The following is a 58,280-nucleotide window of genomic DNA, read 5'->3' as shown; positions in this document are numbered from 1 at the left end:
TGTTAGAACATAATCTAACATTTAACACCTGAAATCTCCTGACATATGCAGATCAGGAAGTTATCCCTAAAGGTTTTAAACATATATTTCATTGAATCTATATATTCTAATCTCGCATGCACTTCATGCATATATGTATTGGGAGAAGCATCATTAAAACAGTATTACTTTAAAGAAAAAAAAAACAACAAGAAAATTCCCTGGATATTCCAAGCACAGGAAAAGATTACTTTCTCAAGACTAACAGCTTTTTTTATCAGAAAATGGACCAAATTTTGACCCAAGCTAAAGCAGTAAATCCAGAGTAGCTCTCCTATAGCCAGTATAGTTATTACAGGCATTAGTATATGAGATCTGCTGTCAACTATGTCAAAGGTATTCATCTTGGGTTAAGAAATAAAATAACTTGCAATTCATAGGCCACATTTCCTTATTTCTTCTTCTGGAAAAAAAAAAAAAAGAACGTATTTTGGAACATGAGTTCACTAAATTATTCATATTTTAATAAATCCTAAATTGGAAAAGAGCAGAGAAAACCCTATTTGTCATTTTGGCATCCATTCACCATTGCTTTTTATAAGAACTTCACAGTTTGGCTTCAAAAATCTAAAGCAAGAAATAAAATGCAAAATGGACTACAGAGGTGACAGTCCCTTGGACAGCTGTTACTTACACCTACAGAATCAACTCCTCATGGAAAGGAAAAACCAGTTAGGTCCTAATGAAAACCTAGGTTCTGTCAGAAGAACAGCCATTCACTCCAACAATAGAAAGGAGAGACTGGCAGCTAGAACTACCTGCCTCCTCCAGCTTTCAATTATTTTGGAGAACTGCAGGGTGCTATTGCATCCCCCTAAATGAAAGCAAGCATAGAGGGTGGTATCTGGAGAACATCTACTATCACTGAAACTGAACATATAGTTAGGATGGATGGTACAATAGAGGTGTTCAGAAACATATCTCAACCTATCAAGAGTATTTTTCATTTCACTTTGTTCTTCTGCTGCTTCCCACCCACTTTATTCCTGAGTATCTCTTAAGTGAACACCATATTGTGTCAGCTGCAGAGAAGTTTTGTGATGTGGACAGCTGAACCCAAGCTGACCAGAAGACTCTCACCTATGCTAAGGAGCTAAGCAGTAGATTCTATGTAAGTAAATGGCTTCAGCGATCATCCAGTTCACAGCCTCAAGGCAATGACTTCTTTGAACTGTCATGAAAAAAGAAGAAAATGTACCATAATGGATTGGAATCACCCACAATTTATGAACTGGATACAATCACACCTCTACGAATGAAATGACTGCATTGTTCTGCTAGTGAGTAACTACCAATGAAATCAAAAACTTATCTTCTTTTTCCCAAAAGGCATCAAACTAACTTGGAGGTTTCAAGGAAAGTAAGGCAACGATATCCGATCCTTTATCCATGCTGGCTCTGGACAGTTTTGGAGTCAAGTATCAGTAAGTGATGCATTCGAGCAGCAACTATACTTTCTTCTTTTTGCATTTCACTCCTGCTCATCCATCCAATTTACTGTAACGAGGTTTCCTGAGGCAATCATTCACTAAGCCTTGCTGATCATCAGCAGATTGTGCAAAATCAATTTTATTTCTCAAAATGCAGTCTTCTTCCCAGCGGTTTAAGCCAAACAAGAAATCTCTGCATTGAATCACAGAGTTTCTGGCACAGGTTGAAGTCAGGTTTCCACACTATGAATTTGCCCTCCCAAAAGTCATTCTCAATAAAAACGAGGATATTCAGAAATGTTTATTTATACATCACTCATAGGTTCCTGGAAAACATCACTAGATACACCTATTCTCGAAATTTTATAACTGATGTCTGCACAAATCAGATTGTACACAAATACAATATTTTTACATTCTTTTTACATCTTATACTCCAGTTACCACTGGACAATGCCTCATCTTTTTTCCCTGTAGAGCTAGCACAGTAAACACATCCGTCACAACTCACTTTATTCAAAGTGGTCTTTCATACTTCAGATCCAACCAACCTCTCGTAAGAGCAATGCCACTTTTCTCTTACAACCCACAATACAGAACTGAGCAACAAGCATTTCTACACCACCTCTCATCCATAAAGGTTCTACATGTTAGTCTGCACTATAGACCTCAATTCTGGGGACTCGCTTGGCCTGGCCAGTTCAGCAACATCTAAGCTGCCACTAGGAATGGGGTGGGCAGGGAAAGGCAAAGCAGAAACGATCTCTGCGGGTTGACCACTCGTAGGTGGGCAATACTCCACATACATAGGCAAGTCTTAAGTGTGCAGGACATTGTCAAGCGACCAAGTACAGAACAAGAGCTGGGTACTGCCTCCTAAAGACAATGAGGAAGCACACTGTGATTCAGGACATTAGAGTCTCCTCTCCAGCCTCCTCCATGAGCTACATAACAGATGCTGTCTCTTACAAAAAACCGTAACATCCCAGTCTGCCCTCTAGACAGCAGTACCGTAGAAGTCACCTCATGTAATATATGCACCCATATATTTGTGTAAAGCTTGCTCAAGGAAGCTGGGTTACACACAAAATGTGTAGGTCCTCAATTCTTATCAACTAAAGTAAATTAAATCTGAAGAGCAGAGATCAGTGCTTTTGGGGGAAAAGTATCTGATTTCCACTCCTTGGTGTCTTACTACTGTTTACCACATCAGTGAGTGTCGTGGTTTAGGCCAGCTGCTCCCTCACCCTGCCCCAGCCCCAGAGGATGGGGAAGAGAATTAAAGGAGAAAAGGGAGAGACACCTGTGGGTTGAGATAAGAACAATTTAATACTACTACTACTAATATAAGAATATATATATGTATAATGATAATAGCATACATAGACAAGTGATGCACAGTGTAAATTCTCACCACCCGGTGACCAAGGCCAGGACTGGCCTGGACCAGATTAACGATCCTGAAACAGATAAATCCCGACACCACAATCCTGGACAAGCGAGAGAACTGAAAAGAGCTCTTCTCACTGCTAAAAAGAACTAACTCTGTCTTAGCTGAAAGCAGGACAGTGAGTCAAGGAGACTCTAGAGCTAGAGTATGGACTTGCCACAATATTACTACAGCAATAAAGAACGAGGTAGCACCTTTGCAAAAGGAACAAGCCTGTATCAGACGACTGCAGTGAGAATCAATTTAAGCCTAAGTGCTGGCTGCTCCCAAAAAGGCCACCACCACCCTCTTTCCTTCCTGCCCCTCAGCCTTTCATTCCAGCCCATCTCTTGGTCGGACAAAATAAACTAGCAATACAAAACCTGCAACTAAACTGAGAAAATTTGTTATGTCCTGTTTTAAATACACCTTTTCCGATCTGCCTCGTAGCCATACAGTTGTGAGTGCCTGCACAGGGGACAGTGGAAACATCCAGCAGGAGTAAGGGAAGGATGCAGGATTGCCCCTTTTGGCAGCCTGGCATAGCCTGACTGTGAAAGCACAGCCTCACCACTCAAAAACAGCCCAGAAAGCTGTGCTTCTCCCACACTAGCAAAAGCAGATGTTAGCAGGGCACTCACACCCGCACCACCGCTGGAGCTGGAGCCCGGAGTGCGGATCATCAGCCCCCACGGCATAGAGAGGCATGCAAAGCTGGAACTCAAGCCTGTCCTTAACAATTGTCTGTCGTTATCTACGGACTGTGGTCACTACCTTAACAAACATCCCAGGATGGCACTTTGAGAGTGGTCAAATGAGCGATTCGGAGAATTCCTGTCCCAAGAAAGACATACAATGTTTTCAGTGGGGCAGCACAGGAAGGTTACCCACTTGGCAGAATGCAGTCAACTGTTTCCTTCTTGTCTAGACATCTGCAAAGCTGCAGTTGCAGAAGAAAGGCCTCCCTACTCTATTGTCCTGCCCTACTTTTCTTCCCTCTCCTCCCCACCACCCACCACCTGTGGGACGGCAGAGCTCCCGGAGCAAGCCCGACGGCAGCAAGCTCTGGCCATGAGCAGGTGCAGGTCGACTGAACTATGGGAACAAACTAAAAGAAAAATTGTCACATACGAAGAACAAAAACCTTCAGACGAGGTTCCTTACAGCATCTCTCGACTCAGTGTGATCTCCAACAGCTAATCCTGTTTAAATCACCTGATCGTTTGCCACTGCCTTCAGCAGGAGGCCTTAAAGGCAAGCACTTACTGCGTCAGCAATCTGCATGGATGGGAGCTGCATCTGCTGGCATAAGTGCATTACTGAGCCTGAGCTGACCTTTCCAATGGTCAAAAACATGTTCCTCTCATGCCCAGCTCCTATGAGCTTTTAAGGGATATATCTAAGGGCTTTAGTTACAAGCAAGCACGTTGATCCTGTTTGATTTCGGTGCTATTATGTCAGTCCTATACATGATCAGAAGGTTTTTTAATGAATTTCCAGGGGCTTCAAGAGCGCTGCTCCCTTTCCAGACCACCTAGAGGCCCATGACAAGGGTAACATTTCCCGTGGACCAAGCACTCCTCCGAAATGCGGTAGCCACTGTCCCCCGGAGTGCAATCCAGATCAGAGATGACTGCGTTTTATTGGCAGAAAATATGCTGCAAAGCCTGGAAATGCAATTTCAATGCAATTTGGAATGATTTGGGATGAAGAAGATGTAAACCACATACTATTTGAAGTAATTAATTGTAGAAGGAGAAAATCGAGTGAAACAAAGCATTTCCGTAACAGTGAGCAATCTGCTGAAAACACACTACCTATCTCAATGCTATTGAAATTGAAATAGAAATTGTGAAGGAAAAGTCTATTTATTCATCTTAGCATGGGTTCTCTGCCAAATAAATTCAGGACGCAAATCCCAGACATTCTTGCTATCACCTGGGCAGTTCTGAACATGATTTTCCTGCCTTGGAGATACATTTTTCTGAAGCTACTTGGTGCAGCTCCTCCAAAGCAGTTTGTCACTGACAAGTTACAGAAGACCAGCTTGGACAGACAATATTCTCATCCAAAACGGACATGCTGTTGCCAACAAACTTTAATTTCTCTGTCTTCTCAGCCACAGTAATTGGAAAAAGAATTTCTAGAGATAAGGCAAGTCAACTAGCAGAAGGAGGACAAAATGAATGTAGTAGATTAAATGAGACACAATTCGGGGTTGGATTTTTCACTTAAACATTTGTATCTCTTTTGCCAGTAGATCTTTGATCACAGACCCAAACAAGGGTCAGACTATGTCAAGCACTTGGATAAGAAGCTGTCAAATATCATCTAAGCACTACTGAAAATAGAAATAAATGTGATCTGAATGCCCTGAAACTTGGGGGAAGCTGACTTCTTCAGCATTCAACTCTACAGTACAGTCTACTTTTAGCTTTGTTTCAGAGGTAATAGGCCCATAGGGATGCTACGGGGCACCGTGCCTTAAAGCTGTAGTATTTCAGATGACAAACATCACCACATCCTATCTCCATTACAGTTATTCAACATTCCAAGACAATTTTTGCAAACATTCACTATGTCTGCTTTGCTGTACTAATCAAATTGCATTTCAAGCGCTCTGTACTTCTGTTCTCACAGCAGTTTCATATGGGAGATGAGATACCTCTAAAATACTGCGCAGCAGATGTTGTAACTCAGGACTGGGTGAAGCAGGGCCAGGAAAACAAAAGCAGGGAGCTATGAAGAGTGAATTGTTTTCCAGGTTTTTCTGTTTATTTGCTGGCTATGTTATGCAAGTGGCTTATCCTCTGTGCCCCAGCACTTAGCTGTTGAAAAGGTATGTTCCCAGAGGACTTCCCAGAGTCCAATTATTTTTTTGTTGGAGAAAAGCGCTGTGAAACTGATGAAAAATGCCACAGAAGGGTGCAAAGTCTTATTAGTCTTTTAAGGTCTGATCAGAAAGCCACTGAAACAGAAGAAAAAGACATTCCTAATGACTTCAGTGGACTCTGAATGGGACTTGCAGTCAGCCCTCACTCACCGAGCTGCACGCATTTGTCATTTCTTTTGCTCTGTTTCACCACCTACTTGCAGCAGAGCACCCCTGGGAAAAGCAGTAGTGCACCAAGTAGCAGGAGTTGTTTTCTTTTACTAGCTATCGAAAATGTTTTTCCTTTGAACTCAAAAATTACCTTAGATTACATTTTTATATTCCAATAGCACTAAAAATAATAGTTAAAAAAAAAAAGATCATGAGCTTGACAGGTTTTGCAGTGTAAAAAAATACATCATAAAGGAGTGTATGCTGCAGACATTTACAGTCTAACTAACAGACATCTACTGTCACTCTGGTCTGGTTCTACTGCAAAGAGTTAAAGCTTCAGGAGGCTGGTGGGTTTCTTGTTGTGCCATCTGAAGACAAGCCAGGAAAGAAAAAAAAAAAAAACGGTCACAGCCAGTTAGCCACAGCAGATCGAGTTCTCCGGAGCACATCTGCAAATTAAGCAGATTCCCCGCCATCAGGCTGTCTCTCCATGCCACAACCCCTTGTGCTGTCAGAGAAGATTCCTCAAAGTGCTCACATTTGAGTCCCAATTACATAAAAAGATTTCGGAGGACGCAAAAACCCCTTATCAGCCAGGTATGTCTAACTTATTGTTTTGCCCAAAGCAAATTTGGGTGATACACTTAGCAAATGTTTTGAGAAATACTATATAAAGATTTCCTTCCTTAAGCCTGTTGATGGAGGACTTCAAAGCTCTGTGTGTGTCTGGATATTATTTTGATTGTGAATAATCTGGGAACAGCACTTGCTTTTCAGGGGTATGCTCTTTAAATTTGCAAAAGGAAAGCCTGCAGATCAGTCAGAGAAAAAAAAAAACAATATACAATATTGCAAAATAAATTTAACTCTACCATAGATACCTGTGTTTACGCCAAGTTAAAAATAACTGCAAACTAATGACAGAATTTAATGGTCAGCAATGAGCAGTTTCCAACTTAGACTCCATGCTATGCTATAATCCATTCTTTCAGCATCCAATCAGTACTGTTCAAATATCTTATATTTTGTGTAAATAAAAGGTGCTTTGGGTTTGCTACAGTTCATAAGATCAAATCATTCATTATTTGGTAGCGTTCAAATTACTGTGAAATTACTATGAATATGGCATTATTTTCTAACGTTGGCAAGTATTGATAAGAAACGTCACACTAAATAGTACTGATTATTCATCGTTCTCCTGTTTAAAATGATTTTGCTGCCTCATAGGGTCATAGGCACACCACATAGGTGAAGAGACAATTACTACATAGGGTCAAAGAGAACAATAAGTAGTAAACTCAGTTTGGGAGTGACTCAGTGCCTAAACACAGTAATCTAGTGACATTTTATAAACCCTAGATTTACTAGGACCTCGGGCACAGGACCTATGGGAGACTTACCACCTTCCATAGCAGAAGCTAGAAGGCAAGAAAAATATCCAAAAGCATATGAGGTGTCACTTGACGACACTTAGGCACCTGAAAACCCCTTGTTTCTAAAACACATTCATCCTACACTTCTCAGTGAATGCTTAATATAGTTTCTGAAATAATACCCATATAGGAAATTGTAACTATGTCCTAAGCACATCTCAAATTACATTAGCTAGTGCTTTTAAAAAGCACCTTTCTTCATTTGATACTTCTGTAAATAAATGCCCCAATGCATCTATCGAAATCTGAATTCCTTGTAACCTCTTATGCCATACAAACAACTAACTGAAAAGAAACCCAGCTCAAAATGATAAATTTGATTTTAAAATAAAATAGAGGAGAATATTAGTTTTCTTCTTTCTGTTAGCTTAGCTTCTAGCTCAGATCTCTACAGTTCACTTCTCAAATACAGCAGTTATAAAAATAATGCTGAGATTCTCACTTATTTGTATAATCCTCGGAGCATGATCTTTCATAAAAACACTGAATATGATGAAGCATGATCCCAGTTACTATAACTGGTAATTGTTTATGTAACTCAACCCTCCTCTATTTATCCATCTTTACTTCTGGTAGTGTCTTTTCCCCTTTATCTTGTGATGCACCACAACAAAGGCATTCATCTCTTTCCCTCCACACAGGCATTAATGCTAATCCGATTCTACAGTGACATGGTTTTGAGCATAAAGCCACAAGAAAACTTTAAACTTTTTGATTATATGGTTAGATTTCTACCTTTTGGGCTCCCTGAAGCTGCTCAGGGTCAGATGAGTGTTGGCCCAAAGGAACCAGTGGTGTTGGCAGGCTAGAGCTGGAGGTCAGCATAGCCAAAGCTCAACCACGCTGTATTAACACACCATAATTAGCATGAAACAACCTGGAAAGCCAAAGCAATTCCAGCAAGTGCCTAAGGAGCTACTTCCTTCAGAGAACCTAGGATAAATATTCACTCCGTTACTTACTGAACTGCTTGCTTATGTAAAGTTCAAGAAATATTAAGGGATGACAAGGAGGAAGCATGCTTAAGTCTGTTTATTTAACCAGTAAGTTCTGTGTGTCTCACTTTTCATCATTTTCATTGGTCTCTTCTCCACTCTGTATCCGCAACAGTCTCTCCACATAGTTTACTCTTGTGAACTGAGTACTGCTCGATATTTGAGACGTAGTTTGTGACACTGTGGACACTAATTTGTAGATTCTTGAAATATATTTAAGAATATAAGATGAATGCCAACATTCCAATTAAATCGACTGCCGTTTTTAACAATCTTGTTAGACTTCAAATATAAACCAGCAGTCAAACGTGGAACAGCAGTGTTACAAAATACAGATAATAATAACTTACAGATGTGCTCGTGGCATTTTCAGTATGGTAGACATACTACTTTTCTAAAGATCCTGTAAAAATAAAGCAGCTAAGTAACCACACAATACGAAAGAGACAGAGGAAATCTAACCCAGCAAACCCAACTTGGTGCAAGCTCCTCTAACAACACCATTTTGGATTGGCTGTAAAAAACAAGCAGCCGAGATTCCTGTTTAGTGTTATCACCTGAAGGTAAATAACTTGGCAAATCATTCTTCATGCAAATAATAACAAAACCTGCTGTGCATACTGACATGCTCAGAACAGGGTTCACTGGTTTAACTGACTTGTAACTGGACTTCACCTTCAGGGCCATACTTCTGAAAAGGAATTTAAATGTAGAAAAAACTACCACCTTCAGAGCAGAGGCATTAGGATTGCCTACATAGGGAACAAAGCTTGACTGTGATCTTTGGATGATTCCACAACATGGGAAGAAGTAAAACAGCTATTCCATGGATTATTTTTAAAACAGACTCAGTAGTGGCTATTGCCTGCTCTGTCCATGTGCGCTGGCTGAAGCCCATCTGACCAGGCTCGCCTGCCTTTGAAAGCTTTTAATGGCAGATCCATGTTTTAGCATAGCAGTCTGTGTACCAGAAACTGGAGTAGGCTGGCAGCACAGGAATGTGGGACAACAGTTCTTAACTCTGCATGACAACACGCGCTGATGGCAATTTGACGTAGTTAGTGTCATCATTCCCATGATTTTACAGTGACTCTCGTTCTGGAGGCTCCAGGTTTTGATGTCATATAACTAAAATATACCAATCGTTCCCTAAAAAAGAAACCCTATGTGTCTTGGTTTTGTTGTTACAGCAAAATAAAATGCAGGAGCAGGGAAAATATAAATCCTAAAGATTCCAAAATTAGGAATTATCTTTTAAAATGTAGAGGGTTTATTTTTTTTTCAAATACAGTATTTGAAAGCCAGCTCACACCTTTAAATTCTGAGGACTTGGCAAAGGCTGAGACAGAGAAGGATAAATTGTATTCTAAAATCAGTGACCATCCTTAACGCAAAATTGCAATTCAGGGCTCATATGATGTACTACATATTACACTTCTTCGTGTATAAATTAAAACCATGACACTAGAAGCCATCAGTAATTTTCACATATAAATGGAATATACGAGTAAGTGCTGGCAAGAGAACTGGGACATTTAATAAGAGGCACAACTCCGCTGTCCCAAAGGACGCTGCCAACGAGCGGAGTTGTTTCCCTCTCCGGCGTCCGTGCTCTCCAAAGCTCTTTGAGTGCTACTGCCCAGGCTGACCACATAAAACTTTTTGAGATTTTTGAACAAACGGGTAAAAAAAAGTAAAAGATACCTGCTGAGATGTGCTCAGGCCAGGACGCGCACACAGAAAACACCAAAGATAAATTATTTGATCACGCTATGAGCACACCTGGCAGCCGGCCTCCCACGGCACAGCTCCCCGAGCGGGCTGCTGCGTGCGCGACCCGCTCCGGCACCGACAGCTCCTGCCGCTCCAGCGAAAGCCGCGCCGTCAGAAACGCGGCCGGCACGGGCCGCCCCTCAATCCCGGTGTTTTCCCCCCAAATCTGCAAAACGCTCAGCGGCACCGAGCGCTGCGCCACGCACGCGCCCACCCGGCGTTGGCGGGCACAGGCCGCGCTCGGCGGGCCCCGCAAGCGGGGGGCCGGTCCCCGGGGGGGCGGCGAGCCCCGCAAGCGGGGGGCCGGTCCCGGGGGGGCGGCGAGCCCCGGGCGGCCCCAGCGCACCAGCCCGGCACCCCCGCGGCGAGAAACGGGCACGAACCGGCGCGCCCTGTGCCATCCCCGGCGCGGGTCCCTCCGCCCCCGGGCGCCTCGGAGCCGAATCCCACGGCCGGGAGCCCCGCCCGCTGGCGGCCCCGGCCCCACTCACCCGCCGCCTGCCCGCCGACCCCTCCGGTCCCCGCGGACGAGCCGAGCGGCGGCCGCGCCGGGCCGGGCCGAGGCGCCGAGCGGGAACTACCGGCCCCAGCAGGCCGCGCGGCGGCCGTTGCCATGGCAGCGGGCGGTTTACACGCCGAGAGGCAGCGTGTGTACAAAATCCCTCGGAACTGGTGCACAGCTCTTGCTTGATTCGTGTCTCGAGTTGCAGAAATGAGTCTCTTTTTGGGTCTTAAAATGTGAATTGTAACTTTCATATGATTTATTCAAGTCCGACGGCTCTCCTAGGGTCTAAAGATGTTTCATCTGGTTCTTTTGTGGTTCTTTTTTCTCAGATATTGGCCACGGGATGGCCCAGTCGGCAGATGAAATGTCGCTGCAGATGGTATCAGCTGTTGGTAATTCGTCCTTGGTTCAGCCAGGCTTCTCCCTCCTCAATTTTGATGGGCATGTTTTCTTTTTTGGGCAGAAAGGATGGCCAAAGAGATCCTGTCCCACTGGCGTTTTTCTCCTCGATATAAAGCAGAATGAGCTCAAAATGAAACCTGCCACCTTCTCTAAAGATTCCTGCTACCTCCCCCCTCTCCGCTACCCTGCTCTTTGCACGCTCAGAGGCAATGCGGAGTCTGATGAGTACCAGTATATCATCCATGGTGGGAAAACACCTAACAATGACCTTTCTGATAAGATTTACATTATGAGTCTGGTAAGCAAAAGTAGCAAGAAAACCACGTTCCAGTGTGTTGAGAAAGACCTGGGTGGAGATGTCCCTGAAGCTAGATATGGGCATACAATTAACATAGTTCATAGCCGGGGAAAAAGTGTGAGCGTTATATTCGGAGGGAGATCATATACTCCTCTTGCACAAAGAACCACTGAAAAATGGAACAGCGTAGTTGACTGTTTGCCGTCTGTGTTTCTCGTCGATTTTGAGTTTGGATGCTGTACATCATACATGCTTCCAGAGCTTCAAGATGGACTTTCTTTCCATGTTTCAATTGCCAGAAATGATACAATCTACATTTTAGGGGGCCATTCACTTCAAAACAACACCAGGTCCCCCAGCTTGTACAAGCTAAAAGTTGATCTCCCACTGGGCAGCCCAGCTGTCACCTGCACTGTCTTGCCAGGGGGGATATCTGTGTCAAGTGCTATAGTGACTCAAACTGGTGATACCGAATTTGTCCTTGTCGGGGGCTACCAGTCTGACAACCAGAAACGGTTGGTGTGTAACACCATAGTTCTGGAAGATAATAAGATAGAGATTGTCGAAAGAGTGAGCCCAGAGTGGCCATCAGATATTAAACACTGCAGGATGTGGTTTGGCTGTAATATGGGCAAAGGGTCTGTATTGCTAGGCATTCCAGGGGCCAACAAACAGTCAATCTCAGATGCCAACTACTTCTACATTTTGAGATGCAAAGGAGTGGAAGAGGACAAGGAGGAAGAACTGACAGCACAAATTTGCAGTCAGACATCAACCGAAGACCCTGGAGACTCCACTCCATTTGAAGATTCTGAAGAGTTTTGTTTTAGTGCTGAAGCCAATAGCTTTGATGTTGATGATACTGACACTTACAATGAAGATGATGAAGAAGATGAATCAGAAACGGGCTACTGGATCACCTGCTCCACCAGTTGCAATATTGACATTAACACCTGGGTCCCTTTCTATTCAACAGAACTCAACAAGCCCGCAATGATCCTGTGTTCCAGCGGGGCTGGCCACTGGGTCCATGCACAATGTATGGATCTCTCAGAGAGCATGCTACTACGTCTCTCGGAAGCAAATGTCAAATACTTCTGCAATGAGCATGTTGACCTTAATAAAGGGCTACAAACTCCCAAAAAGGTGGTGCACCTGAAAAAGCAACCCATGAAACCATTGCGCAAAAAGGCAACCATGAAGTTAACATCTCCCTCAAAAAAGTCCTTTCTTCGGAGATTGTTTGAATAGATTTACACTGCTAATTTGTATTCACCTGGGAAGAAGTGAAATCACAGTCAAAGACAGCTAATGGGTTATTGGAGCTCTAAAAGATCATTTTATCTAATTGATTTCAATTATTTCAATATTTCAGTTACTTTTCAAAGCTCATGAATTTATTTTGTCTCTTATGTGTATTTTTGCGATATCCGGATAGGAACCCCATCATAGAGGGCACTGTGCAAACACACAGCCAGATACTGGTAACTTTGTGCTGTATTTTATGGTATAACTTACTTCCCAGTAATCCCCAGTGAGTTAATGGAGCTGCTGGTAGTACAAGACATTGCCCCACTCAGTGGTGTTAGTATCTGTCCATAAAGAACATTATATTACCCATTTATTTTTTATCTTAGTGAGTAGTTCTAGAAATATTTGGCCTAATTTGTAACTGCATTACTTCAATTTTATGTTGGTGTAATGAAATAAAATTAGGCTAATTACTCTAGTTTTAAACTAAAGTGGTGGCTTAAGTCCCTTGTGTTGGAAATAGTGAAATATTCAGACACTGAAGGTCAGTTTTCTTCAGGGACTTCCATTATGGAAAGCTTACATGTGAAGCATTTAATGCTGGATAATTAATTTTTGATTTTGAGAGGTACTGAATGATTATATGTCAGTTTTGCCTACAGTTGTGGAATATCATCTCATAGTAAAAATCGAACTGCTTTTTTAAACCACTGTGCTCGACAACTGCTTTGTGTTTGTATTTTTAAAAATATAGTAGACTAATAATGCTTATAATAAAAATGACTGCATTATTTTCACCTACCCATGGGTAAATCAAGCACTGTAAATCCCAAAGTCTACGAAAGGACAGCATGTATGCTTGGGAGGTCATCTGAAGTCTGATAAGGGGTCTAGCTTCACAGCTGCCCCATGCTGTGAACTCCCATTGACTTCAGAGAAGTTCCTTCTGATGAACAGGACTTTTATCATCTACTCTAGGTCCTCCACTACGCACTTCTTTCTCTGCTCTCCCAGGGTGACTGTGTAGAGTGTGAAAGCTTAAAAGTGCCTGCTGTAGCTCAGAGTGACTCATTGAACCAGTGGAGCATTGTGAGGGTGGAAACAAATGCAGCTGGCTGCTGAAAGCATAAGGAGAAGATTGGTTTCAGGTTGAAAAGGACATTGTCAAGGTTGAATAGCCCAAGAGTTTACTAACTTTTTTTGTGGATTCTTTTATTGGCTATTTGTAAAGCCTCATCATTCTTGATTTTATTTTTTATTTTTATTACTGCTCCAAACATCTCAAAAAATCAATACCATCAGCTCAACATTTGTGAGCCAACAATAATAGCTCAGCACTCACAGTCCAGCTCTCATGCTGGATCCTGAATAAAAAAGAAAAACGGGAACAGCTGACAGGTATTTGATGTGCAGACCCTGAGCAGCCACTCCTTTACCAAGCAGCACGTGTAGCACAGTATTCCTGTTAACGCAGACATGTATGCATGGTACTCCCCTTAAAACCTTCACGACTCAAGTCAACAGCAAAGGAAAGTAAAGGGCAACCATACAAAGTTTCCGTTTCCAACCTTCACATGTGCTGAGGGAGGTTGTAGTTTGGGTTGAGCTTGTGAATGGGAAGTATATCACCCTGACTCCCTTCTCACCAGTTTGATATTCATAGAATCATAGAATTGTCTGGTTGGAAGAGACCTTCAAGATCATGAGTCCAGCCATTGACCCTGCACTGTCAGGGTCCCTAAACCATGTTGTTCAACACCAAATCAACACGGCCTTTAAACACCTCCAGAGATGGGGACTCCACCACCTCCCTGGGCGGCCTGTTCCAATACTTCACAACCCTCTCTGTAAAGAAATTTTTCCTGGTATCTATCCTAAATTTCCCCTGGCGTAACTTGAGGCCATTCCCTCTCGTCCTGTCATTCATAAAGTGGGAGAAGAGACCGACCCCCATCTCCCTACAACTTCCTTTCAGGTAATTGTAGAGAGTGATAAGGTCCCCCCTGAGCCTCCTCTTCTCCAGACTAAACAGTCCCAGCTCCCTCAGCCGCTCCTCATAGGACAAGTTGTCTGAACCCTTCACTAGTTTCATTGCCCTTCTCTGAACCTGCTCCAGCACCTCAACATCCTTCTTGAAGTGAGGGGCTGAAAACTGGACACAGTACTCAAGGTGTGGCCTCACCAGTGCTGAGTATAGTGGGTATATATATTGATATATATATTATATTGGTATAAATTCATAGATTTCAATGCCAGCTTCTCATTTCCTTTGTCATGCTATTTTATCTAAGCTCAGAGTATGTAGTGCTATATGTTTTTCCAAGGAAAAAATGAATATCATGCCCGTGTAGAGTCCCTTCAAACCAGTGAAATTCAGTAGTCAACATCCCCTTTTGTAAGTTACTCATAGGTCTTGCTTAGCTGAATCGTCATTAAAATATACATTCATCACATGCTCTTCATAGAATACATTTATATCAACCAAAAAAAATCCACACCAAAATTAAAGCCACATTATCACAACTTCAGCAAAGGGGGACAATGTATCATAGAATCATAGAATCATAGAACGGTTAGGGCTGGAAGGGGCCTTCAAAGGTCATCTAGTCCAACCCCCCTGCAAGGAACAGGGATATCTCCAACTAGATCAGGTTGCTCAGGGCCTCATCCAACCTGGCCTTGAACGTCTCCAGGGATGGAGCATCCACCACCTCTCTGGGCAACCTGTTCCAGTGTTCTACAACTCAATGTACTCACACAACAGAACTCCACCCCTCGTCCTTTCAGACTTTTACAACAAAAGACTCCCCACAGTTATTGAACTCTCTGGCAATGTCCAGTCCCAGTTTTTTCTCGTTACCTCTCCCAATTACTGTCATTATGTAAAATTCCCTAGACCCCACACTGTGTGACCAATTCGTCTGCTAGTGCAGACAAACAAAAGGATGGAAAATTTTCCAAAATGAAAGCTCAACACTGGCCTAGCAGAAGTGACGTTCAACCTGAGATAAAGCCCAGTGGCTCAGGCACTCATGGTGTGGTTGCAGTAAGTTGAGAGCATCTCTTGAGGTTCCAGAAGTGACTCTTGCAGCTGCAGTGACTCCCTGAGCCCCTAGGAGCCCAGAGCAGGCACGCTCAGCATGTGGCAAGCACAGGCACCCATTGCAGCCCCTTCCAATTCTTACCCAAGTTGTTGTTCTTCACTTTAAGGCTGTGGCTACAAAAAAAGCAGTTCACAGTCAGACTTTATGATATTCCTCATCAGGCCTGTAATGTAGTGAGCTGTGCTTTTTTTAAATGTATGGTTTATTTTAGCAAGCTTGGTCAAACCATGTCCCAGCCTTCCACTGAAGGGCACTACGAGCAGCATTAAATCACAGCTCAGAGACATTAGTCCTGCAGAAAGAGGAAGTCAAAGTAAAAGATAGTATTCCAAAGGACTCAAACATCAGCCTGTAAAGAAGACACTTGACATAGCATTCAAGACTGCAGAAAGTACTTAATTCCTTGATAATTCTGATGACACTTCTGAGTTAGGTACTTGTTAGAGCATTGATTGTCTTCAAAACCAGCTAATCAATACAAGATGTTTCTTCCTCAGGCAGGTTAGAATTAGAAGAAAAAATGAAGTAGATTTGAGTGCAGAAGTAAATCTTTATTGTATCTGCATCCAACTGACCTATGTGTTTTGTAATCACAAGCAGCAGCAGCATGGTTCCCAGCCACATTTTAGTAACATTTTCTTATTATCAGCTTTTATGAGAATAATATATGGATTTTACTGCTCTTGAAAAGTGCTGGGACCCTGAAGTACCTGATTAATCTACAGGAAAGGCACAGCACCAACTTTAGTGGTAGCACTAAAGCATGTGTCATAGTTCAGAGTGACTCATTGCAACAACAGGCCATTGAAAGGAAGGGAAATAATGCAACTGGGAGCCCAAAGCAAAAGGAAAAGACTGAATTCAGATGGAAAAGGAATCTGTAAATTTTTTTACTGCTAGACTCAATGTATTAAAAACAGAAGGACTGGCTTACTACTTTTTTTTCATGATTAGGGGCTATAGCTCCCTCCGTATTTGATTTCTTACCCTTTCCCATTTCAAACAAAACTTCTGGGAAGGACTTGAGCAACAGCCTCTGAAAATCAAACTGCAATTTGATGTTGCTACCTAACTGTTGAAAATTGTGACACTGAAGCCCATTTTTTCTTTTTAAAAAAGCAAGACAGTAAGCTTATAAACCTTCTGATTTCTCAAGGCATACACATACACAGGAAGAACAGGACACTGGCCACTACCACAGGTGTGCAGGACCTCCTTCAGGTGGTGGTTATTATGTGTTCACTTGTCCACTAGCTCAGAATGCCCGTCTTCAGAGGAAGATCTGGGCATTGAAAAGATACCTCTTGACCTCTCTCCAGATGCTGCTAGAAGAGTGCTAATTAAAGTTCTTCTAATGTGTCTTTTTGTATTATGGACAATATTAAGCTTGATGCAGAGGGTAGAAAACTCCCACACTTAGGAGTTGCAGCTGGTCAGCTGTTTGACAATTATGCCATATTCAGTCATCTAAAACAGTTCTCTGAAGAAGACTGGTGACAGGCCTCATTATTCTTCATCTGGTCTCAATTCTAATAGGAATACATGGAAAGTAAAATTCAGTCAGTTATTACAGATTTAGGAATAAAGGAGTTAAATATCCCAATTTACCAAGAAACTCTGAGGCTTGTATTTTTGTTTTATATGGATTCTGTTTTTTCCATCCAACAGTTTTTTACTCAAAGTCAGCTGAAAGAACTAAGTTGGTGATATAAAGTCCAGCAGTTAGGGGTCTAATTACCTGATTGCACAAGGAAATCAGGTATCGTAATTTGCTCATTGTTAATTCCCTCCAAACCAGTTGGTTTACGTAAGTCTTTTGACCCTGCGATATCATTGCAGGGAAGATAGGAAGACTCTCTGAAGTGGGATAAAGGGAAGCTACAAATCATGAACTGGAAGGTAGATTGGAACTAATCTTTGCAGATCAGTCTATGACGAGGAGACAAAATTTGATCCGAAGGATGCACGAAAGCCAGTAAAGAGGCTTAATATATTAGCGTGGACATAACAGCGCAAGGGTGATTTTAAACAAACACTGGGCTGGTATTTGTAAATGAAGTAAAAGCCATTTACAGACTAAATAAAACTGTTTTTAAATTAGTTTAGTTTTCTAAACTAATTTAGTTTTCTAAGCTGTCAAACAGTTGCCTGTGAGGAAAGGTGCTGAAAAGACTGCTGAGGCTCACGGAGTAATCTTCATTTGTGTTAATTCAGTGACTTCCAGAAAAGGGCTGGAATCACAGCTGTCTCTGGGTATTAGAACAGCCGAAATATGAAAAGCATCCACAATTTGAATGAACAGTAAGACTGTTACCGTGAAATTATGTGCATAGTTGAGAAACTGGTAAGAAATACAAAGCCGGAGACTTAAATATTTACAAGACCTTTATTTTAAACAGGTTTCATGAATTAAGAAGCTGTAATACAGTAGGAAAAAGTAAAATTATAAAACCACATGGTGAGACAAAGCACAGAACTCAGTGTAGTCAGAAATTCCGATGCTATAAATATCTAGAATTTGTTTCTGAACTACCTGACTAAAAGTCAAAGTTGATTTGCCTAAAGTCAATAGAATTATCCCTGTGAGGAAGAAAATAGATTATACCAGAATGGTGACTTCTAACATAGTTCCCACCATTTCATAACATGGTGATTCACAATATGATGCCTTTGAATAAAACCAAACAAAAGAAGATACATAATGTGATTGTATAAAAACTACGATCAATACCATTTCAGAACAAGAAAATGGTTTACCATGAATTACTGATGGATTCATACCGTGTATTACCTTGAAAAAGAAAATGTGAAGTTTGAAAGAGCCTTTTTTTTTCTAAAGCCTCTTCAAAATCAAAAAGCTTAACAATAGACTGCATAACCAAGTGATGCACCTGTCTGTAGTGAGAATTTTTTTGCCTTCTGACGCATGACTGTGTGCATGTACCATTGTTATCCCTGTTGCAAAAGGTGCACTTGCAGGTACCTACACTTTCATTACTTCTAATGAGTGCAAAACTCTCAAAGAGAGTTTCTTGATTTACAGAAAGTGTCAACAATGGGGGGAAAGAAGATCAAAGTAGACTGAAGACGAAGAAAAAGAAAAAGAAGAAAAAGACTAAAAAGAAGAAAAAGAAGAAAAAGAAGAAAGAAGAAAAAGAAAAAAGAAAAAGAAGAAAAAGAAAAAAGAAAAAGAAGAAGAAAAGAAGAAGAAAAAGAAGAAAAAGAAGAAGAAAGAAGAAGAAAAAGAAGAAAAAGGGAAGGGAAGGGAAGGGAAGGGAAGGGAAGGGAAGGGAAGGGAAGGGAAGGGAAGGGAAGGGAAGGGAAGGGAAGGGAAGGGAAGGGAAGGGAAGGGAAGGGAAATATAGTAGTAGTTCTCTGTGTCAGCTATCCTGCCCAGAGCTGGTAGAATGTGAAATGTGTCTTGATGGCTTAATAATATTTCATAAAAGAATCCTTTCATGTGCCACTGCATCCTCTGTCCCCATCCAGGTTCTGTTCAGTCTGATGAGTTACCCCAGGATATAAGCCTCATCTTGAGAAATCATTCATATATGGATAAAACTTATTCAACCCTTTTGAAGGCAGTGAGACGAATCACTTGCTGTTACATCAGCAGCTTGTTAAAGTGAATTTGGAATTTGAAAATGTCAGCAGAGTCTCTGAAATTACATGTGCAAAATGAACAAAGTCTAGTCTGTCACTCCGGTGGCACACGTGTATTGCAAGGAACGGGTCTGGATTACTTGGGGGTGAAATTCACTCCTGTGCAAAAGACAGCAAAAACTGTATATACCACTTAAATGGAGTTGAAATCATCACAAGGTGAGTCAAGGTTGTTAAATTGCACGCGAGGTTATCCAAGCAGAGTCAAGGATAAAACACAAGGTAATACAGTTGTCCCAAATATACATACAGAGAATAAAGACAAGTGTGCAACTATTTGCATAATTAAATATATGCTGACCACATATCTGCATTTACTGCTAAAGGATGCTCTCTATAGCTGATATTTATACTCTCTGGAAAACTTGTTGTCTGCATTTATTGATAAAGAATAATACTTGCATAAACCTGGTATTTATGAGAAATACTTGTTTCATTCAAAGAATTGAAAAAAAATAAATGAATCTAAAAATGAACAGTTAGTAAGTGTAGATGTACATGGTACACCATGCAAAAGATGCTGTAGCCCTTATGACCACTTAGAAAAGTAAATGTTTTAAGTAAAAGGCATTATTTTGAACTGCAAATTTTGACATCATATGAATTATGTTTAAAGAAACCGTATTAAAATAATATTTTAATTGATGAAATCAAAAGAAAGACATAATCAGAATAACGCTAATATTTGTACTAATTACTAACACTTAACTCTATTTTTTCATTGTCTATAAATGGTAAATACGAGACCCTCAAAGATATAGCAAAAAAAACATGAACAGGATACTACTCAACAAAACTCAAATCATTAATTCTTTGCTGTTCACTTACACTCACAAACCAACTTCTGCCACATCAAAATAAAAACAAAAAAAGAACTTTGATTGTTTCTGCATTTGATCTGGTTTCAGAAATATTACTCCAAACGCAGTAGTGCCCTAGCTACAGGTGCAAATCTGAAAGACTAGATGATTTCAGGGCATCTCAGGTACTTTTGTGCATATTTCATGAATATGTCATTGAATTAAATTCATGTGATTTCAGTAGACGAATAAGCTAGATAGCACTTCAGGAAGGCAAATACCACCAACAAAATGGTTCATCTAATATAGTGCAGAGGAATCCCAACTAAATATTGCTGCGATAATATAAAATGCAGTATGCAATCATTTCAAGGCAGTTCATTGCTTTTTAACTAATCTTGTATGCCAGCTATCTTTGAGGTTAATAAATATCATTCCTCTTTCACAGATTTGGAAAATGAGACTGTGAGTGCCGTGTATCCTGTGTGAAAAAGCTCAGTATTGGATACAGTTGGAGCACACCAGTAGCAGACAGTGAAATACCCTAACAGAGAAGATCAGAAGACTGGTGTGTATCTGATCAAGATAACATCCATCTTCTGAGAAGCGAGTCTGTTGTGTCTAAAGTCACTTGGTGAAACTGTGGACCTGCTGATATTAATGACGATTTACTGGTGACTTCAGTGAAGCCAGGAACTCAACCAATAAAACTCTACTAGTCCATATTATTCTATGTACTGAAGTTACCACAGAAATCTAAAATGCCCATGAAGCAACAAGCTACACAGCAGAGCTCAAATGTACTTTGTACACTGAGATAACCACAAGGCACTGTAAATCCTGATTTAGGAACACAAGTACAAGATTGCATTTTAGAGTAAACAGACTACGATAAAAATATCTTTAAAAAACTCCCGCTACCTTTCCTATATTTTCATATAGTAAATTAGCATGGTGATACCACCATCTGCTCCTAAGCAGTACTACAATATAAATGTTAAATAATAATATTTTTTAAAGTTTGTGAGATCAAAGTTTGCACCTTAGTCAGTATTTTATATAAAAATAACTGAACTTTATTCTAAAACAATTACCCAAGTGTCTCACTGACAAATCTTTACTTATAAAAGCCAAAGGACCATCAATAAAATAATCAAACCCTCTTAAAATGTAGCAAAATAGTTTTAAAAATGCAAACAGAACAAACAGCCATGCTCCCTTTTTCAGCAACTGTCATAACTCTCCAGAATCATATTCATTCCAAAACACTACTTTATATAAAACCTCATTTACTTTGGCTTCCTCACTTAAAAACAACACTCTAAGACCAGAATAAACTGAAGACCCTGCTTTGCAATTTGTCTCTGCTTTCATCTCACATAAAAACTGGTAAATGCACCACTGCATTCCCTCTTGAACACTCCCAATAGACATGTCATTCATTAAACTCCACTCAGCACCTTTAACAGGGAACGTAAAAATGATCCCATCAGACTTCCTGTACCTCTGCAGGCCTGGAAAAGAAGCTGCCTCTCCATGCAGGCAGACACCATCAGAAACCCAACACCAAATGCGCTTTACATTTGGAGTTCCACTGAATCATTGTTTTCCAAGACCTCCAGTGGCAAGGAATCACCTAAACTATCCTCTGGATTAATGGTGAAGCCCTGGCTTTTTAATGTTTTATGAGCATTCATGAACTTCTGGAGGTACTTGGAGGTATATAGCCAGTGATGCTTCAAGACATCCTCCATCTCATAGCATTTGGACTGCCTGGCATTCATTTTTCGAAACCTCCTAAACAGTTTGTTTCCAGATTCATTTCCTTCACTTGCCCAGGCCCCAATGGACCCATCTCGTTCAATGATTTCAGGAACATGAGCGAGGGTTTTGTGGAAATAGTTGGTAATCTTGCCTTCATATCTGTACTTGAACTTTGTAGATAGGAGCTCAGCAAAACGCTGTGAATTGTAGCTATACTGGCACAGCAATTCTGGACACTCCTTGGCAGGGCATGAAGATCGCCACACTGGCTTCATCTTCAGGTAAAGGTCCATTAGCTCTTTTAGGGCTTCATGCCTTTCCTTACATTTTATTAATTCACATACTGCCTCTACTGTCTCTTTGGACATGAGCTTTCTAGCAAAATTTCCGCTCATCCTCATCATAGGCTTCAAGTTCATCTTCTTCCTGAGGTGTTTGTCAAGAGTCAACTGCCACCTCTTCCTCTCCTCTTTAGACACATCAGGATTCTTGTAAACTTCACCAATCTCCATTTGGAAAATCCTGTAGAATTCTGTTGCATTGCCAATGTCACAGTGCAACGCATCTATGGAGGGAACGGTCTCAATAAAAGGTTTGGCTGAAACACCCTTCACTCTGTCACGGAGCTCATCAATAGATTCGTGATATGGATTGGACCTCCATATTTCGTATCGCTCCAGATTTTCGGCATGGCTCCTGGTTATGGAGTGGAAGACCAAATTCTGGGACGCCTCCAGGCGGGTTGCGTCACACAGGGTACAAATGTAAGTGGAACCTGAGGCCTCCAGCCCTTCCACTTCCCTCACGAGTTTCTCATCATATCCTGTACCCCTGAAGACGAATTTGAACGTCCTCAGGATGCCTCCCATTTCAAGCAGCAGTTCGCTGTTTTTCATAGCCTCTCTTTCTGCTATGAGGGGGCTCAGGATTGCCGTCAGAGTTTCATGATCTGACTCATCAGCCAGCATAAGGCACAAGGGCTTGCAACACAACTCTGAGTTGGGCTTTACTTCTTCAAAGATCCTCTTGCTTTCATTCCCATGTGCTACAGCAATGTTCATGACTGTGAAAGAAAAGCGAACAGCCTTCTCTGGGACAGCAGGCCCACTCCCATGCTTCTCGCTGACATCTCCCATTCCATCACAGCACTCTTTTACTACCACAGTGAAGGGACCATTCAAATAGTCATCCAGGTGTTTTGCTTTCATACCTTCCAAGATCTCCTCCTCCATGTCTTTTAAGGCACAAACCAAGGCTGCATCATAGCGAAACCTCTTTGCAATTGTGTCTACTGGGTATTCATCAATTGAGAGTGGCAATCCTGACAGTCCATCTATAATTCCCACTTCTGTGTTAGTGGATACATTTTTCAAGGGAGGTTTCCACTCGAATGGGTGATAACCTGGTAGGAGGGCTTTCTCAGCAGTGCGAAGGGCGTGCAAAGGCTGGAAGATCTGCCTCCCAGTGACAGCTTTTACTGTTCTATACATTTTATGATATTGGCTACAGCTGAGGAATGTGTTGACTCGGATTGCCAGGCAGACAGCAGGGTGAAGTCCAGAACCCCTCCCTTGCATTATAGCCTCCAATTCATCTGCTTGCCTGTGTTCATTTTTTGCTCTTAAAGCTAGCAGGAACAAAGTCATGCATACAGCCTTTATATCACCACCCTCTTCTTTCTCAGCAAAAGCTTTGACTTGACGTTTCAATTCTCTCAGACGATGTTTCTGAGCTCTCCTGGTCAAAGACAGGAGATGCTGCCTCGGTCGGCCACCTTTATTTATGTGGCTGTAGAGCTCTCTACCTTTCATCTCCTTGTGGTTGGAGAGGTGTTGGCCATATTTCCCATACAAGACCTCTTCATCACATTCCTTTACAGGGCATCTTATACTCAGGCAATCAAGGATGTTCAGGAAGGATTTCACTGGGGTTACCAGGTCGGTAGGGAAGCAAGGATACCAGCAGGAGGGGCAATAGCTGCCCATAACTTTGATACATTTAAGGATGCAAGTTCTGCAAAACACGTGTCTACATGTTGTTTCCACTGGATCTGCCAAAATGTGCTCACAGATCTGGCAAGAGACGGATTTAATGAAATCTGCTGGGTAATCAACTGCAAGCAGCTTGGTGCTGAGATGTGTATTCTTGCAATTGACAACCTCTTTCAGTAAATTTTTGTTGTTTGTCTGTGCTTGGTTCTTTACACCTCTGTTTATTCGAGGACGTTCTGCAATGGTCTTCACACGTTTGCCATGTTGTACACTGGGTGGCTGGCTTTTTCTCTTGACTCCCTGACTGGTAGTGTGGCACACATTACAGTTTGGGGAGTGGGGTTGCCACTCCATTGTGCTGTTCCTGGGAAAATATACTTCATATGGAATATTACTGAATTTTCTATGGATAATACTCCAGCAGTTGTGACAAAATCGAGTGGGATGGATAGTATCAACATCCCCTCGCACATCAATCTTAAAAACCTTGGCGATAAGATCTGGCCAAGAAGTTGCTTTTTTCTCTTTCTTTCTCAGAAGCCAGAGAGTTTCGTCATCCACTGGCCCATGCACTGGATGAGTTCTCTTGTAACAATCAGTTTTAAATGAAGCTCCACAGATGCGGCAAAGTTGCTTCAGATTGTTCTGATGAGCTTTATTGTCTTGTGCTTTCATGTCAACGGCATCTTTCTCAAGTGCCTGCCTATTGCCCATGAAGTCCATCTTTTCTCCTCTTGGCACTGTTGTATCTTTACACAGCATGCTTTCTTTCTTTGAAGGAGTGACCTCTTCTGCCTGATCTTTGTTCATGTGCTGGCTGTCATCAGAAGGTGTTTTTTCAAAGGATCTCACTTTAAACAGCTTGAATTTCCATTCAGAAAATTTCGTATATGGATGCTGAATTTCTTCAGGCAGGTCCATTTGTGATGCCACTGACATCCGCAGTGTGGCAGAAACCAGATCACCTGAGAAACAGAAAGAAGCTGTAAGTTAGCTTATCTTCCAAAATTAAAAAATAACGCCATGGTTTTTAATAGAACAGTTCTAATCACTTTCACTGAGAAATGCTTCGAAAGTGAGTTACTCATCCAAGACACTTCCTGAATTGAGAGGCCCAGACATAGCTGTTCACTCAGTATCTCAGATGATTACCCAAATGTGTTTGACATTGATCCTCAGCCATCCACATGTACATTAGATCATCAGTGCACCTTACATAAAGCCATTAGTCATCTGGTACGAATATCCAAATCTGCCCCTTCCTTCTTACACCTGACTGAGCTTACCATAAGTAAAGCTACTACAGACAGCAGAATTACATTCTGAGAGTTTGGTGACTTTTTCAGAACTCAATTGGTGTCTGAAAGTTAAGAGTTTTGTCTGCCTCATACTATGATATCTAAATTAGCAAGACCACTGCTCTCACACCACTTGTTAGACCTTGATCTGATCTGAAGTGTCTAACACATGCCATTCTGCATGGGCAGAGCAGCACATACTAATCAGTCCCCGTGTAGACTCTATTCAGGCCTCAGTTTTGTAAGGTACTTCAGCATGTTGCCCAGAGAAGTTGTAGCTGCCCCATCCCTGGAAGTGTTCAAGGCCAGGTTGGATGAGGCTTTGAGCAACCTGGTGTAGTGGAGGGTGTCCCTGCCCATAGCAGGGGGTTGGAACTAGATGATCTTTTAGGTCCCTTCCAACCCAAACCATTCTGTGATTCTATGATTCTATGTGCTTAATGAATGTGAGTAGCTCCATTAAAGCAGGAGGAGTGTATCATCTGTTGATACAAAGCACTAAAATTCCCTGGACTCTTTAAAAGAGAGATGGCAATTTATACTGGCTGCAGATTTGCTCTAGAGAGAATATTTATACATCGTAAGTGAGTTGTCTGTTTAAGTACCCTGCTGATAACTCTCTCTGTAAGAATTACTCATACTGGAAAGCTGAAAATGGTCTGTTCAAATTTGACCCCAATTTTAGCTTTCATAGAGATGCTGCCAAAAGTAATATCGATGTGGTTGCCATGGAAACATGGTATTTTTAAAAATAAATACAAGACTTTCACCTCAAACACTGAAACTTTTTGCTACTGCATCAGACTTAGAAAACAAAATCGTGTGGCAACAACAGCAAAAGTGACTAATCCATTTTTTGACACCTGGCTATGAGAAGTGCACAAAGTAAACAAACAGTATAGAGAAGATTCAGTTCTGTTTTCTGATTTATCTTAGTTTTACGGATCTGGTTGGTGTGAGTGATAAAAATGAGGAAAACTATACATTAAGACTATATCATAGAACTAGAAATGATGTGGGTATGGCTGTGGTTTCTTTGATTCTGCCGCCACTTAGCAGTTCACGTAACTTGCTAGAAATCTCAGCTCAGTGTCTATTCAGAAGGTGCCCTTCATAAGAAATACATCCAAGTCATGGTCTAAAGTGATGACGACCAGGATGTTTCTGAGATTATTTCGCTTATAACCTTCCAATAAAGCATCATTTCAGTACAGTCTTTCAGAGTCCATTGGGAAAGGACTGCATGCTTTAAGTTTCAGATCCGGAATGACGTATCAGTCTGCTCTGCTCAGCACTTTCCTTAAGAATCACAGAAACATAGAATGTTAGGGATTGGAAGGGACCTCAAAGGATCATCTAGTCCAATCCCCCTACCAGAGCAGGACCACCTAGATCAGATCACACAAGAATGCGTCCAGGCGGGTTTGGAACTTCTCCAGAGAAGGAGACTCCACAACCTCTCTGGGCAGCCTGTTCCAGTGTTCTGTTACCCTTACTGGGAAGAAGTTCTTCCTCATGTTTAAGCAGAACCTCCTATGTTCCAGCTTATATCCATTTCCCCTTGTCCTGTCATTGGATGCCACTGAGAAGTGCCTGGCTCCATCCTCATGACAGACACCCTCTACATATTTATAAACATTAATGAGGTCCCCCCTCAGTCTTCTCCAAGCTAAAGAGACCCAGCTCCCTCAGCCTTTCCCCATAAAGGAGATGCTCTACTGCATTTAACTTCAAAATCATTCATCAGGCCTTGGCTACAAAAATTTAGGTATGTTTTTTTCCCAGCTTCTCTTCATTTCATCCCAGTGAGAACAAGCTGCCCATACCACTGTCCCCATTTGTCATTCGTTTCTTCCAGGGCATGTTCAATGAAAGAGAAAAAAAGCAAAGAATGCTTGAACTTTTCTTTAGCAGGGGTGAACCCTGTCTGATTCATTGGAGTTGGCGAGAGTTGGTCATAGGCTTGGAGACGAGTAGTGCACGATGGTAGCGCTTAGTCTAAGGGTTAGAAGAGCAGGGCAAACATTAAATATTTTGCTCTAAATGTACTCAGTGCTGGATGTTTCTTTACAATGACTTAGACAAGACGGAGCCTGCGTTGCTCCATCCAGCTGCCTGTACTGCTAAATATCTCTGTCTGCACTGCAGTCCCTTGCTCTCCATCACTGATCCAGCCTGGCAACATGCTTGCTTATATTCTGCTGTTCATAGATCCATGATGTGCAGCTGTGCCCAGATGTATTCAGAGCATTACTACTGTCTCACTTTCTTGGCTGCATCCTGTGACAGACTTCGTAAAATCTATCCACTGAGCAATAACCCGTTTGCCCCTAAATAGTCCTGTGTTCCTATTACCTGCAGAGCAACTGCAGAGCTAGTTGTCCTGTACTGTCCGCAGATCCTTTTCTTCTACATAACACCCTATGCAGTTTTGTGTCATTTTACCATCTCCAGCAGCACCTTCAGAATCTCTTAAACCATGAGCAATGCGTCCTCAGGGCAGTATCTAAGTCATTGTAAAGAAACATCCAGCACTGAGTACATTTAGAGCAAAATATTTAATGTTTGCCCTGCTCTTCTAACCCTTAGACTAAGCGCTACCGTCGTGCACTACTCGTCTCCAAGCCTATGACCCAACTCTTGCTATTAATCGCCAACTCCAATGAATCAGACAGGGTTCACCCCTGCTAAAGAAAAGTTCAAGCATTCTTTGCTTTTTTTCTCTTTCATTGAACATGCTCTGGAAGAAATGAATGACAAAGCAGCTCTCTCAGGTCAACGGACCTTTGCCTTCTGCAGTAGATAACTGTTGCCAACAGGCTACTCATCAAACACTTTGAATTGCCTGGCTCTCAGGCAGTGGAGATTTCAGGAGCTCTCTTGGGAGAGCTAGAAATATTCCCACTGCTAGGAACATTTCCTGCTACTCATCATGCTAAATTTGCCTGTGTTCTGTTATTGCAGGTGGGGGTCACGCTGAACAAACTTTCTTCTCCCTGCCTACCCCAACTCAGATTCCTAATGAACCCCCAGCCATCGTTATTTAATCAACTCTGACAGCTTGTTCAGTATCACCTCTTTTTATCTTGAAAAGGGAAAAGAAATCCCTTTCCTTCTCAGATCACAATATTTCATACATTTCTGAAGGTGAGCAAGATTGCAAAACTTTTACTCACATCAAGGAAGACCTTGCTTTATAGAAAGTCTCACCAAAATGAACAGCAACCTCCAAGGTGAGGAAACACACATACAATAAAATCATTGACCTGCACATTAAACCAGGACAAGGAACCAACACTCGGATGTCCTACAAGCATCTGGGATGCTGTCATTAGTACTGCCAGCCTACCTTTAGTTCACTGTCAGTTTGTAGAGCTGCTGCTATGTCTGCCCACTTTGCTCCAAATGTCAAGCTTGCTTGCTCTCTCTCCTGCGTGCTCTCACTCTTTCTGTGTTCCCTCTGCTTTTTAAAGACACTGCAGTGCTGTTTATCTCACTTATCCCCATCCCTCCGAGCTCCTAGTACCACTCTGGTGCTAACCACAGCTTACTTCAACTAAACACAACACAGAACTCTCAAATCCAGGTGGCACCTGGCAATTTATGAGGCTTAACCACAAAATTCATATAAACAAGGTCTTCTTATGTGAGGCTCCTGGGCTCTCTCTGAGGAGCACCTGCACTGTTTTTTAACACAAAGTTTTGCATTTGGCTTTCTCCTTTACAGTTTCAGAGCTGGTTTATTCACTGTTAACTCTCAGAGAGGAGAACCTGGTGTCTGGTCACACCACTGTCTCACATTAAAGCTGTTTCACTGAAGGCAAATGGCCCACTTCCTCAGGTCAACAGCAGCCAAGCTTCTGGGGTTTGGGTGAACTGACAATGGGGATCACAAAATGTCCTGTCTTCTGATACCAGTCTTTAATTTTCAAGGATATCACCTCTTTGGTGATGCACATCTGGGGCCATGAAGGCCCTGGGCAGGGAGGTCAAATCAATAATATAAAAGCTAGCTATATACATACTGAGTAACCAGTAGATACCACAACGGGTATAGGCCACAGGTGGCCACAAACAGTAGGCAGTAGAGTCTCTTTTCTGGAGAAGCCCAGTCAAACACCCATACTTAGTTTCCACAAGCAACTGTCTCAAAAACTGACTCCAAGAGCAAAGAAAGCAAACTCCATCAAACAACAGCACCCTAAAAGTTTTCAGTCTGCACACACAGCATTGTGCAAAAATTCTAGATTCATCAAGTCCTTCCAAATGTGGACATAAGTTCACACTTCAGAAGCAGGAATTTGCAATAGCAGCATAACTACCTAAACACCATTTCCTTTTCTCAGGAGACTTTGTGATCCTACAGGACTCAAATCCGCTTCCAACTCACACACTGTTCCCTGACAAGGCAGCTATGAAGGAGTCCACAGTGAAAGCACGGTGGATCTCCCAGTTATTGCGGCGCCTACCTGACAGCATCTTACACAACACTGATGGCACCCAGAGGGAAAATCAGTAAAACTTGTAATATTTTGCATTTGCTGTAGCTAAAAGAGGTGAGAGGATTCCCTCTCTATTGTCCACTCTGATCTTACAATACTTCCAATTCTTAGACTCATAGAATCGTTTAGGTTGGAAAAGACCTTTAAGATCATCAAGTCCAACTGTAAACCTAACACTGTCAAGTCCACCATTAAACCATGTCCCTAAGCCCCATGCCTACATGTCTTTTAAATACCTCCAGGATGGTGACTCAATCACTTCCCTGAGCATTTTGTTCCAATGCTTTACAACCCATTAAGTGAAGAAATATTTCTTAACAGCCAGTCTAAACCTCCCCTGGCACAACTCAAGGCCATTTCCTCTCATCCTATCACTTGCTACTTGGGAGAAGAGACTGACATCTACCCCGCTACAACCTCCTTTCAGGCGGTTGTAGAGAGCTATCAGGTCTCCCCTCAGTCTCCTTTTCTCCAGGCTGAACAACCCCAGTTCCCTCAGCTGCTCCTCATAAGATTTGTGCTCCAGACCCTTCACCAGCTTCGTTGCCCTTCTCTGGACACGCTCCAGCACCTCAGTGTCTTTCTTGTAGTGAGGGGCCCAAAACTGAACACAGTATTCAAGGTGCTCCCTCACCAATGCTGAGTACAGGGAGGGGACAATCACTTCCCTAGTCCTGCTGGCCATGTTATTTCTGATACAAGTCAGGATGTTACTGGCCTTCTTGGCCACCTGGGCACACTGCTGGCTCACATTCAGCCGGCTGTCAACCAACAATCCCAGGTCCTTTTCCACCAGGCAGCTTTCCAGCCACTCTTCCCCAAGCCATTCTTGTAAGATGATGTCTTGGAGAAGTAATTAGCCTTGAGTCTATGTGCCACACGAGAGGCCAACAGCTCCTCAGTAACCAAGTGTAACGATTCATGCAAAAGCAAGTAATGCATGAAAAAAGTAAACAAAGTATGTATGGAGTATGTAATGCATGGAGAAAGTAAACGAAGTTTGAGGCCAAACCCTGATATCCTTGCTCAGATTCTGACTCACACAAAACCCTAATGTGAAATAAATCCCAAACAGAAACAACTGAATAGGAGTGTCCGGATATGGTGGAACAGAAATCATAGTGGTTATTCCAGGCCAAGGCAGTGTGGGACAAGGATGTCATGGCTGAGGCATTTATAGACCTCTGAGAACATTAGGTGGCTAGGTCCTGAGCCCAGCTCTTCTACTGTTTTGCCTGGACTTCCTAACAACCTGCCTATTTTTACTCTTCACTCCCTAGCAGTTGGAGAGACCTTTTCAAAAACATGTCAGGTCGGGCTGCAATACCAGATATCAATTAAAATCACTCTCTGCAGTCACTTGCTAGTTTTGCCCCTTATATTGAAATGGCAGACGCAGCTCCCTGACAACGTCCATTGCTAGTCTTGAGGGATTTGGGGCTCTTTGAGAAGTAGTTTAGCAAACCTCTCCCTCTAGGGTGCTTATTCAAAACTTCACCCGGGTAGCTGGCTACCTGCCCCGTTGCCCCAGGAGCCCGAGTTCCCGCACGAAGGGTGCTGTACAGGCAGCAGCTTGGTTATCAAAGCAGCCACGTGAGCATATGTAAGCCTAATCAAGTGCTTTACTTCCAAAGTACCCAGGAAATCACCTTGGAAAAGTATTGTCTTATAGGGATACTGCAGGCAACTAAAGGTTTTAATTGATCTTGAATTGCTACAGCTTTGGTTGGGGTTTATGTCCGTATGAGCATAAACGCTCAACAGATTCAGCGCTGGAAAATGTTTTCCGTATGCAACTGGCACCACCGAGTGGAGAAAAGCATTTTTGCATTGGTTTCTGTTACAGCATGGGCATTAATATATGCCTGTGATCCTAAGCTTCCCATAAATGACACAGATTTGGAAAAACCTGCCCTGAATAAAGACATTTCATTTACGCTTGGAATAAAAACTCCAGATAAATTCCTTGAATTCTCAATTAAAATAGGCTGGACATCAATGGTCTGGGTACCTTACAGATTACTAAAACTGGTATTTTTCAGCCACAGAAAACTCTCCATCTAAGGATATCTGTTCTACAAAGATATGTAATGATGAATTTCCTCATTTTACAGCTAAGGAAAGTTCCATACAGTTTGTTCACTTGGCAGGAGAAAAAGGATAGCTCTGAAATTCAGCCAGCTGCCCAGGAAAGGGTCTACAAAATTTTTAATTATTTCACTTATTCTTAATATAACTATTTCTTTATTCTTAATATAACTATTTCTTTATTGTGGTACTTTGGAGCCCTGTCTGATGACCCAGCTATCTCTCTCCCCTAACTCTTAGCTTCCTGGCAGCTCCTAACAATAAAACGTAATTACATTTTGGACAAAAGCAGCGCTCACAGAGGTGTGTTAGGGTCTGGCATGTGCCTTCGCTCCAGAAGCAGCACCCGGCCTGTGCCTGGGAGCTCAGCACTGGGAGGGAGACAGACAGGTTAGTGATGGCAGAAGCCCCTGGTTCCAGCTCCCAGGGAGCATGGTGCACAGCTGAAGACACTGAAAATCATGAAAAAGCTGTGGCCCCACAACCCCCCCAGCTTATATCCATCCAAACTCTGGGAACAGAAGTGTTTGTTGGATTTAAATATGTGTTAGTCGGAGATTCTCGTCAAGAAAACTCACTGATGACAACAACCAAATTCCCCTTGTTTGTTTTTAAGGAAATTAAGCTGTCTCTGCTTTTGCTCTGTCCCGGTTTTTCACTTCCTTAAAATTGCCTGTTGTCGCAAGCCACCGGGAAAGGCTAACCTCAGTGCTCGCCCTGAGGGAGGTAGGGCACCTCGCTTCAGTTCCTGCAGGAGTCCCCTTGGGTCTGTTGAGGCTGAGGCAGAAAATTATTTCTATTAAGAATTTGTTTTACATCGAGAAATGGCTTTTTTTTTTTTTTTTTTTTTTTCGAATCCCAAGCCATTCACAAGAACTCCCCTCCACCAGCTTTCAACGCCTCATTTTTAACAGCACTCGCCGCGGAGCTGAGCGAATCCCGATTGTTATTCCCAAAAAGCAGCAGCAGCGCGGAGCGAAAACTGGTACGGCAGTAAAATCAACTGCTGGCGGTGACGGTTTTATTTATTTTTTAAGGAAGAGGTGACAGCTTCGCGCTGATTGCCGCAGCTCTGGCGAGGCTGCCCACCACGCAGAGACGGAGGGCGGCTCCTACGCGGGACAGCCCCGTCCCGGCCGCGCAGCTCCGCGGACGCGCAGCCGCAGCGCTGGGGCCGCCCGCGCCGCCGTTCCCCGCCGCGGCGGTAGGGGGCGCTGCGGCAGCCGCGGCGCCTCGGTGCGCCGCGCTTGGCCCGCGCCATCGCCGCCCGCCGCCGCCCGAGGAGAAGGCGGAAGCGGCGCTCGGCGGGGAGCGGCCGGCGGTGAGTCCGGGCGGGGGGCGGCCGGGCGGGGCGCTGCCGGCTCGCCGGGGGTGTCTGACAAGCGAGGGGTCGGCCGGGGCTCCGCCGGCGCGCTCCGGGCAGGCGTGCGGCGACTGTCGGTTTTCCCACCCGCGGGCCGGAGCTGCTGGCTCGGGAGCGCAGCGCGGCCCCCGCTGCCGGGCGGAGCCGCCCTTATGCCGAGCCGTCTCGGCTCACGGCCGTCGCGCCGCGGCTCGCCGGTGCGCAGGGCCCGCGGTGCGGCGGGCGGTAGCCCCGGCGGAGGCGCGCCGGGCCTGTGCGGCTCCGAAATTGAAACCGGGCGGCGGTCCGCGGGCGAGCCCGGCGGCGGTGGTGCCCGCCGTGCCCCCCGGCAGCGGCTCGGGTTCCGCCGCTTCCCCCGAGCGGCGGGAGCGGGGCCGGAGGGGCTTTCTGTCGCCTCTCACCCGCCCGGGGTGCGCCGTCGGACGGCAGCGGGGAGCTCCCGGGCTGTGAACTGGATTTAGTTCCTGAGTGCATCACCTTAAAAGTGGGCTGTTTTTCCAGCTGTGAAATGGAGATACTTAGTAAATTTTTCGGGAACACACGTTAAAGGCCTGCAAGGATAATTTGCAAGAGGGGTCAGTGTTTCTAAAACCTGTTCAGAGTTTCTAAAACCTGTTTTAGCTCTGTTTTCTGTGACAGGCTGGCAGTGCTTAGTATTTATGGTAAATGTATTAACGCGAGTAGTAAGTTATGACTTCAATAGTACTTTCCATCACTTTTCTCTGGTTTAGGTAGGTCACAGTGAGTTTTTTCGTACTTAAACAGACATCTCAGCTGTAGGTGGGAGGAAAATATTCTAATTATAACCTTGATACCCGGTAGTTAAAGCTAGCTGAAAGTGTTTCTCCGTGTTTGCCTCTGAGAATGCTGCAGAGCTCCCCGTGAGCTACGTGGATTTTGTTGTGTCTTAGATACTGTTGGCACGATGATGCAGAAAGTGTTGATGCGAAGCTTTCCATGAGGGAGAGCTCGGAAAAGGAACGGCGGAAGGCAAAGTTACTGGCTTCACGAACAGCTCATTTAACATCTCGAGTGCATTTACCCCGTGTTCATCTGCTGTGTGAACACTTGCAGGCAAACTGCTTTGTCTTTCCAGAGCATGAAGGGGCTGTGAAACTAGTCCCACTGGCATCAGAAGGAAGAAAGGTCACAGAAGTCTAATGATAAAAGCACTTGGATTTTTTTCATGGCAGGTACCACTTTGGGCATAGTTACTCTGCGTGTTCCATGTTACCTTCAGCTTTTCTCAGCAGCTAAAGATTTGCAGAGCTCAGTCGGGCTCCACTGAATGCAAAGTTGCCAAGACAAATGGCTTTTTAAGTTTTGTCGTATTGCATCACTGCAGTACTGCTTTCTGTTTTAAAAACTTGTTGCTATATTTAAAAAGACAATGTGCACAGTAGGTACTTATGCTGACAGAACTTCAGAGGGAAAAAGCGTCTCAGGTGAACGTGCTTTTTCTTCACTTGTTGAACTTTCATGAGGTGAATATGTCAAGAAGAATCATAGAATGGTTAGAGTTGGAAGGGACCTCAAAGACCATCCAGTTCCAACCCCCCTGCCATGGGCAGGGACACTCTTCACTACACCAGGTTGCTCAAAGCCTCATCCAACCTGGCCTTGAGCAATGCCAGGGATGGGGCATCTACAACTTCTCTGGGCAACCTGTGCCAGTGCCTCACCACCCTCTGAGTGAAAAATTTCTTCCTTAGATCTCATCTAAATCTGCCCTCTTTCAATTTAAATCCATTGCCCCTTGTCCTATTACTACACATCCTTGTAAAAAGTCCCTCTCCACTTTCCTGTAGTCCCCCTTTTAAGTACTGGAGTACCTTTTGTATCTCAGTAGCACAAATTGGCTAAACAAATATAAAGAATTTTTAGATCTAGGCTGCTAAGCTGACAATAAAAGATTCCAGATATAAATAGCGTGTCAAAAAGAAAATAAAAGTAAACATAAGGTGGAGTGAAAAGGAGAAACGTTTCAGTTGTTTCAGAATGTGTGCACTGTTTCTTTTCCCAGGGTCTCAAATCGTTTCACTGAGGCTGGGTACAAACTTTGTGCTCATTGAGGTAGACGGTGATTAAATGTAGCCAGGAGACTGTGCCTTGCGGAAATGACGTTTGTTCGTAGCCGTACTCCTCCGTGCCTCTTCCTGAAGTACTTTCTCTCCTGATGTTTACTGTGTCCCCATTATGGCAGCATCTTAAATTCTCTGCAGATCTGCTGAGGAATATAGAAAGGCACAATGTATATCTCCAAGTCCTCTCCGTGTGCGGAGGGATAGCGGAGGTCAAAGAGACCAGAGCCTCTGCCAAAGCAAATAATTAAATACTATTGCTCTTCTCACTAACAGTGCTTTCCTTGCGTTTGTTAATCGGAACAATTCTCAGCGAAACGTCTCTACAAGTTAATAAATTGAAGAAAAGTTTGGGGGATTTTTGGTTTGGGTTGTTTTTTTGATTATGGAAAAACCCATGGAATATTTTGGTGTTCAATACAGTATAGTGCACTTCCACTGCTTGCTAAAATTAAATTTGTTTTGACATACTGAAGTAGGATAATATATGAACATAACTGGAGATGTGTCACCATCTAGTTTCCCAAGTAACACTTAAGCATAAGAATACATATATGATTAAAGCCTGACAGCATTTTCTCCTAGCAAAGGGAAGTCACCTGGAAAGCTTCAGAAACCCCCAAAGGCTGCTCTGCTCCAGTGGCAAGAGCTCTTGATAGTGTCTCATGAGCTTTTAAAATTGTTGTTTGATTGTATTTGCCTCAAAAAAAAAAATTATTGTCTTTAGGTTCACGTGTTAAAATGATAAGTATCGGGGTTATCTTGAAGACTTAGAAGTCTCAACAGTTAGTGTGCTAGTAAAAAAAAAAAAAAAGTTGTTAGCAGAATGTTTGCAACATGCTTGCAGGTGTTTACAAGAAACCAGAATTGTTTTTTTGCAGTTATGAGTTCTGCCCAGATCTCCTGTTGCTTTGGCTTGTCTAGCCGTTTGATAGCTTTGAAATCAAAGTGTTTTATAGGTATTAATTAGAAGGGACTTGCACAATTTTGTATGTTCTGCCTGAAGGAGGCCACAGTGATGATGATGGTTACAAACCTCACAGTGCAAACACACAGTGCTTATCAGCTGGCAGTAGCCCACTGATTCATATGCCTGGGAATAAGTGTTGCAAGTGTTGCTTCGTAAACAAATTATCCAAAGTCACTCCACTGGTCTGTGGGTTTCATGACCCAGAAATCGATATGTCCAAAAGTGTTCTCAGCAAGACAGAAGAAAAGAGAATTTTGGCCAGTTTTTCTGTCCATGCGGCATTGAAGGCGTTTTCCCTGCCAGCTGCATGCTGGCCAGGCTGCAGACAGATTAATTACATTTATGAACTTCAAGAAAAGAGATTTGGAGTAGTCTTCTGTATTGATATTTATATGGCTACTGAGTGAATTTTTTAGGAAAGTAATGGTTTTTGACTTAGAGAAGTTTCTGAATCAATTCTGTGGCTCTTCGGAGCGTGAAAATCTGTCAAAGTCCTACCTAAACTCTGTTACACTGTGGGGCTTCTCAAATCAGAGTACTGAGTTTCGTTGCGTGCGTTAGTTTAAAATATGGGTGGTTTTTAATTCTGTTTCAAAATTGTCAATGATAAGGTTCATTATTCTTGCAGGAGTTTGCTCTTCTGACTCTGTTATCTCACATCAGCCTAATCACTTTGTGTAAATAGCAAAGCAGCACAGGTTACTTACTGCAGAAAGGTTTCCTTATGGTTTAATCTGAAAGTCGGAAGAGTAGTATGGGCTCTCCCTGTAGTCTTAACTGCATTTTTTCCAGGACATGAAGACTTGATCCTTAGGGCATTCTGGATTTCTGCAGCACAAATAACGATCACACAAATTCTGGCCATTTCCATTTAGCCTGGAAAGCACCTTCCTTTCTGTCATCAAACAATCCAGCTGTTACCTTGGAGAGAGAAGTCAGCCTTTGCTGGCCCAAGGACTTTGGATGCCTTGTGTGTGCAAGCTAAAACCCGTTATCTGTCTACTCGACAAGTCTGATAGGTCTTCCTAGCTCTAGAAAAGGGCATTTTAGTTGTATTATCAAACATAATTTTAAGGCTTTCTCTGCCTGAGAAACTTCACACTAGGAAAAAAAGACTTACAATATAATGATCCAGTTTAATTTCAGTTTTTCCTCAATCTGGAGGCTGAATGTTGTCCAAACAAAAAAGGTCATAGAGCCAGCTACCCAAGTGTTTAATGTATTAAACTATCTACATCAAAAAATGGATAAATTCTAAAGGTCATGGTGTAGACAAGATATTGTAAACTAATCTTTGCATATTGTTGTATTCAACTCAGTTTTGTTCAGCACAGAGAAAGAACAACTGTTATCATAGGAGGAAAAACTGCTGTTGTTTTGGGGGGATGTTTCTTAGGTGTTACTTCACCTGGTAATCTATTTCATAATCAAAAAGAAAGGGTAGCAATTTGATGTGAATTTTGGGATATATGCTGGTTTGGGTTTTAAAATCCATCCCCTTCTAGCCTGGATTTTTTTTTTAAATTCCCCGGGGGAGGAACATGCAAAACTGCTACAGTGGGCTCCCAAATTGTCTGTTCCACCTTCTCTGGGGGAAAGACCTGTTATCGACATTCAAAGTATTCTCTAATTGGTTTTGCTCTAGCACTGCTCTGTTCAGGAAGGCTGAATCTGTGTTCCTACTCTTGGAGGGTAAAATACGTGCCACAAGCAACAGAACTAATTCCTACTGCAGTAATTACAACTTGTAGAAGAATTGTTTTAAAGTATGGTGGAGCAATCAGGCCTCAGTTAATGGGCTGAGTAACAGCAGTGTGGATTTGATTTGGAAAATTGTGCCTTGCCCCACACTTACGTGTGGAGGATGGAGGGTTTTCCTTATGGGTAAGATGAAATAGGTAAGAGTAGGAGGAGGAATCCTATCTTAGATAAACATGAACAAAATTAAAAATCTAGTTCCTAATTACTTTAAGTTGTGTCTTTGTGCCTGAATTTCCCTGTTTAAAAAGAGGAGCCACTTTTTTTTTTCTGAACCCCTTGGTTGTATGGAGACAAAAAGCTCTATGTGGGAGTGGGGGATATCACTGAATAAGGGGATTTTTCTGTGAGACTGGGATGTTGACTGGTTGCAGTGACTCATTCATTAAAATGACTCTGGTACAGGATTTTTGTTTCTGTAAACTGAACCTACATACCTGCTGTGTCTGCAGAAACAATTTAAACAGGCAAAGAGGGTACCACTTGTACACCTCTTAGCATTCTACACCAAGTCTTCAGCTGTCGGGACACTTCTGCAAAGTGTTTGACTTTCGAGATTGTACTGAGTCAGATCCCATTTTCTTCCTTATAAGAACTATATTTCAAATAGTATAGTTTTTTCCTAGGAACAAGGGAAGAGTCGTGCGCCTCTTTGTAATTAACGTGACAGCTGAATTTGGGTAAAGCTGTTATATTTTCCTCCTTGTGGCTTCCTGAATTCCTTTGTGACATTGTTAAAGAGATATATGTTCTTCTTCCCTTTTAGTCTCACTAAATATACCCTTGTGGCTTAGAATAATGTGAATTTTTCAGTCCTAGGCTGGCATGTGAATTCTGATATCCTGCATACCAACATTCCCACTCCATTGGCCTAACTTAGTTCCTGTTGGTTTTTTTTTTGCGAAATACGGCCTGTGGACTAATCATCCTTTGCAGCAGCTGTTAAATAAAATTTCTGTTAGTTTAACAATGGAAATGAGTTATTTCTGCATGAAGTGAGCATTGCTGACCAGTTCAGTACAACTCCAAACTGTCAAAATTGTGCTTTGAGACTCTGTACTTTAATAGTATTTTGGAAATGTCAGGAACGCTACTCTTCAGATACTTCTTATACCTCTGCAAACCTCAACAAAATGGAAAGTCACATATTTACACAAGAGAATAAAAGTTCTGTTTTGATTCTAACTGTAAGTGACGGAAATACGGTAACTGCCTGTTTGGTTTTCTTTGGTAGATGTGCCTTTTTTTTTTTTTTTTTTTTTTTTTTGTCTGGATAACTGGAAAAAAATAGGTCATATACTGTTAGCATGGACAGTATTGCTAATTGTTTATTATGTAGGTGGCCTGAAGTGCATTTCTGTTACATTGCATGTGTTCAAAATACATTTCCAGTAAATGCTAGTTGGGGCTTTGTGTGATTAGTGTTTCTGTTGATGTAATCTTGAGCTTTCATATAATAAGTACCCAAACAAAGCTACCTGTATGTCGTCTTCCTATCCATGAACATTTTGTTAAAATGACTTATGGTGTTCAAATTCTGATAAAGGCAGGAAAAAGTTCTGTCTTGTGAGCTCATGGTCAAGGTAACCCTGTTCATTCTGCATCCAGATCAACAATCCTTGCAGTTCAGCTCTTGAGTAATCCTTAGATTTCCATCCCTAATATGCTTTAAATGCTGTAGTGGTGTTGTAGGTGGACGTTGCAAGAGACCTTTGCTGATGCTGCTGTGCAAAAGAAGATCAAATCTGGGCTTAGTGGGCTTGTTTTGCATGCCCAGCTCTGTAGCCCTCAGCCTACTCATCCTGCCTTGCAGCTGGTGATAACCTCTGTGTTTCAAAGAAATGTCGTTTATAGAAAACTAACCACAACAGGATTCTAAGAAAATGATTGTAACCATTAAAAAATTGAGAGAGGAAAATTTCTTGGACTTTTAGAGTTTACGTTTGTTATTTAGACCTTTCTTTAAAGTTTCCACATTCAATATAGAAACAGTGGCAATCTGGAGGTGCCAGCATTTTTTTTTTTTTATTCCGTACCTACAAGTTCAACGTGCTTTGTGAGCAGTATTTTAAAAGCAGGCTTTGCTATGCCACTCACCGTTCTTCAGGGAAACGTGACTTTTATCTTCTGTTCTTACAGCCATGTCCCTTGTCCCCCCTGCCTGCTAGACTGGAAGAGGGAAAGGAGAGCAAGAACTCTGTTTGAGTAGTAGTAGTTTGTAGATAGCTTTTGAGCTGTGGAATTATTAGCCTTATCTCACGTGTAGCTTCTTACTCAATTGAAAGCCCTATTGGCAGTTTTTAAAATGTTATCAGCGGTGCTGTATGTTTGAATTTCATTTGCAGCACAGCATCTGCTTGCTTAGGGTACTTGGACTTGCGTTTTTTTTGCGGACATGCACCTAAACCAATCTGAAACCTCTGCTGTGAATCGCTCTATACAGGGAATGTTAAATAACTTTTATTCACTGCAAGGAAAATACGGAATTGAGCTATCGTTATCCAATAAAACTTGGTTTTGTAAAGCATTCTGCATGCAAATTATATTTGAATGCTTAGAAGTAAATACTACTGAAGGGGTAAAGCGGCATTTTCAGGAAACACAGCAAGGATTAAAAGTATTCCTCTTTTTACAGAAATTAGATGAATGAGATTACAGAAAGGTGTGTTTGTGTGTGTTCGAACTAGGCTGACAGGATGCAGGGCTCCTTCCTATGTGTCACAAGATAAGTAAAAAAGACAGATAACAAACTGGGACAAAACCTGGTGATTTTGAGTAGAACCAAATCCTCACCGCCGTTCCAGTGTTTCTGGTCAGAAATAAAATCTGTTCTTGACTGGAGAGGAAGGTCTTGGAATATTTTCAATTAACACTTTTTTTTTTTTTCATCTTGCACAGCATTTCTGTGGCACTTGATCAGCTATTATGAGCTTGCTCTACAGTGACGACAGTTGTGGAGCCCGAGACGTGGAAAGTGGCTGCTGTGCAGCCATGGCCAGCGCCTGCAGCGTCGGAGCGAAGGAAGACAGCGTCAGCATCGGCAGTGGGACCGGAAACCCTCCGAGTTCCTTCACCGAGGAAACTCAAGGATATGATGTGGAGTTCGATCCACCCTTGGAAAGTAAATACGAGTGTCCCATCTGTCTGATGGCTCTTCGGGAAGCGGTGCAGACACCATGCGGGCACCGTTTCTGCAAAGGCTGCATCGTCAAATCCATCAGGTAAAGGGAAATTTAGGGAAGTGGCTTTTAAGAAGGAATTCATTTACCAAAGCAGAGCAGTTGAAGGGCAATGTAAACTGAACAGAACTGCTTAAGGTGCATTACCAGTGAATGCTAACAGAACTCTGGGAATTTATAATTCAACACTGTGTATGGCCAAAGTGTCATGAGTTTGGAGATTGCATGAACTTCAGATATTTTGCCATTTATACAAATTTACCCAAGTTATGAATCTAAAAATTTGATTGAGTAGACATTAGCTTTTAAAAAGTAGCCAGATCCTCCAGATAAACTCCATTTGCAGCCCAAAAATGGGCTGAATTTATCCTCCAATTTATTATCCTCCAAATAAACTCCATTATATAACCTGTCTTTTCCCTATGACTGTTTCTCTTGATAACTAAGGCAACTACAGACAACGTGGTTTCTTGGTGCAGATACGGCAACTCGTGCTTTCAGTTCTTCACTTGAAATCAGCTGCTTCCTTGTTGAGCTGGAAGAGGGAATGTAGTGAGGGAATACTCTCAAAGTGCTGAGAGAGGAAACTAGGTGGCACATGGGGGAGTGGGAATGAGATATGAAGGCAAGAATAGGCTGGGCTCATAAAAATGACTGATGGAAAGAGCAAGGAACCGCAGAAAGTACACTTCCCTCAAACCTGGAATACAGTCATGAGCGTCCTACACGTGTCAATAAGTATTGGAACACACTGAGAACAGATTAAATGTTAGGCTGTAGGTTTTTCCTTCTCAGCATAAGCCAGATTTTTTTTCTTATCAGTTGCTCACTGAACTCAAATGTCACAGTACATTGGTAGGAATCTAAATATTTAATTTTGTGTGACCCACATAGAGAATTGGTTCATTTCCAACCTTACTTTGCATACCTTTGTGTAAAGATCATGAGGTTGTCTTCAGTGTTACTGTACAACGGTGGTTTTGCCAGGCATTTATTTTTAGCATGCAAAATGGACAGTGCTTTTTTGATTGGTTTTGCATACCATTTATCCATAGTTCTATTCCATTCATTTTTCTCCATGGTCCGTCATTTGTAGATCACTAAATTAATCATATGCCAGTAATGATGTTCTCTGAATCCAGTGGTTTTGGGGGTTTGTGTGCTTCTCTGTAGCTTCTGTCACTGTTGTATCTGATGCTGCTGTGTTTCTTCATGACATCCCTTTTAGATCAAGGAGGGAAATGTTGGAGCTGAGTACAAGAAGATAAACTTAATTTTGCGTTCCCTACTTAGGATAGCAAAGAGCAGGCTGCTTTCCTTCCTATCAAGTGCAAAAATTTATTGCGTGTCTTTGCAGCCCAGTTCTTGTTAACATTAGCTTCATCAACATTTCTGAGAAAAGATGCAAATTCATCCATGAAACATGACTCGCTTGTGGATTCTTCAGAGGAAGCTGAGAGATGCTCAGTTCTCCACCAGCATGAGATCACCCTGCTTGTGTAGTCCCTCACGTTGTTCACTATATTCCTACTTCTGCAAGAGAAGTCCGTCAGGCCCCACCCACCTGCATCGCTCAGTGGTATTTGGGTCAGCCAGGTGCATGGAAGAAGGAAAAAAAAAAAACCCAAACCCCAACCTGTCAGCTTTGACTGCAATCCAACTCTCTAGGCACAAGCAGTTGGCTTCACTTGCTGGCCTTTGCTCTGCACATTCTAACCTAAATTCTTTCAAGAGGTTAATGTAGATAATTTCATGCATGCTTGTAAGCATTGAATTAGATGTTTGTACTAAAAAAGGCCATTAAATTTTGGAATTCCTTACTTGCTTTTTCTGAGCTTGCTCTATTTGTTGCAGTAGTGGCTTTTATACTTTGAGTATTTCTGGAAGAATGAAAAGAAATCTTTAAAGCTTCTCCTGGGAGTATGATGTCTATAAATCCTGAAGGTAAATTAGTCAGTACTTAAGTACATTGAGCTTTAGAAATGTCTGCTCACCAATCCTTTCAAAGACAACAGAATTCCTAGGTTGAAAACTGAGGGGAAAATTGCTAAACTTCAAGTGACCAAAAATGGGTCTCTCATTTCTAGTCTTTCAGATCCTTAACAGCTAAGGTGATGTTGTTTTCAATTTCTTCTGCGGATGAGCTGCAGAGTTACAGTCACTGGTTAGAAGTTACCACAGGACTGAGCGAGGAACTGCAGTGAACCCGTGCTCAGAACACAACATCTTGTAGCAGGTAGAGAAACTTCCTTCTTAAAGCCCAAGCATGGGAGATGGTTTCTCTTCCTTTTTAAATTAACAGAGCATTTGCTCTGCTCCGAGTTTTAGGTCTGCAAACAGTTGCAATGACCAGAAGCTTTTGCTTCTTTTACTTAATTTCTATAGTGTTGACTGTTTCAGTGAATGCTAAACACAGGTGGAAAGCATCTTTCGTCTTGGAGACTATGGATCATCACTGTGCTATTTCAGACGCTTCATGGATAGTAAATGTTTTCCTTGTTCACCACTGAAATCTGTCTTTGGAGTGCAGATTGAGTGAATGCTTGTGAAAGCAGAGCAGGCAATTTGAATTGCCAGACCCCTCTGAATCCCTGAAGGGATTGAATTGCATGCTTAATTGGGATCCATGGATCAAGCTATATTGATTTGGAGTGTGTAGTGTCTACAGTACAATATTGATTCATGTCATTGAGAAGCTTCTACAGAACTCAAATGAAAATGTACAATGATTTTTACATTCTCTAAGTACTGTTTTTTTTCATTAGGTGGTTGTCACAGCCTTTATTTGATAAGGAAACAATTGCTTCTGTTTATGCTTGTTTCCCCACTGTCTAGCTCAAGTGAACACAGAGATTAAGGATTTTAAAGGATGGACAAGCAGTTTTTCAAACAATTGTAGTTGTCCATAGAATTACAGAATGGGTTGGGTTGGAAGAAACCTCAAAAATCATCTAGTTCCAACTTCTGCCACAGGCAAGGACACCTTCCCCTTTATCAGGTTGCTCAAAGCCTCATCCAGCTTGGCCTTCAACACTTGCAGGGATGAGGCATCCACAACTTCTCTGAGCAACCTGTTCCAGTGCTTCACCACCCTCCTATGAAGAATTTCTTCCTTCTATCTAGTGGAAATCTCCCCTCTTTGAATTTAAATCCATTGCCCCTTGTCCTATCACTACACACCCTTGTAAAAAGTCCCTCTCCAGCTTTCCTGTAGCCCCTTTAAGTACTGGAAGGCTGCTATGAGATCACCCCAGAGCCTTCTCTTCTCCAGGCTGAACAGCCCCAACTCTCTCAGCCTGTCTTGATAGCAGAGGTGCTCCAGCCCTCGGATCATCTTCACGGCCTCCTCTGGACTCGCTCCAACAGCTCCATGTTTTTCTTATTTTGGGGTCCCCAGAGCTGAACACAGCACTGCAGGTGGGGTCTCATGAGAGCAGAGTAGGGGGGCAGAATCACCACCTTTGACCTGCTGACCACACTTCTTTTGATGCAGCCCCAGAACTTCATGAGGTTCACACAGGCCCATCTCTCCAGCCTGTCCAAGTCTCTCTGGATGCCATCCCTTCCCTCCAGTGTGTTGACCACACCACACAGCTTGATATCATCAGCAAACTTGCTGAGGGTGCACTCGATCCCACTGTCCATGTCCCCAACAAAAAAGCTGAACAGCACTGGTCCCAATACCAACCCCTGAGGAACACCACTGGTCTCCACTTGGACATTGAACCATTGACTGCAACTCTTTGAGTGCGACCATCCAGCCAATTCCTTATCCACAGAGTGGTCTATCTGTCAAATCTGTGTCTCTCCAGTTTGGAGACACAGATGTCGTGTGGGACAGTGTCAAATGCTTTGCACAAGTCCAGGTAGATGATGTCAGCTGCTCTTCTCTTATCCATGTTGAAGAAGTGGCTGCAGCTGGAAAGATTTTTTTTTAAAAAAAGCTTTTAAAGACTAGAGTTGTTGGATCTTACAATGTGAAGTACATGATTAGACCAGATGGATTTGATCACAGTAAATGTTTGCCTCCTAGAAAGTCTTGGCAACTTCTAAAACTGTCTGAAGTGCTTTGAAGTGCTATGAGTCATGGTAGTGAAGAAGCTTATCTACCTAACTGCAAGTAATAGTTTACAAACGTTACTGTCTACAAAGTAACTTGATGAGAAATTTTAGAAGAACTAGGTTCAAATGCAGTAGCTAACTAAATTTCACTCTAGTCTTTCCTCTCCTGTACCTTGTGTCAAAGCTGACTTGTCGTAGAGCTCGCCAAACATCAGAACCTCTCTTTATCAGAAAGCAGAATCGTGAGCTGACACGGAACTGCAAGGGAGGCTTTGGATGACAGCAGCTCATCAAACAGCCAGCTAAGACGTGTGCCGCCTGTTCCCGCTTCCAGGCGGAACTCCTCAGTTATCATGGAGCAGGCTTTTTCTTCAAACAGAATGATTCTGGCTTCACTTTTCATACCATAGAATTTCAAGGGAAATTATAGGAATATACATTGTACTTTGCAGCAGATGATTATTGTTTCACAGGTGGCACAGCCTAATGTGAGAAGTAATTCCAGCACAGGAAAGCATTCGCTGTAATGTAAATTAGAACTCAATTCTTTGATAGGAAATGTGTAGCAACAACTTTGTAGATGGATCTAAGCAGCCTTTTAAATGCAATCCCAATCCTTGCAAATGGTGTTTGAAGTCTGTTTAATATACTACAACAAGTTATTGCTCTTTCCTTTCTGTAATCATTGGAAGATTGCCATTAATTCTTTTTTCACCCTGTGTCTGCTAGTTATTTAGACTGGGGACCCTTTAAAGGATTAGTTTGAAACAGTATGTGAAATATTCTTCGATGTTTGAGCTATGTGAAGTACTTACAGAAATAATGGTTATTTAAAATTAATCTGTTGTTGACTGTCATTATGCATGATCAGGTTTTCTGTGTAGAAATAAGGCTGCTGTCTTATCCACAGGCTTACTGACCTGTCCCTGTACTTCACTAAACAGAGTATTTGTAGCCACGTTACACCTGTGAAAATTGGTTTCCTGTGGGTTGCCTGCCAAGTGCGGGACGCTTCTGGGCTTTGACCGATATCAGCGTGCTGATCGTGGCTCAGGGAGCTGTGAAACAAAACAGCACGCTAGATCTTTTCTTTTTTCCACCCGTTTAGGAGTGTGACTGTCAGACTGGTGGCGAGCTAGCTCTTGCAAGCAAAACCCAGGAAAGGAAGTTCATTGTCTCTTGCTGAAGTCTCCGCTTTACCCCCGCTTCCTCTAGCAGTGTTGCTGATGAAGGAGTTGCTGAGCAATTATTTCCTTTTCCAACAAAGCACACAAATTCTGTCCTGGTCTCCGCAGCCCACTAGGTTCTACTTCCCCTCATGCTCGCAGGCAGACAATGATCTGGCCTTTGATCTTTGCACCACAAGTGCTCTCTGACATTTTTCCGCCCATGTATTTTTCCATTTTATTGCTATTTCCATTAGCACTTCAGCTCAGAAGCTTTGATCCCTCATGCCTCTCGAGCTGTATTACTTAATTATGAGCAGATATATTGACCTACTACTTTCAGAAATGAGCTGATACTGGATTTTATTTTTTTTTTTAGAGGAAAATTTGGTGGAGATGATCCCTTTTTTATTCCATTTCTAAAGATTCTTGTCTTTAAATGCAGGTAGACAGAACCTGATGAAGGGGGGGAGCAGACTTAGTTCTCTTGTGCAAGTTGCATGCACCCGTTCCCACCACCCGACTCCAAACTTTGTCAGCACTGACTTCCAGTCTGTTTGCTGTTAAAATGGCTTCAGATACAACACCCTATTCCAAATCCAGTGCCATTTTCATAGTTATTAGTAATTTTTGTGTCTGGAGTTTTTTCACCCTTCCTTGCTGTATACACAAAAAAATTGAAGGATGACCAACTGATCAAACGGTTGTACAACAAAAGCAGCGAAATGGGCTGTATGAAAAGTAATGCCAAATGGATGAAGTGAATCTGGGGAAAAAAAAGGACATTTTTACTTTTTCTCTCAGCTATTATCACCTTGGCTGTTCATAAAGTGAGAAAGGAGAGAAGGTCCAAGAATCATAGAATCATAGACTGGTTTGGGTTGGAAGGGACCTCAAAGATCATCTAGTTCCAACCCCCCTGCCATGGTTGCATCTTTAAAGGATTATTTTGAAACAGTATGTGAAATATTCCTTGATGTTTGAGCTATGTGAAGTACTTACAGAAACAGGACTTTAAGTTCTTAGTTTCTTTACATCCTCCTCAAGTTTATTTCCAGAGCATCTATCATGGCATTTGTCCAAATAACAGCTATTGAGTTGGAAAAGTGCTGGGATCCCAGTCATGCCAGCTCTAGTGAAACTTGCATTTGTCGATTTCTGTGGTGTACATTGCATACTTTCTGGAAATTGCCATATAAATGCCGTTTTTTTTCTAGGACTTTCTTAATGTGTTATAATTTGGCCACTTATGTCTTGCTAGTGTAAAAATATATTTAATGAAGGGCAAAGGAAACTTGGAATCTCTTTTTCCTTTCTCTTCTGTGTTGTAGAGATGCAGGTCACAAGTGTCCAGTAGACAACGAAATTCTGCTCGAAAATCAACTTTTTCCTGACAACTTTGCTAAACGGGAAATCCTTTCGTTAACGGTTAAGTGTCCTAACAAGGGCTGCAGTATGAAGATGGAGCTGAGGCATTTAGAGGTGAGAATTAGTTTTGAAAATATGGAACTTTGTGTTCTGGACAAGTGAAACTTTGAAATAACTTAACATAGATGGTCACATGATGCCCATTTATGCTGATTCAATGTGTCGTTCATTCAAGACTGTAGCTACACATATTTGGCTTTTGACAAGCCTTTAATTGTAATTAGGTGATTCTCAAGTGAACATCGTAGTGCATGAAAATTGTACTAATGCAGCTTTCTCTTTAGGATAGTTCATGTTTGTCTTTTGGTACTTCACCCAAATCTCCTACAGTTAGTTTAGTATTCCCTCAAAGCAGCTAGATATATTAGTTGAAATAATTGTTTTGGAAAGTAATATACAGAGTTAAAAGGATAAACATAAAGCTGAATTTTTACCTGAGAGCCTTCTTAAAGCTCTGAATACATCAAGTCCTGATCTTAGTAATGGGACAATAAGAGGTCGTTGGTCAAGTCAGCATAAGTGGGTAAGGATTTGCTTGCGTGAAAGATTGCTGTTTGTTCCTCTTGTACTGTGCTGTGTCTTGAAAACAGATGAGATGATACTGCCTGTTTGTGGTATCAAATCCCTCTTTTGTCCTTGTTCAGGAGCACCAGCTGCAGTGTGACTTTTCTGCTGTGGAATGCCCACAGTGCCAGGGAGCCTTCCAGAAGAACCATCTGAAAGAGCACATGACACAGGAGTGTCCGAGGCGTCAAGTCTGTTGTCCAAACTGTGCCACATCAATGGCCTATGAAGATAAAGAGGTACTTAGCAGGAGTCTTAGTTTTCAAGCCTTCTTTTTACATGGGTTTGCTTGTAAGTGGAACATCAGGGTTTTTTCAAAAAAAAAGGTTTGGTCTAGAAGAGCTTTTGTGTTTCACAGGTGAGAAGCTACGAACTCAGGACATTAGTCTAGAACAGGTGAAAGCTGGGGAGAGGATTGTGTTTAAATACAAACTTCTTGGGAACCTTGTGGTGTAAGAACCATTGATTTTTTTGCCTTACCATCAGAGAGGCTGGTATCTACTGCCAAAGTGATGCACAAAGCAATATTTATGTTTGCAGTTTTATGCCTGGCGGAAAGGATGTGCACCTTTTGCACAGGAGCTGCATCTTTTGGGGATATCTAACACACAAGACCAAGATAATTTCTGAATTCTTTTCCTGGCTCTGCATTTTTTACTTGGATGATACTGAGGATAGTACTTTCCTTTTTGACCTTTTATTTCATTGTATCATGTAGATATTATACACATCTGTGTATGGATGTGTTTTATCTCACAGGCTGTTCATTTTATGATATCATACTGTGAATTGTCAAACTAAAATACCTCATATAGTCAACTACTATAACAACAAAAACAACTTTCATATAGTTTAACTGCAATTGAACATGAATTTCAGAAACTTCTGGATAAATTCTGTTCAAGGCCAGGTTGGATGAGGCCTTGAGCAACCTGGTGTAGTGGAGAGTTTCCCTGCCCATGGCAGGGGGGTTGGAACTAGATGATCTTTGAGGTCCCTTCCAACCCAAACCATTCAATGATTCTATGAAATTCAGACTCCTTTGGAGCATAAGAGCTTTAGGAAATAAAATATCTGCAACTTTATGAATGTCTTGTATGAGTCCAGGAAAAAACAGTAATTATAGAAAACATCCTATTCAGGATAAGGGGATTGTCTTTGTTTCACAGCTGCATGCAGCTAAATGCAAAATTTGAAATGTAAATAAAAATTTAATGTCTTATCAGAGGTGATTAGCACTCTTTTAAATTGTGTAACTTTATTGATTGTTTCCTCTCTTTTTGATAACTAAAGCTTCATGACCAAACCTGCCCACTTGCCAACGTATTTTGTGAATATTGCAACACAGTGCTCATCAGAGAGCAGGTAAGAAACCACCTTTCTCTGTGTTTAATCTGGGTCAGATGTTTTGCATTCACATTGCTTCTTTAATCTGAAATTAAACTTAAAGAAACAGTTTCTCTACTAGCTAATAAATCTCTGCCTGTGTCTCTCTGAAAACGTTGCATCCAGTGCAAGTGTAATACTTGCTGCTCCAGCTTGCGACTGCAGTCTGGGAAACCTCTGTAGGATTTTTGGCTGCAAAGCACATTGTCTAGCTGTACTGCTTCTTGACAGGGGCCATGCTGCATGTTTTTGGTCTTGAATGGAAGTTAAATAATACCAAGCAGCTGCCAGTGGTTATGGCTGACAGTAGAAGACAAAGCTTTGATTTGGGCTGAGAAGGAGAGTATTTGTAATTGTAAGGCCACTATTGGAAAGCAGCAGTAAATAATCCACTATGAAACTGCAGATGCTGGCTGGAATTCTGCTTGTCCATTACTATTGTAATAGCCATTATTATTTCTTCTGTTTAGTAATAATTTACTTCATTGACAGAAAAATGATACATATTATTTAATTTGCAGCCTATCCCTGTTCAAGTGGGGTGGTAACTATGTTGGTGACCTGTGTTAAAATAAAGAATGATCTTGTCAAGTTGGAGAAATACTCTGAAAAATAGGATTGAGTTCAGTAACAACAAAGGCAAAAATCTGTCATTAGGTAGAATAATGAACTGCAAAAATAGGGAACAGAGAATGCTAACTAGGTAATGGTTTAAAATTAATGGTCGACTTATATTAAGCTTGTGTTCTACTTCATCATGGTATTTAAACAAGGCAAACATGCTGGGTTATATAAACAGGTATTTTGCCTCTGTTTAGGGCTCAGAAGGCCTCAGCTGAAGCTGTCCAGCGTTTGAGGTGGGAATGGATAGAGAGGATCCAGAGCAGTGAGATAATTGGGTCTGGAAAGCACGGACCATAAGAAAAATTGAAGTAACTTGAGCTTTTTGAGGAAGAAAATGATGGAGAAAGACACAAGTATGTGCAAGTAGTGCTTCAGAAGGGAAGGAAATGGATTGTGATATAGCTTGAGGATAGGCTAGAAACAAAAGGTATTTGTTGTAGCAAGAAAACTTGAATGCTTTCTGATGCCTAAGGTAAAAACAAAGTCAATGAATTGTTGAAGTACGTACAAGGATTATGTACAGTTGTTACCATCAGCTAACATTCAAAACTTCCATATTTCTTTGAGAAATTATATAGGTATAAACTGATCGGACTGCAGGTACCTACTCAGAGTCCATCCAGCTGTGTTCTTTTAGGATGCTATAAAAGAATACTATTGATGGAAAAATTAATTTCAAATCTGGTTTGTTTTAGATGCCTAACCATTACGACAATGATTGTCCTACTGCCCCAGTGCCATGTTTTTACAGTGCCTTTGGGTGTCCCGAAAAGGTAAGCCTTTTATGCAGGCCTTCTGCATGTTTTTGTTTGGGTTTTTTTTGATGTGTTTTCCTACTCTTGTCTCATTCACCAGCCCAAATCCTCAGTGATTTGTGGGGTTTTTGCCTCGAGGTATCTTAATTTTAAAACGCTACATGTTGATACATTGCCTTTCCAAAGTGCTTTTCAAATTTAAAAAACTCTGAATTATTTGCTTGATGAACTCGCTTTTATTAATCCATGAGTGTTTTCTCAGCTTTCGTGTCAATAAAGTAGCGTCTAGCGTTTTTTCCAAAGTTGTGACCAAATACAGTTATGGCTCTTAGAGTTCAGTGAAGAAAATCTGACAGTACTTTAAATTTGATTAAATTCTAAAATTGTTTAGTCTGGATGTTCTTATTTTTAGTTGTTTAATACTTCTTATCGCAGCCTTTCAGTACTTCAAGGGGGCCTACAGGAAAGCTGGAGAGGGGCTTTTTACAAGGGCATGTAGTGATAGGACAAGGGAAAATGGCTTTGAACTGAAAGAGGGCAGATTTAGATCGGATATAAGAAGAAAATTTTTCACTCAGAGGGTGGTGAGGCAGTGGAACAGGTTGCCCAGAGAAGTTGTGGCTGCCCCATCCCTGGAAGTGTTCAAGGCCAGGTTGGATGAGGCTTTGGGCAACCTGGTGTAGTGGAGGGTGTCCCTGCCCATGGCAGGGGGGTTGGAACTAGTAGATCTTTGAAGTCCCTTCCAACCCAAACCATTCCATGACTCTATGATTCTTCGCAAAAATTAGTCTTTTCCCTTCATCGTTTCGGCATCAATTTTCATACACCTTTGTATTTGGCAATATGGAGCATTTTAGCAAATGAGTGAAGGGAACACAATGCCGATTTAGAACACAATAAAAACACTAAATGTATGTTTATCACTAGCGCTTTTTCACCATGTCACTAAGAAGGTTGAACAATATTTGCCCACTGGCATTTGAACTTCTTTTTTCATTTGTCATAACAGTGATCTTAAATTCGGAGCCCTCCATTGGTAAAGTGCTAGTTAGTCACATCACCCCTCAATTCACATTCCAGTTTTTCTCACGTAACAGAAGCAACTAGTTGTTCGATTTTCTTCAGAGCCACATTTAAGTTGTGGTTGCAGATAAGGTTTGATACATTCCTAATGTCATGTCTCTCACGTTCTAGATGCAAAGGAATGAACTGGCACGGCATATGCAGGAGTTCACTCAGGTTCACATGAGAATGATGGCTCAGAGTTTTCAAAATATCAGTGTTACTGCTACAAATCCTGTACCCTTCATCAATGGCCTACCCTTTGAGCCTGCCCTCTTCTCAGACGTGCAGCATCCCACCTATGATTGTAATCCAGAAGTTGAAAACTTCAAAGAAACTATTCAGCAGTTAGAAGGTCGTCTGGTAAGACAAGATCACCAAATCAGAGAACTCATTGCTAAAATGGAGACTCAGAACACTCACATGGCAGAACTTAAACGCACTATCCGAAATTTGGAGGGAAAGATTACTGAAATGGAGGCACAGCAATGTAACGGTATTTATATCTGGAAGATCGAGAACTTCAGTGGACTTCAGAAAGCCCAGGAAGAAGAGAGACCTGTCGTGATGCACAGTCCTGGCTTCTACACTGGAAAGCCTGGCTACAAGCTATGTTTGCGCCTGCATATCCAATTACCAAACGCTCAGCGTTGTGCTAATTTTATCTCTCTGTTTGTCCACACCATGCAAGGAGAATACGATAGCCACCTGCCTTGGCCTTTCCAAGGCACTATACGACTTTCTATTTTGGATCAGTCAGAAGGCCCCGAAAGGCAGAATCATGAAGAAGTAATGGAAGCCAAGCCGGAGTTACTAGCCTTCCAGAGACCAACGATTCACCGCAATCCAAAAGGTTTTGGTTATGTGACTTTCATGCACCTGCAAACCTTGAAACAGAGAACCTTCGTGAAGGATGACACCCTTCTGGTGCGCTGTGAAGTTCTAACGCGTCTAGATTTCAACAGTCTCCGCAGAGAAGGATTTCAAGCCCGCAGTACTGATGGAGCTATGTAGCCTGTAAGTCTTAACCAGAGGAGTGGAGCCACTGGTCATGTTCTTTGACCACAAGAGTGCTTCATCATCCATACAGGATGCGTTTGTGAAAGATCATAGTTTCCAGCATAGTTGATCTTCACCTGAATAGAACTTTGTTTTTGTTGACATAGTTTTTTTTCTGCATGAGGTCATATATTCAAATGTTTGGTATTGTTCTCCATGAAAGTAATAAGCTACTTCTGTAGCAGGCTAACTAAATGAAGTGGTGTTAATCAAAACTTAACTGCCTACAGGAAAATCCTACTGAAGTATTTGTGCCTCTCAGTTTGGTAAAACTTAAGTCATATTATAAAAGACCTGTAAATCTTGTCGCCTCAGTGCCTTGGAATAGATGCTGTAGCAGGGAAATAGCTGATTTAATAAAGATGAGGTTTGGTTTGTTTGTTTCTCACAGAGCTTGGAGAAATTCTTGGAGACAGTTTCTATAATGACTTATCTAGAGTTTCGAATTGGCTCTGCTTCTCTTGAAGTCTGGAGTCAGGTTAAGACTTTGCTCACGTCATCTAGGGTTGAGGTGTGCTTTGACCCTTCCCTCCTGCAGAGTTAGCTTCAGGAAGTTGTGTGTGGATGTAGAGTTGATCCTAGTATTTCTGAAATACATGTGGCAGTGTTGTGGAGAAGGCTGAATGACTCTCAGCTGAGTTCACTGAAGAAATATTTATAGTGTGGACTGAAAGTGCCCCCCTAATTGTCTTTATTTTGATAAATCTTTTTCTAAGTGTGTGCTCCAGGCCCAGAATGTCAGTCACCATCACCAGAAAGATAAAAGTGTAGTATGTGAACGAGATACCTTTATGCTGGTGGGATCTCCTCCTAGTGCTGGACGTTTTTCAGGCCGTGAGTGGATACGTGAGCGAGGGTACGTACTAACTAGATAGGGTGATGCAGAATTGGTTTTACCGTTGTTGAATTTGTGTCAAAGCTGAACTCCTGACCTGCATCTGTTTGAGTGATTTCTTGGTGGTGTGGGCAACGTATGACCTCTTTCAGCTCCTATGAATTCTCGGTGGACAACTGGCCATAGCAACATCCAGCTGTTGTGGGTATTTCCTGTCCTGTTGGACAATAGGAACTGGGCCACCCTCAACACTTAGGAGAGGAAGAAAAGCCTATTAATTAGAGTAAGGAAAAATTGCAATCCCGTTTGCTCTTAGGAAAAAACCTGGCTTCCATGGTTACTCATTTACCAAACACTAGATTCACTATGTCAGGAATTCATGAGCTTCCTGGTGTTGCGTGTATTACTGTTTTCTGTTCTGACTGCCTGTATGCCATATAAAAGTTAGTTATGACCAGTCAAAGCTGAGTAGTTCAATTCACTGGTGCTAAAAATTTCAACTTATCATGGTGCTGATAAAGTTCTGAATCTTGTCTTTAAAAGGAAGGAAGAAAAAAGTTTTGTTAACCCCATAACTTCAGTACACAGTCTGATGCCCAAGAAAGAACTAAGCCATACATCAGCATATGTATGTTATTTCTCCAAGCTAGTGAAACAACCTAAAGGCTTGAGACACTGCAACTTAGAAGGTACTGAAGAGTATTCCAACTATTTGGCCTCATCAAACCAGTCCCATGGGGATCATCAGTGTGTATGCTTCATATATGCAAGGCTAATGAAAGACTGCTATAGTGTATGGATTTGGGAGGGTGCTCTGCCTGCCTACACGAGATTAAAAGTTCCAGGACCCAACCTACCGCTTTGCTCATATCCAGATGAGTAAAATTTATTATTAGTCGAAGAGGGATTGTGTCCAATGGAGTTATTGTCACTAGTGAAACACAAACTTCCTGGCTAATGGTAAACGCAGTCAGCCATTTACTTATTTAGTGTATTCTGTGTGTTTAGAGGACAGAGGAGCATGTATTACTCAAAGTAGGAAAATATCTATGCTTTAAAACTGTCTTTTTAAACCTCTTAAGTAGTTTTTATACTGAATAGCCTTGTCCTATTAACTGAATCGTTTCAGAGTGTCTTCAGTTAGAGCGTTCCTGGTCGTTAAATCATTCTTAACCTTTTAACGTATGTGACAGTGCCCAGACCCGCTCCATGCAGCAGGCACTGTACGCTAGTTCTCCAGTCGTTTTCAAGCTGCGTTAGTTATCCATGTTTTTCTAAGATGCTCAAAGACTACCCTTCTCTCTGTTTGTTTTTTTGGAGGGGGGAAGGAGGTGAGGGGCAGAAGAACCACTTGGAATTAGAGAGCTTCTTCCTGCCACAGTTCCTTTCTCAACCCTGGCGATATTAACAGAAATGTCCTTAGTCTCTGTTCTAATCGTTCATACCCAAGACTCACTAAGTGCATTAATCCTTTCTTTCGTTTTGGAGCTTTGCATTGTGAACTGAATTTTCGCTTTGAGCTTTATCTGCTAGATCTGATCTACTTCTGCCTTGGGAGGAAACTCACTCCGATGGCAGGTTCAGGAGTTTAAACGATTCAGGTTAATGCTGTACAACAGCACAAACCAACAGGGAATAGAAAGCTACTGCATGTATCATGCTGTATTGGCCACAGTAATAGGAATGCTTTATTCACTGCTGCTATTCTACTGGTTTCGTGTTTTACTGTTACCAAGTAGAACTCTTGAGTGATGCCAAATTACTGTACCACCAGAGTTTGACATGAGGGACTTTCAGAGCTAGTTTGCTAAGCATCAGTTAAATCTTTGTCATGAAAAATTACAGAGAGTCACGAAATGTTTATTCATCTACTTGTTCCATGTTCCTCTTTCTTCCCCCCACTTTCCAAGCTGCTACTCATTTTAACTGCAGTTCCAGAGCTTTCTCTTACAAATAAGAACATCATCTTCAGAATGGAAGAACTTAGGAGTCCACATTGTTACCATCTGTCTTCATGACTGTTATCTTCTATTCAAACTTTTCTAAGGTTAGCATGAAGAGATTCTATGTGAAAATATATTTTCACTGAAACAGCCTCTTTTGTTTTTCATCCTTCATCCAAATCTGGTCTTTTCTTTTGAAAAATTGTTTTACCATGGTGGAACGAGGTATCATTCCTAGAACTACGTAAATGGGAGCAGAAAGGTATGCAGCGTCAAGAGCTGTCTCTAAAACAAATACAAAGAAATACGGGGATTTAACCAGCTTCCTGCTTACTTTCTTCAGGAATGGGGTTCTTTAGTTCTGTAACTCCTGATGCTTCGCAGCATTACTGGATTTCCAGGTGGTTTAGAAAGTGGCTTAGCTTCTTTTATCTTCCAAATTTCTCTTGTCTTGAACGTGTTTTAAGTCAGCCACTCTCAGTATGTGTATTTTGTAAGCTGCTGTGGCACAAATTTTCCAATTATATTGCGAATGTCTTTTCTTTTTTGCCTCTGAATGTCTTCCCCTGCAGGGCAGGGAAAATTATTTTACTAAAAATGTTGGTATGTAATGTATATGTGGGAGCTCAGATAATGTGAGATGTATAGACTTGTTTTATTATAAGTGGTCTCATGATATGCCTGGTCATGTTTGCTATCAAGGGATTTCAACTTGCTAATGAAATAAAATCAGGGTGGCCTTTCTGTTCTATTTAGTGATGCTTTCACATCAAACATATTGATGATGGATGCAAAAGATTATTCTGGGGTCAGTGTTAAAAGGTTTGTATTGGTTTGCATTTGAACAGAATGAAAGTACTCCTGTGCCCTTGGAAGTATCGATAGATTTTTAATATATTTTGTAATTAATGCACAGCTATATTTCTGCCAGGATTTTAAAAAATAAACTAATTAAACTGTGCACTGTATGTTGCATTTTTATTCGTATGGAGGGCTATTTGGGAAGATTAACTGATCCAGGACCTCTGGTAGTTTCTCTGTCCTGTAGGTTTCAGACTTGTCTGCTTTTTAACGAGGGAGACCATGTATCATATAGGACCAAGAAGGTAAAGAATATATTTCAAGATAAAAAACTTCTGTCATTTATAAAGGGTACCAATAGCTTTACTCATTACTAGAAGACATAGCTAGTGTAATTGATAATAAACTTAGGTGTTCTGTAATTTAAGATGCAGCTCTGAAAAATACTGCAGACTGTCACCTCTGTGGCCACATCCTGCTTGCTTGTATTTGTCACAAAAACAACTATTGGTTGAAGCTTTGTTGGAGGACACTCAGGTCAGAAACCAAAGGGAATTCATTCCTCTGTCAAAAAGAGAAATAAGTGTTTGCTTCATGGCAATCTGCTGATTTGTCTCAACCACAGTGGCATTCTGGAACTGCATCAGCAGGAAGGGAAATCTTGACCTCGGACTCCACGCCCTATGGAGCGTATGATGTTCAAGACCTGCACACTCTTCTGAGGAAACTTAGTGGTATTTACTAGGCATAATATCTAATGCAGTGCAGTTAATGGCAAGTTAATTATGACCTTATCTTTCATCCAAGTTGGTCCTCAGAGCTTCCGTGAGTAATGGATAGGAAAGCATGCTCAGATACCAGTTATCTGTTGTGTTAATCCATTTTTAAAGCTCCATATTTTTAAGTGTGCTAAAACCTCCTTTTTGTGAGATGAAGTAACAATGGCCTGTTTTCAAACAGGAAAAATAAGGAAATGCAGCATATGAGGAAAATAAGGAAAAATAAGCATATGCAGCTGTGCCTATGAATAGAAAATCAACATGCAGAACAGCAAATGGCAGCAATATGAAAGTATGTTCACACTCCTGTAAACACAAGTGTCTCGAATACCTGTATGTTTCTGAAAATCCTTGGCTGGGTGCTGCTGAACTAGATGTGAATCAGGATATTCTGACTAAATATATTATTGGACAAATTTCAGTTCATTGCAGCAACTTCAAAGGAAAAAGGGGTTTGTTTTAGCCAAAATCCTTACTGGTGCAAAACCAGTTGCTATGCTGCCCTACTCATACCAAAAAAGCACTAGCCCAACACTAAGGCTGTCCATCTGGGAAGAGAAAACTCCTTGTGCAATTCCTTACTACACTGTCCTGGGTGAGGACACACAGTGGTAGACTGGAGCTCTTCTGTGCTGTGTCTCTCCTTAGATGCTG

At 41.9% G+C, this 58,280-nt stretch overlaps 3 protein-coding genes across 3 annotated transcripts; 2 read left to right on the top strand and 1 right to left on the bottom strand.

The window, feature by feature from the left end:
* The first annotated feature begins 10,993 nt into the window (after positions 1 to 10,993).
* RAG2 (recombination activating 2) lies at positions 10,994 to 12,601 on the top strand. Its single transcript, XM_009981177.2, has one exon. It carries the CDS (start codon positions 10,994 to 10,996, stop codon positions 12,599 to 12,601), a length of 1,608 nt encoding a protein of 535 aa, XP_009979479.2.
* A 9,144-nt stretch (positions 12,602 to 21,745) lies between these two features.
* On the bottom strand, positions 21,746 to 24,862 carry RAG1 (recombination activating 1). Its single transcript, XM_009981178.2, has one exon. It carries the CDS (start codon positions 24,860 to 24,862, stop codon positions 21,746 to 21,748), a length of 3,117 nt encoding a protein of 1,038 aa, XP_009979480.1.
* Positions 24,863 to 33,088: 8,226 nt separating this feature from the next.
* On the top strand, positions 33,089 to 56,105 carry TRAF6 (TNF receptor associated factor 6). Its single transcript, XM_086613556.1, has 7 exons — positions 33,089 to 33,132; positions 40,882 to 41,204; positions 47,722 to 47,872; positions 48,463 to 48,621; positions 49,676 to 49,747; positions 51,088 to 51,165; positions 52,342 to 56,105. Exons 2-7 carry the CDS (start codon positions 40,909 to 40,911, stop codon positions 53,221 to 53,223), a joined length of 1,638 nt encoding a protein of 545 aa, XP_086469682.1. The 5' UTR covers positions 33,089 to 33,132; positions 40,882 to 40,908; the 3' UTR covers positions 53,224 to 56,105.
* The last annotated feature ends 2,175 nt before the right edge of the window (positions 56,106 to 58,280 follow it).

Source organism: Tauraco erythrolophus, chromosome 6 (genome assembly GCF_009769465.1).
Source record: "Tauraco erythrolophus isolate bTauEry1 chromosome 6, bTauEry1.pri, whole genome shotgun sequence".
In the NCBI taxonomy this organism is placed as follows: domain Eukaryota; kingdom Metazoa; phylum Chordata; class Aves; order Musophagiformes; family Musophagidae; genus Tauraco; species Tauraco erythrolophus.
This window is presented reverse-complemented; position numbering and strand designations above follow the sequence as displayed.

What these genes read in the sequence shown, in the direction of transcription:
- RAG2 (XM_009981177.2), top strand. Translation starts at nt 10,994, where the DNA reads ATGGCCCAGTCGGCAGATGAAATGTCGCTGCAGATGGTATCAGCTGTT.
- RAG1 (XM_009981178.2), bottom strand. Translation starts at nt 24,862, where the DNA reads ATGTCAGTGGCATCACAAATGGACCTGCCTGAAGAAATTCAGCATCCA.
- TRAF6 (XM_086613556.1), top strand. Translation starts at nt 40,909, where the DNA reads ATGAGCTTGCTCTACAGTGACGACAGTTGTGGAGCCCGAGACGTGGAA. An exon ending in TGCATCGTCAAATCCATCAG is followed by an intron (nt 41,205 to 47,721) that starts GTAAAGGGAAAT and finishes TCTGTGTTGTAG; the next exon opens with AGATGCAGGTCACAAGTGTC. An exon ending in TGGCCTATGAAGATAAAGAG is followed by an intron (nt 48,622 to 49,675) that starts GTACTTAGCAGG and finishes TGATAACTAAAG; the next exon opens with CTTCATGACCAAACCTGCCC.